This window comes from Haemaphysalis longicornis, unplaced genomic scaffold (genome assembly GCF_048455015.1).
Source record: "Haemaphysalis longicornis isolate Haplotype H1 unplaced genomic scaffold, Haemaphysalis longicornis Haplotype H1 scaffold_10, whole genome shotgun sequence".
NCBI lineage: Eukaryota > Metazoa > Arthropoda > Arachnida > Ixodida > Ixodidae > Haemaphysalis > Haemaphysalis longicornis.
In genome coordinates, this window is record NW_027526204.1 from 125550868 (window position 1) to 125606933 (window position 56066).

General features: G+C 49.7%; 1 long non-coding RNA gene across 1 annotated transcript; it reads left to right on the top strand.

Annotated features, from left to right (window-relative positions):
• Positions 1–16100: 16100 nt before the first annotated feature.
• Positions 16101–51950, top strand: LOC144157952 (uncharacterized). The gene is made up of 3 exons (XR_013319913.1): positions 16101–16366; positions 43382–43622; positions 51817–51950. It is a non-coding gene; the product is annotated as an uncharacterized LOC144157952 (long non-coding RNA).
• The last annotated feature ends 4116 nt before the right edge of the window (positions 51951–56066 follow it).

Here is a 56066-nt window from a genome sequence, read left to right on the forward strand (position 1 = left end):
TCGTACCTTCTTCCTCGGCAGAGGAGTTCCTCAAGGCTCGATCCTCAGTCCCACACTCTTTAATCTAGCCATGACTAGGATCGCCCGGAACCTTCAACGAGAAACTAGTGCGAGGTTTACTATTTATGCGGACGATATCACAATATGGACCGAGTCAAGGGACTACCCCAATGAACTAACTATGATTACGGCCCTGCAAAATGCAGTAGCAATTATTGAATCTACCCTACCGGATCTCGGGCTTTCCTCAGCCCATAATAAAACAGAGTTTCTGTCAGTTTTTTCTACAGTCCAGCTCCTGAATTTAGTCCGCCTTGCATCATGGTTGGCACCACACCGATCACAGCCCAACGCGAGCACATTCGCCTACTAGGTATCCCCGTCGGTTAAAAAAGTAGCCAGACTATACGGCTCAACCAACTAAAACAGAAATGGAATTAAACTCAACATGCCATTCGAAGAGTATCTAATAAGGATGAAGGAGCTAAGCAAAAAGCAGTGCAGACACTTGCTTGCACCGTCGCAGTCGGTATTCTTACATATGGAGCCCAATCATACACTTTGAATTGTACCCAACGGCGCGCTCTTCGTACCATCACTGGCTTACCACGCCATACACAAATCTCTAACCTCCAATCTGCGTCTGCACTTCGACCAATTGAAAAAAATTATTCAAGAGCAAACCGATCAATAGAACATCAAGCGGAAACTTACCCATCAAGGTGCCATACTAAAGGCCTAGGATAAGCAAGATCGCTTCCCCTTACCTGATTTCCCGATACCCATTCCTCCGTGGCAACGACCTCTCCTGACCGAACTCACAACAACCCACCCCATCACCCGCACAACGGCTGTTTCTAGACAAAAACGTTGTCAGAGCCTATTCGCCACAAAACAAACCAACGAAATCGACATTTATACCGTTGCAAGCCTGACACCACCAAATGTTGGAACTGCGTGGGTCTTCCCAGATGACCCAATAATCCTAGGAACCCGGCACTCCAAAATTACTGTCACAACCACGGAAGCGCAACTACTCGCCATTACCCGTGCTATTAACTACCTAATGTACGACCACCATCAACCCATACCAAGAAAGATCACAATATTAATCGATTGCTACGAAGTATATCCAGAACTTCGACGACCATTTTCAATGCACCAAACAATGGCCCTACAAAAAATGGCCCTACAACTGTATGGCATTCAAGTCCGCATAGACTGGATTCCTGGCCATGATTCGGCGGCATCAGTGAATCAGGCAGCCCACGAAGCTGCGCAGAAGGCTTTCCCTTTTCTCTCCTCCGCTGACCCCGCCGTCGCCCAGCCTTCAGACCTTCCTGAATGCTTGGACAGGACCCAACGTACTAGCGTACCCCGCGCCATCCGCATACACCAGTACAAACACGAAAATAAACTCCGACTCAAGCAACTTACGCCGAGGGATCACGTTTCCAACAGATCCCCCCAAGAAATATTTATTAGCAAATTCTATACAGATGCATCATTTCACCGGGAACAATTCGCAAATGATACTAACCCTTATCAGCCCGAAATGTCCATACTGTCAGCAGGCCATCAAGGCAGATTAGCACCAGCTGGTGTGCATATGCCCCAAATTCTCGCAATACCGGAATTTCACTTCCCCAAACCCAGATCCCTCAAATTATATCTATCCCCTCACATTAGCTGAACACACCATTAACCTTACCATACGGTTCGCCACTGAGAGCGGTCTAGCGCGAGTTACATAGCGACGGCCTACGCCAGTGAATGGAACATTCAATGCTGATGCCGCCTTCCGACGACCACGAACTCATAGGAGCCCCCGTCAACCAAGAATACTCTACTCCCAAATACCCCACAAGGCCTCCGACCTTCCCTTTTTGAATAAAAGATTTCACAACAGCAACGACTGACAGCGGGCTCTTAATCAGGGGTCTTAACGTCAAGCTTGGCGGTGGAAAGAGTTGTCTGATAAAATGACGGTCCTGAAACGTTAGGGAGGCCAGGAACCTAAAACGTGCCCCTCTCGAGCAAGGGCAGCGTCTTCGCGCCGTGTGCGGGGAAAGGGAACTTCATTTTTGGTGTTTTTCTCTGATGGTATACAACAAGTAGTCTGCAGAAACAAATGGAAGACGGCAATAATTGTTCCTGCAAGGCAAATAGCGCAGACGCACGCGCTCCCCGCGACCATGAACCATACATATGATCAGCTAATTGCGCACAAGATGTAAACCAGCCTTTTAGATGCGGCTGCATCTCATTCACTGGCCTTGTCCCTCCATACGGCGTTGTTGTCCGTCCACACTACTACCCCTACACTATAAAAAAAATAATAGTTAGCGCCTCCCGGTTTCGATCCCACGACCCTGTGGGCGGAACGCGAGGTACGTGGTGCTCTTCCCACTGCGCCCCAAAACCGAGACAGAATCAAATGCTACGAATGTGCCTTATATCCTTGACTCATTCGAACTACGTCAAGATGCTACTGATACAACGCATGATGGGGCAATGATTAACACTTGCAATAAAAGGGAAGAAGCTCCCACTTACAGCAACAATGATGGAGTAAAGGTCGTTGCAACAGCGAAGCCCCAAGCATACCACTTAGAGAGATTGACCAAGATTGGCCAATAAAACATAATAATAATCATAAAACATAATAATCATGCGCGTTCTCCACGTGTTTTACGCGATTTCAGAATCAGTCCAACGGAAACACCAAGTGAACCCCACGACGCATCGCATTTACACAGGGTTCCCCTCGCGGGGAGGTGGGCGCAATTTTTTATTCCGAACATTTACAGCAAGCCGCCATCTACGCTAGGAGAAATCGATCGCGTCTTTACAACCGTGAAGCGGAGCACAAAACGACAGGCCTTGAGTGTTGTTGTGAATTTGAATACCCATCATACCACCTTGGGGAATGAGCGCGATAACAAAAAGGGGCAGAATATCCATGGCGCCATCCGGAATAACACTCAGGATTTGCGGAATGCAATCGACACTCCTACGAGAATATGGAATAGTGTCCCCTGACTCTGCGCTAACAGACGGCAGTAAATATATCTCGAAATGCCTAGGAGAAAGACTCTGCAGTGATAATTATGTAATTCAACTGCAACATCTGCATCACAAAACCCAATTGCACGGAAAATAAATTCCCCACGTAACCGATAGCCAGAAATTTCTAGCAACTGCCCCAACGAACCCCATTCATGACATTGAATAATGGACAGAAGAAATATTCGAGCCCACAAAAAAGCAAACTAAAGTACTGCCGCTCACCCGGGATCATACCGCCGTAAATGGCCACCCACTGCACGTTTGCTAGGCAATCAATCAATAATTCAATCGGTTTATTTCCCAGAAATACACCTGGAGAGGTTCATGGGCTAAAAGCAGACTTAACCGCTTGACTTGGCCCACGAACCCTTACACAACAGTGTCAGTATGACGCAGGGAGCTTTTATACAAACTCTAACAAAATGAAACATATGGATACACAATGATTTTCACACAATTTAATACACAGCAGGTAACAGTTTCAGTACATAATTTTGAAAAAAATGCAATTTCACAAATTCAAACAAAATGCAAATATGCAACGTCATAACGCTCTGAAGTATAAAACATTAAAATGTATAAAAATGTATAAAATTTATAAAAACGCATCAAGAAAATTGGAATGGGAGGGGAATGTATAAACAAGAGAAATAACTGAAGAAATGGGGTATCAGCAAAACCATTTGCACTGCAAAGAGTGATGTTTATCAATCAATACATGGGTGTTTCCAGTTTACTCTATGGTGGCAAAAAACACTTTTAGCGGTCCTAAAGAAAAATTAGCTGCAAAATCGTATCTATTTAGAATTAATGGCAAGTTGTGCTATAGTGATCGCAACTTGTAGTTATCGCGCAATTTTCGCTGGTACCAGTTGTCTCTGTTACGGGTATTTTATAGGGTGAGTTTGGGCCCGGAGTGATGCCGAATGTATGAGAAAGTTTTTTATTGGTAGCGAAGAAAAATAGAAGGAGCGGAGAATTCGGAAGTCGTACATGTAATTTGCCTTGATTACGTTATAACGCAGAAAGAAAGTACGAGTGGAACATGAATAATCAAGGTTTGCAATATGGCGAACTGCTTTCCTTTGTCAGATAAGTAGTTTATTGATGTTTTACTTAGTTGTAGTAGTCCATACTAAGCTGCAGTAATTTATATACGAGGCAAATAAAGCATTGTAGATGTTCAGTTTAACGTTTTCTGGGAAGAATCGTCGCGTGCGGGCTCTCGCGCCGGCTACAGAAGAGAGTTTCGTACAGGTGGTATCTACATGTTTAGTCCATCAAAGCTGGGATTGGAACGTTACACCGAGGATCTAGTGATCATTTACTAATTCTACATCTTTGGCATATTTGAGTGTATATTTCAGTTCAACTCTTGATTTGATTGATTGTAGGGTTTAACGCGCCGACGCAACGCAGGCGATGAGGCGCGCCGTAGTGGAGGGCTCCGGATTAATTTCGACCACCTGGGGATCTTTAACGTGCGCCGAAATCTCGTACACACGGGCATTTTTGCTTTTCGCCTCCATCAGAAAAGCGGCCGCCGCGGCCGGGAATCGAACCCGCGACCTCGTGCTATGCAGCGCAACGCCTTAGCCACTGAGCCACCGCGGCGGGTACCAGTTCAACTCTTCTGTTTTTAGCTCGGAATAAAACTGATTTAGTTTTCGTCGGATTAACCTTAATTCTATTTGAACTTGACCAATGAAATAATTTATCCAAAACCGCGTTACATTTGAGCATTAGACTACTCCCATAAAAAATGTTGCGTTTAAGTCAATGTGCGTAATATCATTTATATATAAATAAAAAGCAGGGGACCTAGCACGCTGCCTTGAGGAACACCATTTAAAATTGGTAGAAAAATAGACTGTTCACCAGAAATATACACTGACTGCACTCTGTTTCCTAGATACGATTTCATAAGTGTTAGGGGCTTCCCACGAATTCCTGATTGCGATAACTTTTCAGCTAAAATATTATGGTTTAGACAGTCGAAGGCTTTACTAAGATCAATAAAGAGTGCTAAAGTGAACTTATTGTTTTCTATATTTGACAATATGTGCGCTTTAATAGTTTGCAAGGCTGTTTCAGTGGACCTTCCTTTGCGAAAACCGAATTGTGCATCCCTAATGAGACTTCTTGCTTCAAGATAATATAAACATACGCGAAAATATTACTTTTTCTAGAAATTTGGAGAAGACTGGTATGAAAGATATGGGCCTGTAATTTTTAGCATTATTTTTGTCTCCATGCCTAAAAATTACCGTTATTCTTGCTCGCTTTATTTTATCTGGAAACACCACATGAGTTAGAAATGGGGCGTACTTAACAGGTTTAACTTGAATGTTGTCTGTATCCAATGCTCAACTATTTTTTAAGTTCTGTATACTTCCAAATCATCAGTAGGCTCTAAAAAAAACGCTTCCAGTAGGACCACTAATAGGTATTTGAAGAGCAGTAGTTTCACCATCTGGTACGTCAATGTTTGTAAAGTACCTATTGAAGTAATCTGCAAGAATTTTCCCAGATAGTTTATGGCCATTCTGGACTATGCTTTCGATTGGTGTGTTTATTTTGCCGCGGCCTAGAGAGCCATTTATTAGTTTCCAAGCAACTTCTGGTTGTTTTCAACAAATGTCTTCAAACAACTGGTGGTGATATGCTGCCTTAGCTTGTCTTAGCTGATTGTTGAGTTTGTTTCGTGCTTTTTTGAAAGCTGTCAAGGTATCTACAGATTGTGTTTTAAGAAAGAGATCGTAAAGTTAATTTTTTTTATTATTTTGTTTTTATTTTTTATATGTTCCACCGTAATCTATGGTTTCCTTATTTTGTTTTTACGGGAAAGAGCCTTAAAAGGAAAGTGGGCTGCATACATTTTAAGGAATGATGCAAGAAAACGTGAATATGCAAGATTCGGATCTGTTATTTCGATGAGGCGAGACCAGTTATAAGCGACAACTTCTAATTTAAAGGATTTAAGGGTTCTGGCCGTTATATGTTGTGTAAGGAATGGTTTACGTTGAAAATTTCTGGTTTGATTTTTACTATGATAGAACATGCATATTGGACAATGGTAACTTATATCTGATGTAATCGTCCAGCGATCGGACACAAGCGTATCGGCATTGGTTATTAAGAGATCCAGGCCACTTGAAGTGGCCTGGGTGACGCGTGTTGGGGTATTAATCAAATTTACGAAACCAGCGGATTGTAACGTCATCAGTAAACTACCACCCAATACACTGTCATGTAATATATTTACGTTCATATCACCTCCACATTATATATAAAAAAACGTTTTTACTAACATAACCCAAGAACTTCTCAATAAACTGTAGGAAACATGGTATGTTCCCATTTGGTGGACGATATATTGCACATATAATTTCTGTATTAGATTTTAAGGTAAACAATTCATAGTCCTCACTGATTGTTGAGAACTAGGGAACTAAGTCGTAATATCTGGAAGAGTGTACGTAGATAGCAACACCACCTCCTCGTCTGCCAGTTGTATTAATGAAAAACATTTTATAGCCATCTAATTGGAGCATACTTTCGTCATTACTATACCAAGTTTGGGTGAGCATGATTACATTTAAATGAAAAGAAAACTGGTTAAGGAAATACTCTAAGTTATCATTTTTGTTGTTTGCAGAACGAGCGTTCACGTGCAGAATGGAGTTATGGGACTGCGGCGGGGACGGAAGGGATTCAGACAAGGCTAACTGGCGGATCATTCAGGGACAGCGTTTTGTTTCGCTGGCGTGGTAGCAGGCAAGCTAGGGGTCATTTTGGCAAGATCACGTTCATCGGATATCAGTAGAGGGTCGGAATTGTCAGTTTGTGTCACAAAGATTTTCCCATTGTAGCTCGAAACCGATTTCCAGAGGCATTCGTCTTCTTGTTTCACAGCCATTCCCAGAAGCCTTTTCAGAGCAGGACATAAATGTTCATTCACGTACACAGGGGCCACAATGTTGAGACGAATGTCCCTGCGGTTGATCCTCGTTTTCTTTTCCTTCTTTAGAACCGAGTCGCGTTTTGTCCGCAATTTCAATTGAACAATGATGTCGATTTTAAGGGATCGCGAGTGGCCACCCTGTGACAAACCTCAACGTCAGAGGCAGCTATACTCTCACAAATTGCCGTCTCTATCATGGACACGATGTCGAAAACGGATTCATTTTCACTCTTGGGAACACCATGTATCTCAAGATTTGTGCAACGCGAATACTGCTCTGACTGAGTGAGTCGTCTCTCGAGGTGGAACGCTTTCCTTTCAAGGCCGTCACATTTTGCCTTCAGTTCCTGCTTCTCTTGCGTTCGTTGCTTGGTTATTGATTGTTCAGTCTTAAGTCGCATTTTTAGGTCCGTAATTTCCTCGTGGGCATATTCAATGCTTTTTTTTTCAGAGCTTCTTGCTCCTGGCATAATACTCGTATGTCACGCTTCAAGTCACATTCGAGGGTTTCCTTAAATATTTGGTTCAGCTCGTCCTTAAATTTCCGAAATTCCGCTTTTATTTCGTCTCTGATCTTAGCTGACTCTTAGCTGATCTTAGCTGACTCTAATCTTAGCTTGAGGAGGGTTAGAAAAACGAGGAAGAGATTGCAAAGATCACAAAGTGCGGCTCAGAATCGCTCTACTAGCGCCAGAAGCATCAGGATACGCTTGTAAACTCAGATCACAAAAATTGGCCTGATTTCTGAACGAAGTATCAAGGCACACTCCGCACTCGATGCACGTAGCATTTCTCTCCTTCGATTCGTAAGGGGTACCATGGAAAGCAAATCAGCAACAGTCCATAAACTAAAACGTATTATCTACAAATACGACGGCGCGGAAGAAGGTGTCTGAGTAAATCGAGAAACCGTGGCACGATGGAGCTATCACGATCGCGTTCCCTCTTGAGCCATATATCAATGCTCTCAAACATAAAATGGACACTTCCTTCACTATAGTGAAAATTGAAGCAGCGATTCGCGAGAGGCAAAGAAAAGCTGAAGGAAAGGCAGGAATGTTAACCAGGCTACGGCCTAGTATGCTATCCTGTTCGGCGGAAGGGGGAACAATGAGGAAAAAGTGGGAAAGCGAAAAAGAAGAGGGAAAGGTACAGACATAGCGTAGAGTGGTGTGTCCAGCGGTAGGACACTATATACAAAGTTCAGTGAGCTCATAGAGGGTAGTCTTTTGCGCTACAGTCTTCTGTGCAATTCCGTCGTTTTGAGGACACACAGGAGCGCTTTTGCGCCTTGTTCGTAGATGACAGAAAAGGCCAGAGGCCTAGTGTTGCCTCCTCAGAGAACGGGCACCGAGAGTCTAGTTTCAGTAGAGTCGAAGAGACTAGGCTTCTTTCCGGTGAAAACCGTGGACACTCGCGTAGGACATGCCGTATGGTCTCTGGTGCGTCACAGACTTTGCTCGCATCACTGGCTGCCATTCCAATCAAATAGAAGTAAAAATTTGTGAATGCGACTCCAAGTCAGAGACGACAAAGAATGGTTGCATCAGATCGTGCGAGGCTTATTGGAAGGTGGCGCTGAAGATGCGGGTACAGGGCATGAATACAAGCGCTCATGAACTCTTGGGTAGTCCATTCGGATAGCGTGGTGTCCTGAGCAAGTTTGTGGAGATTCCTAGCTCCATCCGTCCTGGATAACGGAATGAACATGGTCTCCGTTTTTTGGTGTGCCGAGCGGGCGGCAGCGTCCGCACTTCCGTTTCCGACAATGCCGCAATGATTGGGAAGCCACTGAAAGGCAATTTCATGACCCGCTTGCGTGGCATGTTTGTAAAGAACTCTTATCTCGGTCAGCAGATGTTCATGAGATCCGCGGCACACGGCAGACTGGAGCGATTGAAGCGCAGGCTCTGAATTGCAGAAGATCGCCTATCTTCGGCATGAAGTTTGTTCAACGGTGTGAAGTGCACAGCGGATGGCGGTAGGTTCTGCAGCCGTGGAAGTGGTGAGATGGGCTTTTTGAATTCTGTGGACATGGACATTCGTGGCATAACAACGGCTCCAGCAGAACCAGATGTTGTTACAGAGCCATCGGTGTAAATATGGGTGCGGTCACTGTATCTCTCGTGCAAATAAATCAAGAATTAGCTGATGTAGTGCCAGCGTTGGAAAATTCTGCTTCTTTGTTAAGTCTGGGATAGGAAGGGATGTTAGAGGCTGCGTCGTATACCAAAGTGGGAGTGGTGGCCTCATCAGAGGCGTATAGTTGGACAGCATGCTGGTGATGCTGGAAGCTACAACCATTGCGAAAGACGCACGGGAGCCTTTCGATGGCATACTAGCAAGGTGATGATCAGGCCGCCTGGTTAGGTGCCTAATGTGCGCCCTGAGTGTTTCAATTGTCACGTAAGTGGGCAAGGGGTGATCACGAGCCACAGCAGTGGTTGCAGCTGTTGACGCGCACCGTGGTAGGCCAATGCATGTTCGGAGAACCTGCGCTTGTATGCCTTGCAGTTGCTGACTATTGGTCAGCACGTACCTGAACGTACAGGCAGGCTGTACCTAGGGAGCCCAAGAATAGTGCATCGTACAGCTGAAACATTGACTTCATAGCCGCTCCTCACGTCTTGCCGCCGATGAACTGGAGAATGTGGGCCACTGCAGACAGCCTCTTCTTCAAACAACGAACGTGTAGGCTCCAAGAAAGGTTTCTGTTGACAACCACGCCGAGAAACTTGTTATACTTCACATTAGAGATCCTTTCGCCATTAACTGTCAAAGGGTATGCATACATAGGCTTCCGTGAGAACGCAAGCACTGCGCATTTGTTGGAAGAAACTTCCAACCCTTGCTTGTACAGATAGGTGTTGGTCAAATGTGCAGCCTTTTCCAGGCACGCGAGCACGTCCCGTCGAGTTACTCCATCTGCCCAGATACAAATATCATCCGCGTAAATAGACAGATGAACTGTTTTTGGGAGGGAACTTGCGAGGCCGATGAGTGTGAGATTGAACAAGGTGGTGCTCAAAACGCCTCCCTGGAGACACCCCATTGGGTATAATGTACTGACGTTCGGTCATCTTGAGTCATTACAAAGAATGACCTCCCCGAGAGGTAACTTCGCACCCACTGGTAGACTCAGCCGCCAAGCCCCACTGCCTGCAGTGCTTTAAGAATGTCATCATGATCCACGTTGTCATACGATCCTTTTACGTTCAGAAAGGGTGCAGCGCATATGCGCTTGATGTGTCTCTGCTGCTGCACAAAGGTTACCAGATCAATAACGCAATCGATAGAAGAGCGGCCACGACGGAAACGAGCCATGTATTCAGGGTAGACGTTGTAGTGCTTCAGGAACCACACCAGGCGTGCAAGGATAGCTCGTTCCATAAGCTTTCCAACGCAACTGGCAAGTGCTATGGGTCGGTATGCAACCGGGTCCAGCAGAGATTTTCCAGGTTTCAGTAGGGGAGCAAGGCGGCTAGAGCTCCATTTTTCAGGGACTGTGCCATCACGCCATAGTTCGTTGAAATATTTCAAAAGGGCATGCCGGTCGCAGTTGCCAAGGTGACAGACAGCAGCATGGGTGACTCCACCCGGTAGAGGCGATGACGATTGGGCGCAGAGAGCCAATGCCGGCTCGAGCTCTTCCATTAAAATCGGGACGTCCATCCGAGAATCCCGCAAAGCGGGAATGTCAGTGGCAAGTAATGAACCAGCACGGCCTGTTTCACTGGCGATACGAACACAGAAGGCCTCTGCTACTTCGAGCTCTCCGCGTTTCTGGTGAAGAGCCAGAGCCTTGAATCGGGTGCGCTGTTTGCGGGGGTCGTTAACCCTAGCACAGTTCGCCATATTAAAAAAAAAAACCTTCTGAGGGTTGAGTGATCCACAAAAGGACTCCCAATGCTGTGAATGCGCTTCAATAATGTGGCGTCGTATCTTCTTTTGCGTCCTTCTCGCATCTCTTAAATCTTGAAGAAACATCGTACGTCTGTATCTTCGTTTGGAGCGCTGATGGACAGCTCTAAGGCGTTCCAGCTTTATGCCGTGCTCTGTGTTTTTAGGAGACAGCCGGACGGAACCTTTGCAAGTATCTAGCGTGCTTCCAATGGCAGACCCCTCATCTCCAGGCTCATCGTCCCCGCAAAAATCTTCCATCTCGGACTAAAATTGTGACTATTTGGTAACCCGAATAACATTGGGGTTGAAGCGACTTTGTAGTCCATGAATCTTTAAATAGGTCGGAATATGGTCGCTTCCATGGGATTCGAGGTTTAACAAGAAATACTACGCCTTCCGAGCACAAGATTCACAACATGCTACTTCAAAACCTGTACTCCGCAGCGTTAGAGACCCTTCTAGACTTCATTAATGAACATTGGACAACCGTCAATATTCGTCCTCCCGGGAGGCGTGCAGATATCCACTTGATGCTCAAACCTGAAAAGACCGCTAACCGCAGCTAATCTGCAACCTATTCCCCTCAGGTGTTGTGTTGGAAAGTTCAAGAAACATATGGTGCAAAATCGCCTCTCCTGCTACATTAAAGACAATGAAAAGAAATTTTAAATACGTTCTAGGCTGTATTTGCCGCTGATATTTTCCAGATGATGAATGTGTCCACACCAGTCTATCTCCGACGTTATCTCACCTTCAAAAGTTTGTGTCTGTACCCCTTTCAATTCCCGGCCGGGACACTGCTTTTCGGATGGAGGCGAAAAGCAAAACTTCCGGCGTGTTCAAGATTTCGGCGGACGTTAAAGGTTTTCAGGAGGTCAAAATTAATCCGGAGTCCTCTACTACGGCGCGCCTCACCGCGTTAAACCCTACAATCAATCAAACCAAATCGGATTTCGGAAATAAGCTGAGGGCTAACATGGAAGAGTGGCTGAAAAAGGCAAAAGCTTTCGGACTGCATGACAAAGTAGTTAGTGCTTCGGTTTCGAACCATCTTACCACCGATTACCGGAAAATCTTGTTCTGTGGGTGCGAGATGGACCAGGGATAAATACTGTTGATCGTGTAGTTCAGCTTGCGGACACGTTCGCCGCACGCCAAGTCCGCAGAGGCTGAAGGACAGCCAAAAAGAGTTAAGGAGGAGGCCTGCCAAGACAGAGCCGAAAGGCAGAGCTTCTCAGGAAGACGGTGGAATTGGCAAAGTCGTTTGTGTCGGATAGTAAGACGGGCCGGTAAAAAGAAAAGAACACAGACGCAGACGTGCAGCGCCGAAAGAAAGCTCTTGAAGCGCGCAAACAGTCCGCGTGTGACAATAGGGGCGAGGGAGGGCATTTCGCTGCGCATTGCCAAAGGGGCAAACTCGCATTTCACGTAATAGACGATAGCGAGGATAGCAGGCGGTTTCTGGAGCCGTACGTACTTGAGCTTGTGGTCAACGGTAAGCCGTGCCGAGTTCTTCACGACTCCGTGGTGAGGGCAGATATGGTCTACCCTTCGTAGGTTGAACCGGATCACCTGACGGGACAGAGTGTTCGGGTGAAACAGGCCGTAGCAGCACGAAACGTGCGCCTGTCGATTGTGAAAGTTAGCATCGGACGTCCGTTTGGTGAACTTGTCGCGCAGGCGGTGGTATCCCCCCAACTTCTTCCGGAATACAGATACCTATTTTTGAACAGGTCCGATCAGCTGTTTTGCGACAAGCTGTGCAATTTCGAAGAACTGCCGAGGAAATAATCAACTGAACTCAAGTAAGGACAGTGTCGCTATCTCTGGGAAGAACGAAGAGACCGAGAAAGATAGCGCAGATAGCGCATTTTCAGAGGCTCACGACAGAGGGCAGCCTACGTCCACTGAAAGTAAGGCCCCTAGACAGAGCGAAGAAGTGTCAGCGTCATGTTCAGAGGCTCAGGTTTACGGGAAGCCTCCGAAAGGGCTACCGCCCCGAGCACGCGCAGTTCGCGAGCTAATGATATTTTCCATGAAAGTGTGAATGGTGATGCTAGCGAAAGGAGGCAACACGCACCCGTAGAAACGAAAGGTGGTTCTAAATACGCGAATTCAGAACAAGCGCGACGCTGTGGCAGAGACAGCAGTCGAGACATTGACCGGTTTTCATGGTGCAGCTAAGCGTAACGACGACGCCATCACTGAGCGAGTCGTTAGCGTTCTGCGACAAACTCACACTCGATATCGAGCGACGACCAACGGAGTTCGTAGCGGTTGCGGCGTCTCTTGAGGCTGAGCCAACTTCTGAGACAGCGCCGACGGGACCTAGTGTAGCCTTGGCAGCCGGCATACAGAGCGGAAAACACCCTTCGGTGTTCGCTCACCGACGTTGTCGCCATAATGGCAAAGCACGACCACGGAGGCAAAACTTTAAGGCACACGTTCAGCAAGAATTCTAGTGTGCGCCTGCCGTGTGGCAGCGCCGAACGCACCCATTATGCAGGTCTCCGTGGACCTCGGAGCTAAAGAGAACAAAGCACACGCCTTGCTCGAGCGGTGGAAACTTGGGCAGTTTTCTCCGCGCACTCGAGATACTCTTTTGAAAATGACTGATGTCCTCTGAACCGGTCGCAGTCGCTTTCAGAGAACTGGGGCACATAAAGTGTGATTCGAAAGGGGAAAGCTCAGGGTAATGATGAGAGATCAAATCGTAATTCTTAGCGGAAGAAGTGGCCTGTAGACGCCTGACTTTATGAATTGCGTTGTTTTTCGTGAAGCAGGTTTTGGGCAATTAGATTACGTTTCTTTTAAAGACGATAGTCTTTCTTGGGCTACTTAAACGCAGAAATTTTGGTCTGTCTGTATGTCTGTATGTCTGTCCGTCTGTCTGTCTGTGACTCGATTCAGCAACCCGGCCGAAGCGAAACAATGCCTGCACAATAGTCTTATATAGTCACAGCTAAATGTGCCCGTCTAAGTCCAGTGTAATGTTCATACTTGTCAATATTGTTGAAGAACAACAAGGCATTACGCATATATAAGACAACAAATTAATACACAAGTGATTTTTGCAGCGTTCCTTTATAAAAAATCGTACAAGTTTGATTTTGGCGAGATTAAATACTTCATCAACTGAAGACAAAAATATCACTCCGCCGTCTCCTGCTGTCGCCCGCGCCATATAGCTTCTGGCGGCATTTCAAGAAATCAAGTGGCAAGAGTTACGAAAGGTTCCACTAGATAGGTTCCACGTTCTCCTTGGAACGCACGTGGACTAGGAAAACGCGGTTCTATAAACGTTCAAGTAGGGCGCCTCGATTCACAAGCGTCTCCGCCGTACGGCAGCGTAGGCATCGAGACACCCGGTTTGGAGCAGTGGAACGCGGGAAATTTAAAATGATTTAAGCAAACCTTTGGGGTCTTTACCTTGGGAGGAGCGCGACGCAACAGGAACAACATAAGAGGTGAGCGGGAAAGCGAAGGGAGGCATTTACTTGGCAAAAGTCGATAAACACTATCGTCTTTTGACGACATTTGCAACGAAAGGAGCAGATACGCGGCCATTTTTTTGTGTGGGACATTTCCAATCAAGCGAAATGTCATCTTTCAAGTTAGTGCGGTTGGCTAACGCACTGCTGTGCTAAAGTGTAACTATTGTAGTTAGTCATTTGCGTATTGTTTCGCAACGAAGAGCGTGGTAGACCTTCATTGTGGATTTGTCTTCGAACTTTCTGGCGATGCGCTTGTGTCCTTTTGTGTTGTTCTCTTGCTTGCCTCACGAGCCAGGGACGCTCCTGGGAGGCCACTATTCGTTCTCTGACCGGACCGGTAAAGCCCCAGCCCGGTGTCTTACAGTCCAGGCCTGGAGTCTAGCATCTGTTCGAGAGCATCTTTCAGGACAACGGTTGAAGACCATTATCCTTTGTGATCTCGGACCCCCGGCGGAGAAGCTGTCACGATTCAGCGCGTTGCTCTGCTGCAAGTTTGTGCAGCGCTCTCGTGCTTTGTGGCAGAGCCTACCACTACGTGTGCCTTCCACGTGCGCCTCTCTGTCGATGACTCAAGCTTGCAGCGACTGCCATCAAATGACAACATGCTGAATAACGGCCGCCGCAAGGGTGCCTCACTGTCACCGTGATTCAAACTTAGGCGGTGGCCCACGCGGCGAGTCGAGACATCCCCAAAGGACGCGGACGCCGCATCGAGATATCCTCTCTCCCATTTCTCAGACACAGCGTGCGCCGCTAATACCGACACCTCACGAACTCTGGAAACAGCGTTGTGAGGGTTTGTATTATGTTCGCGCCGTGCGTAAAAAGCGGGCGAGAACATATTTGACTATTAGCACTTTGTGCATAAATACGAGGCCCCAAGCGGAGTACTGCGTTCGTTTGGGAGCAGCGAATTAATGCTGTCACTCTGCTCGAGTCCTGTACCGTCGCATAACCCATAAGGGCATTGTTTGTGTCTTGTTTTGGATCATCTCTTCCCATGCAGTAAACCAGATAAGCTTGGCTTCGGCTTCTTCTTGTGGTACCGAGGCAGCAACGTCTCCTGGCCACTCTTCACCGCGCTACCTCGCATAAAGAAGGCGACGGAGCCCCGTTTGTGAAGGAACGCCTTTCCGTATGCAATAACGGGCTGCCATCGGTGGAAATAACACTGGACTCAGGCATTGAATTAAAGGCGTGGTTAGAGGTCTATGGGGGAAGCCATGGTCCCCCAGTGGACAGAAAAGGTAGCAGTAGTAGTAGCAGTTGCTGATGTTGATGATGTTGACAATGATGATGCTCGTCTTCGATTTGCTTACGGCTTTTCTGATGGACCCGAAAAGCAAAAACGCCCGTGTGTACGAGATTTCGGCGCACGGTAAAGATCCCCAGGTGGTCAAAATTAATCCGGAGCGCTCCACTACGGCGCGCCTCATCGCCTGCGTTGCGTCGGCGCGTTAAACCCTACAATCAATCAATCGATTTGCTTACGCTCGCTGTGACTGTTCATTCACAAGTGGGCAAGAAAAGGTTTTAGCAATGCTGAACCAGGTTGACATGTGGCATATGCCATAAAAAATTCAGTTTGGAATGACGAACAACTCGAAGAAACCCGACAGCTCAACGATGCAGAAAACACAAAATGACATTAAAACCAGTATGAGATCAGTAGGGCGCTTGTAGGTTCACCTTAAAGACCTGGAATTGTTCTCTCCTTTTCAGCGTTACCCACACACTAAGGCTGTATGCTTTGGCGAACTGCCTAATTTAAGTAGTGCGCTAGATAAGCTTAATAAATTTAGCACTGAAGCAACACAGAATGGCTCAATAAACGGTTCGCTTTCTTTCAGGAGCGAAAGGACTGGCTAATCAATCCCCCGTTCGGGATATCCTCCCATTGGATAATTGAGGCAAGCGTGGACGACGCAACCAAACCGTAAGTATTTTGTGTCCTGCCAATCGGTGTTATAAATAATGTGGCAAGAAAAGGGCTGATCGAAACCTATACATTTTTTCTTAAAAGAAAGCTCCATAAAGGGCATTTATTTTCTATATAAAACAGGTGCGCCATACAGGTTTTGATCTTTAACTCTTTACCCCTGCCCAACCAACTGGTGCTAATATTTTCTTTCGATTCGGGTAGGACACACCATTTGAGTTACACCTTGCAAGAGAACTCCCTCAGAAGTGGCCGTGGCATACGAACCTATAAGCAGGGTTCAACGGCTTAAATTATTGCGAGAAGGGCTGTAATAGGTGGCCGGAAAAAGCAGGTAACGGGGGTATACACTGGTAGCAAAACAGCAAATTCATCTTACCCGAACATTGACGATTAAACATTTTCGTTAGCCTCTTAACGCGTGTTTTTCGTTTTCTTCGCTTTCTTTTATAAAAAAATGTACACGGTTAACTTCACCAATCGTCGTAAAAAATACCTAACTTTTTCCCTGTGCCTTTTCTGGCGTTGTAGGCTTCCGGCCTTCCTTTCGGTATTTTATCAATCAGCCCCTCACTCTTAGTCATATTGTTACCTGTCGGTGTTGAGTGATGACGACGAAGACGAGGGAAGTTTTGGGGCTTTTAAAGGAAGATGAAGGTCCTGTCAGATGCCGACCTGCGTTGCTATCTACCGTAAATACTGAGAATAGGGTGAATATATTGGATTCCCTCTTCTTTTACCCTCGTAACATCTTTTGGTGGAATGTGCGGACTCGTTCCCCTCCGACGGCCAAGCTCTGCATCGTCTCTCCGTGGACCCAAGGGTTCAGTTGGGTTTCCAGGCTCTACCAAACATCACGGAGCTACGCAGTCGGCGCATATATTCTGTGACAACATTGCACCAAGGCACTCAAGCATATTCGACAATGGCTCTTCCTCCTATCTGTAGTATCCGGGGTTTTCGCATCTCAGCGTTTCGGTGGTTCTACCACTAGGGGGCTACGCCGCGGATATATATGTGACGTCACTCTGAATAAACGCTCTTTTTTGGCTTGACTCTTCGACTCGAGCGTTGGTCTCCTGCTTCGCCCTTCGGGGCCGTCACGGACGCGACACCGCAATAGCGCACCCGACGCAAGAACCGTCTGAAATGTAAGCGCTCGACATTCCTGCAGTAACATGTAAGCCGCCGAACAGCCCGCACATTTTATTGTCAAGTAGTGAGGGCTGGAACAGTCAGCCGAGAGCGATAGAGAGTTAGGCCTACGTGGACGACCGCACCAGCGAGGAAAGGGCGGCCAGCAGCATAGTGCCGAAATTGACGTGCATCGAGCGACACGCAGCAAATACGTCCAGCGACATGTAACCTTCAGGTAATACTGCAAGATATCGTCAACTGGCACCAAGTATTTCTTGCACCAGGATTATATAAACTTCATAAAGCAAAGTAAAGCGGCACCACTTCGTTCATTATCGTGTCAAGATGGCTGACATAGCCGCAAAGCCCCCTCCATTTTTGCCGGACACGGGAAGGCCGGCCATCCCATGGCGCGAGTGGCACCACTCGTTTGAAACATACCTTCTCGTAGCAGGCTGCGAAGAAGTCACGCCAAAACGCAAAGCAGCACTCTTAAAGACCTTTTTGGGGACGGAAGCAGATCGCATCGCCCATATCATCGAGTCAGCCAGGCCTGCGGGCGCAAGTGATTCCGACGAGTACAAGTATCTTGTTCACGGCCTCGCGGCTCACTTTCACGTTTCGACATCACAGCGGGAGAACCGCATACAGTTCCGAAGTTTATGTCAAGCAGAAACGGAATCAGCGATCGACTTCGCGCGCCGTGTGCAATACGTGGGTCGACAATGCAACTTCGGTTCCGACGAAGCCGCGTCACTTGTGGATCAACTCATCGTGGGACTTGCGTCCGATCGCACCAGGGAACGTCTGCTCACAGAAGGCCCGGCACTCACGTTTGACAAAGCCATGCAAATTAGTCAAAACGTAACTGAAGTCCAGGATCTGCTGCAACGATATCGAGCAGCCAGAGAAGAAATAGTTCAAGCGATCGACGGGACTCAACAAACTCGACCGCTTCGATTTCCACGTCGCGAGTTCCGCCCGACAATCTCAACAAACAGAAGAGCAGCACCGTCACGTCCGGGGCTTAGGTTATCCCGGACCAGTGCTCGGCGTTCTCCAACGTGCGGCCGCTGTGGTAGGATGTGGCACCCTTTTCAACAGTGTCCCGCTCTAGGGAAAACGTGTTTCCAGTGTGGTAAAGTCAGCCACTTCCGGAATGCCTGCCGTACGCAGCGTTCTGCAACCACGCATCCGTTGTCACCTCGTGGGAAACGACACACCAGGCCACCGTTGCGAAACATCGAGACTCCACCCGACGACGACAAGAGAATAGTCGTCAACCAGCTGGGCCAACACGCAAATTCACCACGGCAAGGATTCTACGCCGATGACAAGGTGAATGGCACTTTACACTCCCTTCTGGTAGACAGAGGATCAACTATCTCAATTCTATCCAAAGAAAATTTTCAACGTCGCCTTGAAATAGCACAAAGGAGAAGGAAAGAAGCGAAATTCGCTGAAGAAACGTGGCTGCTAAAGTCTCAACGAACAGATCTTCGAGAGAAATTTTGAGCGAACTCTTTTGAACTTGAGGAGGGCACAAGTAAGACTCAGGAGGTTCAAAAGAAAGAAGGTGACAAGCCTGAGAAAGAAGCCGAAAAGGCTGACGAAGCAGATAAGCCCGAGGGAGAGGCCGAGAAGGCCTAGGAAGAGGGGGAGCCCACGATTTTGAAAGACGCCGAGAAGGTCAAAGGAGGCACCGAGAAGGCCGACGAAGCCGACAAGCCTGTGGGAGGCGTCGAGAAGGACGACAAAAAGGATAAGCCCAAGATAAGCCCAGCGGAGCGACGGACGTCCGCTGACAAGAAAAAGAAGAAAAAGAAAATGGGGAGACGAAGGTGACAGGGGGTTCACCACAAACAGTGCTGCGTGCTAGCGGTGAAAGTGTAGTGCAGGGGTGCGTGGAGACTGCAAATGAAGTATGAAAAAAAGTGTTTCGTTGAGACAAACTCTGCAACGGATAGTCGTCCCCGAAGGAAGGGTAGACAGAACAGAGACATTTTGATTGAGTTTGTGTCGATATTTTGAGTTATTTTGTTTCCTGTATCCAGCCTTTCCTCCCATGGGGGAGTTTGTTTGAAGGGATGAAGTAGGTAGTATCCGCGGTTTTCGCATCTCAGCGTTTCGGTGGTTCCACCACCAGGGGGCTACGCCGCGGATATATAGGGGACGTCACTCTGAATATATGCTCTCTTTTGGCTTGACTCTTCGACTCGAGCGTTTCTCTCCTGCTTCGCCCTTCGGGGCCATCGCCGATGCGACACCACACTATCGTCATGTCCCAGCCGCCTGACCCCGGTAAATTCTCCGGTACCGATAACGTCGACGTTGACGACTGCCTGAAGATGTATGAACGCGTCAGTCTCCACAACAGGTGGGACCAGACGATCATGTTAGCCAATGTGAATTGTTACTTGGAAAAGCCCGCACTTGTCAGGTATCAGAAAAACGGGGAAACAATCACATGCTGGGACCAGTTCAATGAGTAGCTCAGGGAATTGTTCGGCTAGTCTACGGCTCGCCAGATTGCGAAAAGAACGAACTTGCTTCCCGAGGCCAGTCTGCGACGGAACCCTACGTTTCGTACGTACTGGACGTGCTGGCTCTATGCCAGAAGGTTGATTGCAACATGCCGGAGTCAGAAAAAGTGGGCCACGTTCTTAAGGGTATTGCCGACGATGCTTTCAATTTGCTGGTCTTTAGGAACTGCACAAGTCTTGATGCAATGATTACTGAATGCCGACGCTTCGAGGAGGCAAAAAGCCGCCGGATCGGTCAGCACTTCGCCCGGCTACCGCATACTGCCGCAACATCGAGGTGTGAGGAACAGCCCCTATGGCATCCCGAAGTGCCCCCGTCTCCGGCATTACCACGACTTATCCGCCGGGAGGTCGAATTCATGTCCCCTGCAACTTTGCCACCGCATCCGGCTGGACCTGTTACCGCTACTGTGGCACTCATTCAGACGGTCGTCCGTAAAGAAATCGACAACTTGGGCACCCGCTCTATATGCGCTTTTCATCATACCGGCAACTGCAATCCTTGCACCGCCCAACCTGCCAGGAGTCAGTATTCGTCTGCTCGTGCTCGCAATCCCGCAGATTGGCCACACCTGCCGACCGACCAATCTGCTTCCCCTGCCGTGGCGTCAGACATGTATCCCGATAATGCCGCAACCACTGGTCCTCACCTCTACGTACTGGTTTTCCGACTTATTGGCCTTTTGGAACTCCCTCTCATCGATTTCCGTCCCATCAGGCGCAAGACACCTTCCCTGCCGATGCGTTCACATCCCCAAGTAGCCGCTCCCCTTCCCCTCACTGCCGCCAGTCGCCTTCCCGGCAAGCTCATCTCTCGCCTTCTGCTACCTATAACAGCCGCCCATCGTCAGAAAACTAAATGGTGCAGCACCGAGATGTAGCGCTGCAATGACGATGACGCCCGCAAATCCTCTATCCACTGAACCTACCCGGCCCAATCTTATCAATGTAAAAGTCGATGACGTTCCAGTTAAAGCAATACTTCACACAGGCGAGCATATATCTGCCATGAGTGCAAGACTTCGCAATGTACTTAACAATGTTAGGACGCCAGCTCCACCTGGCCTGGTGCGTGTCGCTGATGAAAGAGTCCCTACTATACTCGGCCTGTGCACTGCACGCGTAACAATAGACGATCGTCCACTTTCAGTTTTGTTCCATGTGCTGCCGCAATGTCCCCATGATCTCATACTGGGCCTGGACGTTTTGGGAGAACACGCTGCCCTCACTGACTGTGCCTCATGTTTCGTGCGCCTTGAACTTTCGCAAGCAGCTACAACGGTTGACGACTCGCCCTGCCGCCTCCGCTCTACGAAATTCGTTAGCTTATTGCCACGAGCTGCCACATTCATCCCTTTGCCACCCTGTCCTCCAGTTGAAGACGGGGATTATATCACATCGCTATCACGGACATTTTGGTCGCACGTGACCTAACCCTTGCTCATACCGCCGTGACAGTTGAAAACGGCCACATTTGCATCCCTGTTCTCAATTTTGGCCGCATACCCCAAATCCTCCCAATTCGAACGTCTCTTGCTACACCTCCGCCCTTGAATCGCTCAGATATCTTAAGTTTGTCTGCGTCCGCGTCCCCGTCATCTTCCCATGGTACACACCCTCCTGGTTCTCCGGAAGAACCTTTGACCAGATGATCACCGCAGATCTCACGTCTTCACAAGCGGAAGACCTTCGCCGCGTGTTGACCCGTTATCGTAACATTTTCGATCCCGGCAACCGTCGCTTAGGCCAGACCACTTTAGTGAGACACCGCATTAACACCGGCGACGCAACTCCTATCTCTCGACGCCCATACCGTGTCTCTGTAAGCGAACGCCGAGTTATTCAACAGGAAGTTGACAAAATGCTCGTTAAGGACATTATCGAACATTCATTTACCCCATGCGCGTCACCCGTCGTCTAAGTGAAGAAAAAATTGGCCGCGTATCTGCTCCTTTCGTTGCAAATGTCGTCAAAAGACGATAGTGTTTATCGACTTTTGCCAAGTAAATGCCTCCCTTCGCTTTCCCGCTCACCTCTTATGTTGTTCCTGTTGCGTCGCGCTCCTCCCAAGGTAAAGACGCCAAAGGTTTGCTTAAATCATTTAAAATTTCTCGCGTTCCACTGCTCCAAACCGGGTGTCCCGATGCCAACGCTGCCGTACGGCGAAGACGCGTGTGAATCGAGGCGCCCTACTTAAACGTTTATAGAACCGCGTTTCCCTAGTCCACGTGCGTTCCAAGGAGAACGTGGAGCCTATCTAGTGGAACCTTTCGTAACTCTTGCCACTTGATTTCTTCAAATGACGGTATTTCTCCTACGACGGTATTTCGGACCCTACCAGATTCTACGACGTGTTGGCCAACTTACCTACGAAGTGATCCCCGATGGTGACTCCGGCACATCACGACAACGCACGCGGCCAGAAGTCGTCCACCTGGTGCGCTTAAAACCTTTCTACGGACGATGACGAACTTTTATTTTCATTTGTTCGGACTGTCGCTTATGTTAGCATCGGGTCGATGCACTCTTAGATGGGGGGTAATGCCGCGAACCATACATTGGGTTTGTTTATTTGTGTTTTGCTTTTACCGCCCGGCTGCGCCGGTCTGTGTTATCTCTGCGCCAAGGGAAGCGCGTATTCCATTCTTTCTTTCCGTGCCGCATGTGTTATCTGTTGTGATAGGGAGAGCATTCCGATCTAAAGTGAACAGCCCAGAATAATCTTCTTGCATCTACTATGTTCTCGATGCCAATCGACGTTTCGAGAACCACGCGCGCCAAAAGATAAAAAGCCTGCAGTGCGGACGTCGGGGCATTCGATTCGACGACACTCGCCTGTGCAAGTCACTTTGTTGACCGCTGCTTCGCCGCCTCTGTGTTCTTTTGAGTTGTTAGGGGAGCACAAGTTCGCTCCAATAAACGTGTTTCTCATTCAAGACAACTGCATCGTCCTTGTCTTCGTGACAATATATATATATGTATATATATATATATATATATATATATATATATATATATATAGATATAGATATATATATATATATACATATATATATGTGTGTGTGTGTGTGTGTGTTATGTAATAGATGGAGTTGACTTTCTGGTAGCAGACTGAATATGGCTTATTGTCAGGAACAGAAAAGAGGGGAGCGTAGGTACAAGCGTACAGACGATGGCCGAACTCACGCGCCGAGCACCCTCTCAGCAGAACTTCTTCCGCTACTACCAGCCTGCACGCATACCCTCGTGTATGAAGTTACCACGCTCGCATGGCACTCTTTCTTGATGTGGCGCATGCCGCAATGGGCTGACGAAGTTATGGGAGCTGCTCATTACCCTTGCTGCAGTCGCCCCCGGTGGAAAAGGAGCCAACCTGGTGAGTTAAAGTGAGGACGTCCCCAGGGTGTCGTAGTAGGGCTTCAGTTGTTGAACGTAGACAGTTTCACGCCCTCGGTTGCGAAGATCAGAGGAAGGGGTGACTGGTTCCACAATGTCGTTTACAGGCGTAGTGCGGGTGATAACCGTGTAAGGGCCGTGATATTTAGCTTTGAAGAGAGTTTTTAGGAGCGACCCGGTTTCGGGCAGGGCACCCGAAGCCACACATGCGAGCCGGGATCAAGTGTCAAAGGGCTTGGGAAATCGTCACGGCCATGCTTCTGGCGCTGTTGACGTGCAGTTGTCAACAGCGTGCCCCAATTGCAGTGATCCGACGACACGTACATTGAAAGCATATCTGTCAGGGTCGGTTGAACCGCTGTGCGCATGGTACGAGGAGCCCGTGCGATGAATAACATGGCATTCGGCGAGTAGCTTTCACAACGTTCGATAGGAAAGCGTATCCTCGATCGCTCAGAAGTTCTCGAGGCTCTCCGTGACGAAGGACAAGGTGACCTAAAAAAGGTGGCGACGTCACGAGCTGTGGACGCCGGCAAGGCAGGTTGTGGATGCCTGCAAGGCAGCTGTTTCGGCGTAGGTTGTGAGGTGTTCTACTACAATTATCCACCCGTTATCGGTGGCTGTTAAATGCCATATAGATTGATGCCAAAGCGATCAAAGGGTTTCGCGGGGGATGGTAGTGGTTGCAATGGGGCCATAGAGCAAGTAGGCGGTGATTTGCAGAGTTGGAATTCCGGGCATGAGCGAACGTACTTCAGCTTGCAGGTATACATGCTCCTCCAATAATAACGTAGGCGCAGTCGCTAGTACGTTTTTTGGACGCCAGCGTGAGCAGATGTCTGCGTGGAGACGTCTGCACGCAGGGGCGCAGATGTCTACACGCAGATGGCGTCAAATAACTAAGAGCCTCTTGCGACCATTGAGTAATGACCAGGACCGCTGGTGTTGTGACCACGTAGTGACCACGACCATTGTGACCACGTGGTCACGAGAGTCGTGGTCAGAGAGAGAGAGAGAGAGTCACATGGTCGTGGCCAAGACCATGTGACCACGAGAGTAGTGACCACGACCATTGAGTAGTGACCAGGATTGCAACCAGGACCACTAGTCCTGAAAATTCTTAATTTCCCCTCTTTAAAGACCTGGATAACTATTGCCGCAATTTACGACTTCGAGATTATTTCCATGATCGCCCCAGCCCAAATGAGATGCATGACCCTTTACCCCCTCATAAGCACTGGACTCCCCCGACACCGCGTGACAAGTATATAGACATGTATATATCTGCCGTTACGTGGGACGTACTTGACGCCTACAAAAAGCAGGCCCCAAATCGTAAGAATCTTTGAGGGGATGAATGCAACGCGCTGAAGCAGTTAGCGACACATCCTGAAATCATCCTTAAGCCAGCAGATAAACGAGGCGCAAAAGTTGTCATGAATAAAACTGACTATATTAACGAAGCCCTGAGACAATTATCAGGCAATTTTTTATAAGCATGTCGGTGCCCATCCCACCGAAGAATTTATTGCCACTATCAAAGAAACCCTGCAAACTTTGGCAGAGTCTCAAAGGTAGCACCAGACGACATAAAAACCCTGGTTCCACTCAGTCCGGTAGCAGGTAGATTCTATCTACTGCCAAAAATACACAAAAAAAATAATCCAGGTCATCCCATCGTAACCGAAAGTGGCACAGTGACAGAAAAACTCTCCCTTTATGGAGACTCTCTCATAAACAATGTCCCACCTAAGTTCACTTCGTTTGTTAAAGGCGAACCATTTTTAAACGATATCATGGAACTCTACATTCCGCCCAGATCGCTGCTCATGACTTTGGACGTAGCCTCATTGTACACTAATATACCTATCAACGATGGCGTTCGACCTGTCGTTGAAACCTATGAAACCTGCGAATCAAGTCCGGCGACACACTGGCAACGTTGTTAAAACTGATTCTCGAGCTAAATAACTTTGAATTTGATAATGCACACTATATTCACATGAACAGTACTTCAATCGGAACGAGGGTGGGACCAAGCTATGCTAATATTTTCATGTGTTCTCTCAAAACAGCATACCTGGATAAATGCGCTCTTAAGCCCTTCTATTACAAACGCTTTATAGACGACGTTTTTCTAATTTGGCAACATGGCGAACTTGAACGTCTCTCCTTCATCTGTGGTTTTAACAACTGCCACCCCCGTATCTCGTTTTCGCACCAGTACTCGGCTGAAGCAATCAACTTTCTTGAAGTCACAGTGTCCTTGAAGGATGAAAAACTAAATAGAAATCTTTATAGAAAGCCTACAGACCACCATCAGTACCTGCACTTCGAAAGCTGTCATGTAAAATATAATTGAACTAGTGTACCTTACAGCCAAGCGGTTCATTTCGAAAGGATATGCTCGCAAGAATCCGACTTTGACTAAAACTGCGCAGTACTCCGTGCCGCCCTGACTAGACAAAAATACCCCACGCAGATTATTGACGATGCACTGAGAGACGCAAACATGCTTCATGGCAACGCACTTTTACTTCCGACGACACAGCCTCGCACTCAGCAAACCACTAATCTGGTACTCAGCTATTCATCGTCAGCCCCTAAAGTAACATCAATTCTCAAGTAGCATCATAACATATTTATACAACGCCAGAGGTTCCAACGCATTTTTCAAGATTCCCCTCGCGTAGTCTATCGACGATCACCAAACCTACGCGATTGACTCACTTACTCTAAAACCACTCGCCCACCTTCAATTGGCTGCCAACCGAGCCAAAAACCGCGATGCCGAATTTGTCCCCAAATGACGACAACTGCCACAGTCACCAGTACAGCTTCCAATTTCACACTAAACATAAAAGGAAATTTTACTTGAGACACCGAAAACGTGATTTAGCTGTTCGAGAGTACCGAATGCCGGCTTCAGTATATTGGACAGACCCGCAAGTATTTTAGACTTCGTTTCAATAATCACAAGTCGTATATAAAGACCCTCCCGAACCTGCCGTTGTTCCAGCATATCAACGTAGTAGGTCATTAATTTAACAAAATAAAAGCAACAATCCTTGAATCCGGTTTCCGCTCACATCATGAAAGGGAAGTGATGGAATCGTATCCCATTCACAAATTCAAATCTATGAAATCGGGGTTAAATGAAAGAGTTGGCGCGCTGGCTTTCTTGTCGCAGTGATCGCCTCTATGTAACCTTTGTACTGCTTTTAACGTAGATATATTTGTGTTTGCATTGGTCCGTGTGTATGTGGCTGCGCGCGTGCCCCAAATAAGCATTTTTAGTAGTTTTTATCTATCTTAGCTTCGGCATTAGTCTCACGAGTGATGCTATCTCTACCGCATTCCTTACGACCGGTTGACTGTTCAGACGTTACTGTTTTCTTTTTCTTTTTTTTTTTGCTCTGCATTGCATATGTTATGCTGACTCCGCCGTTCAGTAGAAATTTTGTTTCCCATAGCCTTTTACCGTTACTCTTTATCTACCGTTTTTGTACAGCTCTCACTGTTTCTGCCAGTGAAAGTGACCTGTCACTTGGAAATCCTGCAAGCCTTAATATCGAATCAAATGTTCATCGACTGTTGTCGTCCTGCCCAACACAAAACCTGTCCCCATGTTTGCCGTGATTGGCTCTTGATGCTTTATACGCCAAGTTACTTGTCATTTGTTTTATTTTGACGAAGGCTTGCCCCAAGCGGACACGTTAATACACTTTCGTTCGTTATCTTCTCGTTTCAGTATATTATATATATATATATATAAAGAAAAACTTCGAACAAGGTGAAAGCACGATTGTTGCCAACGTGCTTGCTTTCCCCTGACGAAAGCAAGTCTCTTTGCTGAAACGTTGGCAACAATCGTGCTCTTACCTTGTTCAAAGTTTTCTTTTCTTGTGTTCTCTACCATCTTCAAAAGTTCAACTTCTCCCTATATATATATATGTATATATATATATATTAATATGTATATATATATATATATATAGAGAGAGAGAGAGAGAGAGACGACGGTTTGCGTGGCCGTTTATTTCAACGCTCGGGCCAAGGAAGCAGATCAAGCGGTGATGATGATTATTTACAAGTGATGATGATGCCGAGCCCATCGGGGCTAGCACTGATGATAGTGGGTGATTACGAAGAAGCGCCGGTAACATAACCCAAAGTACTGGGAGTGTAGTCACTGGGTCTCACATAATTTCCCCTCCGCGAGCGGAAGCGGCCTCCTGGCCGCGAGTCAGTCGGTGGTACGGTGGTTGAATGGCTTCAGGCGGGATACATGAACGATTTCAGTGCCACAGCGACGGCGGTCTGTAGGCGGAGTTACCGGCGTGATGCGATAATTGACAGGAGAAGTCTCTTCTAAGATTTGGTATGGGCCAAGAAAACGGTGGAGGAACTTCTCGCACAGTCCGGGGACGCGAACGGGTGTCCATAGCAACACTTCATCCCCGGGACGGAACCGCACAGAGCGATGCTTCACGTCGTAGCGGGTTTTCCGTTCGTGCTGCCGAATTTCTGTTCGACGTCGCGCGAGGTCTCGACAGTGGGCGAGCCGCGAAACGTACTGCTCATGCGATGGTGCATCAGAGGCGACAGGAGCGTAGAAAAAACTGGATTCAGAAGTAATCGATGGGGAGCGGCCAAAGACGAGAAAGAATGGTGAATAGCCGGTAGTCTTTTGCTTTGCGGAGTTGTAAGCGAAGGTTACAAAGGGTAGGATAACGTTCCAGTTGCGATGATCAGGACTAATATACATGGAGAGCATGTCCGACAGTGTTCGATGAAATCGCTCAGTCAGACCATTCGTCTGGGGATGGTAGCTGGACGTTGTTTTGTGGGCCGTGTTCGAAGCACGCAGAAGATCTTCAACAACGGTTGAGAGAAAAACCCTGCCGCGGTCGCTCAGAAGGACGCGTGGAGCTCCATGGCGCAAAATAATGTTGTGCAGGATGAAGTCTGCCACTTCTGCGGCAGTGCCAGAGCGAATAGGCGCAGTTTCGGCGTACCTAGTCAAATGATCTACAGCCGTAACTATCCACCGGTACCCAGATTGGGTCGCAGGTAGCGGTCCATACAAGTCGATGCCCACGGTCTCAAAGGGAGCCGAAGGACAAGGAAGAGGCTGCAGTAGTCTGGTCGGAGGAGTAGTCGAACGTTTGCATTGCTGGCAAGAGGGGCACGAGCGGACGTACTTGGCCACAGCTGCAGAGAGGCCAGGCCAAAAGTAGCGGCTACGTATTCCTCGTATGTTTTTGCGACGCGAAGGTGCGCAGCGGTTGCCGCATCGTGATATTCTTCGAGGATACGACGTCGAAGTGGACCAGGTACTACAGGGACCCATTTGTTGCCATTGGGCGGTAAAGTTGCCATTGGGACGGTGTTGCCATTTTGGCGGTAAAGGACACCATGGAGGAGTTGAAACTTGGCGAGTTGACGACGTGCACGGCTGGTCGGAGGCGGCACACGGCCGTCGAGGTAGTCCATGATGGGGCGGCAGTATGCGTCTGCTCGCTGTAGCGAGGGCAAGTCACCGTGTCCAGCAGAGCTAGGGAAAGTGATGGGTGCCAAAGGGACATCGTGGTCGAGGCTTTCCTGGAGAGCAGTCGACGGAGAAGACAATGGTCAACGAGACAGAGTGTCTGCGTCCGTATGCTTCTTTCCGGTCTTATACGTCACGCAAAAATCATATTGTTGGAGGGGGAGAACCCAGCGACCAAGGCGCCCAGACAAGTTTTTCATGGAAGATAACCCGCATAGTGCATGGTGATCTGTAACCACTGTAAAGTGACGGCCATGGAGGTAAGGCCGGAATTTTTGAACAGCCCAAACGATGGCAAGGCATTCCTGTTCTGTAATGGAGTAATTCTTCTCGGCGGGTGTCAACGAACGACTAGCATAGGAAACGACCCTCTCCCGGAGCTGAGCATCACTTTGAAAGAGAACAGCGCCGATTCCGTGGCCACTTGCGTCTGTGTGGAGGATAGCGGGCTTGCTTTCATCAAAGTGGCAGAGTACCGGGCTAGACGTTAAGGCGGCTTTCAATGCCTCAAAGGCTTGTTGGCACTCATTCGACCAAACGTAAGCTACGCCGGACTGTAGGAGCTGGTTGAGGGGGGCCGCAATGGTGGCAAAGTTCTGGAGAAAGCGACGGAAATACGAGGCCAACCCGAGAAAACTGCGCAGATCTTTTTGTTGGCATGGACGCGGAAATCCGACAACAGCAGCGATTTTGTCGGGGTCGGGTCGTATCCCGTCCTTGCTAACGACATGGCCGAGTGCCTTGATATTTTTGGTCGCAAAACGACATTTTTTTGAGTTGAGCTGTAGTCCAGCATTGGAGATGCACGTAAGCACTTCGTCCAAGCGTTGGAGATGCTCAGCAAATGTCGAGGAAAAGACAACCACGTCGTCAAGATAGCAGAAACAGGTCTTCCATTTTAGTCCTCTGAGCACTGAGTCCATCATCCGCTCAAATGTTGCCGGGGCATTGCACAAGCCGAACGGCATGACATTAAATTCATATAGGCCGTCGGGAGTAGCAAACGCCGTCTTTTCCTTGTTGGGCTCGTGCATCGGTATCTGCCAGTAACCAGAACGCAAGTCAAGGCTCGAAAAGTATTCGGCTCCTTGAAGGCAGTCCAGGGCGTCGTCGATCCGGGGCATAGGATACACATCCTTTTGGGAATATTTGTTGAGGGCCCGATAATCTACACAAAAACGCACAGAACCATCGTTTTTCTCCACCAGGACGACTGGGGAAGACCAAGGACTGGATGAGGGCCGAATAACGTTACGCTGCAGCATGTCGTTCACGTTCTCCTCAATTACTTGCCGTTCTGATGGGGAGACTCGGTACGGGCGGCGGTGAACAATAGTTGATCCATCAGTTTTGATGCGATGCGTAGCTGCAGGGCTGCGAGGAAGGAACTTTGAATGGGTGTCGAACGAGGCACGGTGCTTGTGTAAAAGTTCCAGTACTGAGGATTTCTGTGATGGGGTAAGGTCCGGACCGATGGTGTCCGCAAGAGACGACGTAGAGGAAACGGTCGTGGAAGGCCCTCTGCCTGTGGAAAGAGTACCAGACGGAAGGATGGACACGTCGTCGCCAGAAACAGAAGCAATCGCACAGCCTTGCGGGAGCAGAACCGCTTCGGAGGTCATATTACGCACAGGTATAAAGGCGCGCCCTCGGGAAAATCGTACCAGACAAGCGGCTACTGCAAGACCTCATGATAGGAGGCGGCCGCACGGAATGGCCAGCACATCGCCGTCAACGATTTTGTCAGCGGAAACTGAAAGAATGTGCTCTTGGCGGGCGGGCACAACGGGATCGGTACGTAGCGCCAGACGAGGCGTACTTGTTTCCGGGACAGCTGAGTGATGAACGTCTGTGATGCTGATAGCAGGAGTACGGCAACAAATAACAGCGGAAGTCGACAAAAGAAAGTCCCAACCAAGAATAAGCTTATAGGGGCACTCCGAGATCACCGCACACTGAATGTGATGACACAGCCCGTCGATAGAAACGCGTACCGTGCAGAAGGCAGAAGGTTGGATGGACGTGTCGTTCGCAGCACGTAATAAATGGCCACTGTATGGGGTTTTTACCTTTCGTAGTCTCTTACAAAAGACAGCTCGAATAATAGAAATACTTGCTCCAGTGTCCACCAAAGCTCCGATATCGTTACCTTCAACTGATACTAACAAGAAGTTCGATGGGTGTTCTGGAGGAGTTGCTAATATACCGATAGATGCAGTTTCCCCTCCAAAAACTGCATGACTTAGTTTTCCGAGAGGTGGGTGGGGTCATGCACGACAGGGCGAAGCGGAGACACAGATCGTCGAAATGGTGATGGGGAACGACGTCGTGACGCACGAGAATTGGTTGGGGACTCAGAAGTGGCAGGAGGAGAGGACCGCCGTGGCGGAGATGGGTAAACCCTCTGGCGGTAGTCGTAACGAAGGTTTGGTCGGTCACGTTCGTACGTGTCGTAGCCACGTAGCTCATCAATTAAACGCCTCCTACAGAACCGCGAAATGTGCCCGCGAATTCCGCAGTAGAAACACACCGGCCGGTTGAAAGAGGGCTGAGGGCACTGCGGTCGCCATGCTGGATAGTAAGGCTGCGGCCCAGGGACCGGGTTGACCGCTGCCACATAGCCAGGAACTGGTTCGGCGGGGACGCCTCCCACGGACAGAGGCGGCCTGCCAGCCACTTCGGAATAGGATGGCGTGACTGGAGGAGGGGTAAGATCAGCGGGAAGTTTTCCGTGAGTACACGCGGCAAGCTCCTCTCTAATGATCTCTCGCAGGTTAGGTGTAGACGAGTAGGGACTGGTAGAAGAGACGTGCACAGAGGTGCGGCCGTCAAGTTCTTCCCGGATCAGTTCGCGTATTAGAGCTCGGAGGTCCTCATCGCCGCTGTTCCGGGCCATGGTACCCTGCTGGAGACGGAGTGACTGAAGGTCGTCCAGGCGTTGGCACGTTGTCCTCACATCCGAAACGGTAGTCGGATTCTGAAGGGCCAGGGCATAAAGGCGAACTGGCCGATCCCTTTCAAGATGTGGCGCACGCGATCAGCCTCCGTCATGTCTTTGTTGACCTTTCGGCACAGGGCCACAACATCTTCAATGTACGACGTGTACGTCTCACAAGGATGTTGGAATCGACCCTCCAGCTTCTTTTTCGCGATGTCTGAGCAGGCCGAGGAAGAGCCAAAAATCTGGCGCAGCTGCGTGGTGAAATCGTTCCAGTCATCAATGTGGTGCACATTGTTCCGGAACCACGTTTTGGCCACTTCGTCCAGGGACCACGAGACGTTTTCAAGCTTCGCGCGGTCGTCCCACCTGTTAAAGGCACTGACGCGTTCGAAGGTATCAAGCCACTCGTCAACATCCTCATTACGAAGGCCAGCGAACATCGGTGGATCCCGCTGGCGGCTGGTGACGAAGTACGGTGGGACGGCGGCTGAGCCCGCCCCACCGGTTCCACTGCCGGTACCGCTGCCGGTTCCGGTGGCACGTTCCGCTGTCATAGGCATGGCGTCTCGCAGCAAGCGACGACCCGAACGGAGCTCCAGGGGTGCTCTCAGAGATGGAGGACGAGGGATCAAGACGCACGCTCCACCACTTGAGAGACGACGGTTTGCGTGGCCGTTTATTTCAACGCTCGGGCCAAGGAAGCAGATCAAGCGGTGATGATTATTTACAAGTGATTATGATGCCGAGCCCATCGGGGCTAGCACTGATGATAGTGGGTGATTACGAAAAAGCGCCGGTAACATAACCCAAAGTACTGGGAGTGTAGTCACTGGGTCTCACATAATATATATATATATATATATATATATATATATATATATATATATATATATATATATATATATATAGATAGATATATATATACGCGATAGAGAAGTCAAACTGAAAAACTTAACAACATTTATTCTAATGTTTCGACCGGGGAGCGGTCTTTTTCAAAGATACCAGCTTTCGTTCCTCACTGAGGATGTGCTCTAGTTGTGAGTTATCGTGGTCAATTACAATATTCAAAAGCTCCTTGGATGCTTCATGTATGCATAGCGCCCACCTAGCCTTAGGCTCTTGAGACATGCCGGAGGTGGTGGCTTTAACGTAAATGCGCAGCCCTATCGGAACAACATCACATCTGCGATACAGAATGAGGTATATTTGAAAAAGAGCGGTCCCTTGTGAAAACGTTAGAACAAATGTTGTAATGTTTTTCAGTTTGACTTCTATATCGTGCAGCTAACCTCATAGCCAAGAACCTTTTCATATATATATATATATATATATATATATATATATATATATATATATATATATATATATTATATATATATATATATATATATATATATATATATATATATATATATATATATATGTGTGTGTGTGTGTGTACATACACGACCACTTAAGGGCAAAGACCTCTCCCATGGATCTCCAATTATCCTGGCTTTGTGCTAACGGCGACTAATTTGTCCCCGCAAACTGCTTTATCTCATGTGCCCATCTAACCTTCTGTCTCCCCTTTCCACGCTTGCCTTGTCTAGAGATCCACTCTGTTACCCTTAATGACCAACGGTTATCATACCTTGGCATTACATTCCCTGCCGACGTTTCTTCTTAATTTCTACTAATATGGCCTTAACACGCGTTTGCTCCCCAACCCACTCCGCTCTCTTCTTCTCCCTTTCATCTTCATCACCTATCATCTTCAGTTCCATTGCTCGCTCAGTCGCCGTCAATTAAAGTTGAACTCTTTTAGTGAGCTTCCTAGTTGATGCCTCGTAGGTGAGTACCGCTAAGATGCAGCTGTCATACACTTTCTTTGTTAGGGACAATGGTAGGAGGCTGCCAGTCATCTTCTGAGAATGCCGGCCGAATTATTTCCACCCCATTCTTATCCTTCTAATTATCTCTGCCTCATGGTTGGGATCCGGGGTCACTGCTAGGCCTAAGTAGATATATTCGCTCAATATAAATATACATATATATGTATGTGTATACATATGTATACACATGTATGTACACGTATGAATGTATATGTATGGATATGTATGTATGCCTGTGTATGTTCATGTGTGTATGTATGTGCGTGTGTGTGTATATGCGTGTGATCGTGTGCGCGCGTGTGCGCGCGTGCGTGCGCGCCTGCGTGCGCACTCCCAAAGCGGGCGCAGAAATATCATGAGTAAATGGTCGGTGCCACGAGAAGAGCTTTAACAAAAATGTCTGCTCACGCATCGGCAAAGGACTTCCCTGCATCACAGTAACATTTACATGATATCGCTGCCACAGAGAAAATAACTTTTCTTAAATAGAATTGCGGCAAGCAGCGAAAAACAGAGGGAGACATTTCGAAAGACGGTGTATGTATACACAATGGGCTGTCTTTGGGGGTAAACAAGAGAGCGAAGAGTGACGTTTGCTTAAAACTGCTGTTGTGCTCATTGCGCTACAACACAGCATGTAAACAAAACGTAAGTGACCGATACATATGGGCTTCACGTGCAGGCAAAAGGGATGCGTGCGTCCAACGCCGTTGGCGCGTCCCGCTCCCAACAATGTAGATACAAAAACGGAGATAAACCGTGTACACAAAGGGGTAATGAACAGGAAACAGTTGTTAGCGGGTTGGCTCAGGAAGGTTGCTCTTGGTTTTGGCAACTCCGCAAGCGATGTTGGCTGGGCGAAGAAAAGGGTGCGAGCACAGACTTGTCCAAGAAGTATGCGAACGTTGCACAATCAGCCAACCTCAGTTCTGCTAATGTGGGTCGTTCACGCGAACTTTGCCTCGAAATTGTTCGAGCGGTCCAAGGTCAAACTGTTGGTTTCTGATGATGCTGCTTTGCGTTTAATGACGCAAGGCTGACAAGAGCAAAGAGCGCCAAAGACGAAGTTGTTTGATGAGGACAGATGTGCAAATAAATACTACATTGTCTCATTAAAAACAAAAGTGAAGCGAATGTATGAACATGGCTGGTGTATTGAGCCAGGACGATAATGCATTATATGAAAGAAGTTGTAAAAACTTGACGTCAGATCAAAATAGGAAAACGCTTGTTAGAAAACATCGGGTAGTCGGGCAAGAAGTGTCATGGGTGTAGCGGGATGTGTTGTCGGTACCGTTCAGGGAAGTGTTTGCGTAGCGTGGTGTCGAGTGCCTTGCATTGAATGACTACGTGAACTACAGATAGGGCCTCTCCGCACCTGCTGCACTCGGGTCTAGAAGATCCCGTGAGCAGGTACCAGTGAGTTGGATGCGTGAGCCCTATCCCTATCCTAGCCAAGACGACTTCCCTGTTTCTGTTGTGTTAGTCAGCTGTGTACCGTCCCAAGTTTGGCTTTATTGCATGTAGTTTGTTGTCTGTTCATTTCAGTGTGCTTGCCATGCTCAACGTAAGCGTTTTCTTATGTGTGGCTTGAGGTCTGTATAGGGTACCGTTGTAATGTCTACAGTGTTTCTGAGGGCAGTAGCAGCGGACCTCTCGTCTGCCAACTCGTTGCTAGCGATCCCAGCGTGTCCTGGGACCCTGAACAGGACCAGTTCATGCTTTTGTACATAGGCATAATAGTGTTGAAAACGAGATTAACTGTGTAGTTTTTCCCGGGCGTGTGGGATGGCAATGCCCGAACAACACTTAAAAGGAATCTGTACAGATGGTGCAATTGGGAATTTGAATTTCAAGAATGTGTTGTACAATGAGAAAAATTCTATATGATTCTGCTGAAAAAACGGCTGTGTGTACGTTCATGGTACTGTCGGCACAGAAATTCAGACCATGAGCAGCGCAAGACACCATAGGGGAGGCTTTAAAAGCGTCACTGTAAAATTCTGCACATGGGTATTTAAATTGCAAAGACAGAAAGGGCTGCACTACTGCGGCTCGTGGTACCCCATTTTTGTCAAGTTTCATAAAAAAAGGTCACAGGACACCGAGCGAACTTGCCAAGGCGGTAAAATGTCTGAAAAGGATGATCTGTATACATCTAAAACAAGGCGCTTAGATCCGAGGCTCGCTCTCTCATTCTAAGCGAAAAGGGTAGAGGAACAAATGGGCGAAAAGTGTTGGTTTCTGTGCTTCTTTTTGGCTTAACCTAGCTCTTTCCACAACACTCACCCAATATGGTTTGAAGGGTTTCACAAACTATTTGATCATGGCGGCGGGAATTGCTTGCCTGCTCGGCAACGTCCGGTCTAGAAGGTGGTTCCTCAAAGATCACGCAATAAAAACTACACCACAAGAAGGGATATCGGCGGTGAATTATCGGCGGGAAAGGGCCACCAGGGGACCAAGCATGGCGGCCGCGTTTCACATGTGCTCCCGGGAATTTTCCGCATAACACGGTGAAACCAGGCCAAATAGTGCTTCTTGCCCATCCCGAGCTGTGGTATCGAAAGAGATGGCCCGGGGCGACTCGCGCTCCAGCTCTCCCGAGCGCGTGGGCATCACGGAGATCGGCGACGGGGGCCCCGGCACACCGGCGAGCGTGGAGCCTGACGACGAGCGACGGCGGGCCGGTGCGGTGCCCACGCTGGCCGAGATCGAGGGCTTTCCTGACGACACCGAGGTGAGCCTGAGCCTAACGACGGACCCGGCCGTCACAGAGTTGTCCTCGCGGGATGTTGGGAACTCCCCGAGCCCCCCAACGGACGTGGAGCGCGCGGCGAGGGACGCCGAGCGGCAGCAAGCCTACGCCGCTGTGAGGGCGACGCTGGAAATGCTTCGCCGGCAGCTCGAGCACCTGCGGAATCTGGACGGGCGTCCGACAGCACAGGGCGAGCGCGGTCAGCGGGCTATCGCGCTTGCCGCTGTCGTCATGGGCGAATTGGACGCCGTCCACTTCGAGCAGGAGCGAGGCAGTCGGCGAGACGGCGGGGCGACCAGCGGCGCCATGTTGGATGGAACGGAGGAGGATGCCGCAGTAGCGGCGGCCATTCGGTCCCTCCTCGCGGCTGCAGCGGCGGAGGAGCCCAGCCCGGTGGTGACAATCGGCGCGCGGCCTGGGGACGTTCCGGGAAGCAAGCGAGCCGCCTGCAATTACGCCGACGCTCTGCGGGGAGAGCCACGGGGGCAGCCGCGGGGAAAGGGACGGCCACCACAAGGGAGAAGCGAGAAGGTGGCCAGCGCCCGTCGAGACCCTCCCGCTGCCGTCAGTGGTGAAATCAGGCAGACGGGAACCGGCGGAGCGAGTGAGGACTCCTCAGGTGGCGCTACGAGCCCTAAGAGCTGCCCACGCGAGGACCCAAGCGCAGCGCGGCCTCCTGCCGAGGCGGCCAGCGGCGGAAGCCGTAACCACACCGCCCAGGACGACTGGCAGGAGGTAGTGTCGCCTTCTAAACGTAAGAGAGCGGCACGAAGGCTTCGGAACGAGGGGCCGAAGCTTCCCCCACGCCCCACAGCCCTCGGGACTGTCCTTTTTCGGCCGAAGGCGTCCGGGGCTACGTTCGCAAAGCTGGCGCGCGACGCTATCGCTGGGCAGCTCACTGTGCAGCCTGGTGTGCTGGATGTTCGGGTGAACGGCCGGCGGAACGTCGTTGCAGCGGACGCGGCCACCCAGGAAGCCATGGGGACTCTCCTGGCCACTACTATCATCTGTGGCATCGAAGTGAGCCCCCGTGAGCCGTCGTCGAGCAGCACGGGCGTCATCGTGGTCGACGACGCGACGATCACGGCCGAGGCAGTCGTGTCCAGCCTTGAGACGCCCGTGCCGGTGCAGTCGGCCGTTCGCAGGGGGCCTGCAGTGTATCTGCGTTTCTCGGCACCCATCCCCCCTGCGGAAGTAGCGCTGCACAGGCTCCGGCGGCCGGTGAGGCCGTGTCGACCGCGACCGCTGCAATGTGACAGGTGCGGCGGGCTTGACCACGCAACAGCGAGCTGCAACCGCGACAGAAGGTGCTGGCGATGCGGGGGCTCCCACACCATGGCAATATGCAGGGCAGCGCAGCCTTTCTGCTCTAACTGCGGGGGCCCCCACACCGTGCTCGACCGCTCCTGTCCGCGCTGGCAGGAAGAGCGCCGAGTGTGTGCTGCCTTAGCACGAGCGCAGGCGCCAACCTCTCGCGTGGACGCTCGAGCGGCCGTGCGGGCGGCCCCGCAGCTCAAGCCGCCCCCTGTCGCGTCGGCGACATCGATGCACCAGCACCCGAGGAGCAGCAGCTGCAGCCAGAACGCCGGACGGCAGCCGCCGCCGCATGACAGCCAAGTCGCCCCAGCCCAGCAGCAGCAGAGCAGCCAGGCACCCCCAGCACGGCCGGGACGAGGGCGGTGGGGTTTACGGCAGCAGCGGGAACACTTGGACCTTGTCCTTCGAAGCGTGGGAGAGCTTCTGCCTGCTGACAATCCCCTCCGGCCCCTGTGCGTCCAGGCCGTGCAGGGACGACCACTACCCGAGCCCCATCATGGCTAGGAGCCGCCGCAAACTGCCTCCGGTGCCCACTGTGCTGCAGTGGAATGTAAACGCGCTCCGCCCGCGTCGTGCGGAACTGAGCGCGTACCTGCTGCAGCACGCGCCCGATGCGGTGGCTCTGCAGGAGAGCTATGTGCGTGTGGGTGATGGCTCGGGGTTCACGCTGCCGGGATACACGGGTTACCATAGTCCAACGGCGTGTGAAAGCAGGCAGTGCTCGGCTGTGGTGTGCGGCGACCCCTCCCACCCCCCAGGATCCTCGCGGGCTTCACTGTTTGTGCGCAGCGACGTGCAGCACACGGTGCTGGACACCAGGGCGGTGACAACGACTGTACAGGAGTGTGTGGCAGTGACGCTTCGGCTCGTGCCGGGTGGTGACGTGACTGTGTGCAGTGTGTACGTGCGTCCCAACCAACACTGGGACTCGAGCCTCCTGGATCGGCTGGTGTCCCTCTGCGCAGCCCGGCATCTCCTCTGTGGTGACTTCAACGCACATCACACTATGTGGGGAGATGGCCGGACTGACACACGCGGAGAACACCTGTGGGACACCATGCTGCGCCTCAACCTGACTGCGCTGAACACCGGTGAGTGCACCTTTAGGCGAGGCAATACCACTGCCACGGTCATTGACCTCAGCCTGGTGTCAGCCGGGGTCGAGGCCACCTGGAGGCGGGAGCCCAGCACCTGGGGCTCAGACCACTACCCGCTGCACATCGCACCAACCGGCAAGCCGGACAGGCGACCCACGCGGCACCACGTCACCCACTGGGACCACTTCCGGCGCTGCCTTGCTGAGAAGGACTTGGGGGATGGAGAGGAGCTGTTCGCGGGCCTGGTTCGCTGCGCCAAGCGAGCCACGCGGAGCTGCTCCATTGCCAAGGATGCCACCACGCCAGACCTAAAGCTGCTGCAGCTGCGAGCGGAGCGGAACCGGACTGAGAGAAGGGCGCAGCGCACCGGAGCCAGGTCTGACTGGACGGCATACCGCCGTGTGGACGCGGCCTGTCGACGGCACTCCAACCGCCTCTGCAGGCAGCGTTGGGCCGAGCTATGCGTTAGCTTGGAGGCCGACCCACGCTGCCGCCGCCTCTGGGGCATTTTCCAGTCGGTCCTCAAGCCCCGTGGTAACCGCAACCCCCTGGCAGCCCTGGCCATCAGGAGGAACGCCAGCTACGAGGAGCTGGCCGAGCTCTTCGCGGAGCACTTCCTGCCGCCACACCAGGTAGCGGCTGGGCAGGTGGTTGCAGCGCCGGAGGAGTCAGACGGACGACATCCCCTCAATGACGCCCCCATCACGGAGGCCGAACTCCGCAGGGCGCTGCGCTCCTGCAAGCGGAAGTCAGCACCAGGGGCTGACGGCCTCACCTACCAGATGCTGCGCAACCTGGACGAGGTGGGGTTCGCGAGGCTTCTGGCTGCCTACAACCGCATCTGGGCGACAGGGCGGCTGCCTCCCGATTGGCTGTTGGCCATCCTGCGGCCCCTCCCCAAGCCAGGCCGTGGTTTTGGGGCAGTTACGGCCTACCGCCCCGTTGCCCTCACCTCCTGTGGCTGCAAGCTGCTGGAGCGGGTGGCCCTGCGCAGGATGGAGGTCATCACGTCGGAGGAGGAGTTCATCCCGGAGCAGCTCACAGGCTTCCGGAGGCATAGGGCTGCGACGGACTCCATTGCCGACGTGGTGGCAGCACTGGAGCATGCCCGGACCACCAGGCAGGTGGCAGCCCTGGTGCTGCTAGACGTCAAGGGTGCCTTCGACAACCTGCAGCGCCCTGCCATCTCCCTGGCCCTGGAGGAGGCAGGTATCGCGGGCAAGCTGCGGGGTTTCGTCGAGGCGTTCTTGACGGGCCGCACGGCGCGGGTGCAGGTAGGCAGCGCCCTGTCGGCGCCCCGGCCAGTGAACGTGGGCACCCCGCAGGGCTCAGTCGTCAGCCCCTTCCTATTCAACCTGGTCATGGCGGCTCTACCAGACTGTCTGCCGAGAGGAGGGGCACACAGGGTGTACATGTCTGTGTATGCCGACGACGTTGCCCTGTGGGTGCTGGGCCCCAAGGGGAGCTGCCGAAGCATCGTGCTACAGCTGCAGGCAGCTCTGGATGCGGTGCGGGCCAAGCTGGCCAATGTTGGCCTGCAGCTGTCAGCAAGCAAGACAGAGGCGATGCTGGTCCACCCGGATGCCCAGTCCCGTCGCAGGGCCAGGTGCCTGCACATCGATGGCGAGGAGCTCAGCTTGAAGTCCAGTGTGCGCTACCTTGGGCTCACACTGGGCCACTGCGTCAACTTCCGGCAGGCCACCAGGGAGCTCCGAGCCAGGGCACAGATGGCCACCACGGCCGTGCGCAAGATGGCTGCCAAGCACCGCGGCTGCTCGCAGCGAACGGCCCTGCGACTCTACAATGCTGCGGCTGTGGGTCTGCTCATGTACGGGCTACCATTGGTCACTCTGCGCAAGCCCAGCTGGCAGCAGCTGGAGGGTGACCACCGCAGGGGCGTCCGCACCTGTCTTGGCCTGCCTCGAGACTCCCAGTGTGCGAAGACGCTGGCTGAGGCGGGGGCATGGACGCTCCAAATGACGGCGGACCAGCGCGCCCTGGGCCACATTGACCGGCTGCGGCGGGCTGAGGGAGGCAGCCCCCTGCTGCAGCGGCTGCGCACACACCGCCACTCGCGCATGGGGCGCATGTTGGCCCTGTACGAGGAGGTGGTGGCTCCCGTGGAAGCAGGCCCTCCCTCCAGCCGCCCCCCTGCACTGGAGGCCGAAGTGCACACGGACATCCCGGGCCTGCATAGCAAGCGGCGGACGACGCACTGCGGGCAGCTGCAGCTGGCTCGGGGCGTCGTGTGGGGCGACCTGGAGGACCACACCCTGGTGTACACGGATGGTTCCGTGCGGCAGCAGCAGGGTTCGGCCACGGCGGCGGCAGTGCTGGGGGAGGCCACCAGGCAGGCGCGGCTGCACTACGCCGCATCATCCGCCACGGCCGAAATGGTGGGTGTAAGCCTTGGCCTGGACCTCCTACTGGAGCTGGAGCCGCCCCCCGAGCGCTGCGCCGTGCTGTGTGACTCTCGAGTGGCCCTACTCCGGATCCAGGGGGGCGACCCGCGCTCCCTCCTGGTGCGGGCCGTGCGGTACAAGGTGGCACGGCTGGCCCAGCAGGGGACTCGCCTGCGGCTGCCATGGGTGCCAGGCCACATTGGGCTGGAGGGCAATGAGAGGGCAGACGAACTGGCCGCCGACGCCCACGAGCTGCCCCCTACGCCCACGGCAGCCCACGCAGCTGCGGATGACGCCCGCCTGCTGATACAGCGACATGTACGGGCCCAGCATCCGGACCCGAGGTTGGCATCTGGAGAGGCCCCACCACCCGTCCGGGCCACACGGATGCCGAGACATCAACGCTCGGCTGTCCTGCGCCTACGCGTGGGGTGCGTGTGGACAGCCGAGCGCAAACACCGCCTGGCACTCATCAATGACCCGTCGTGCCAGCACTGCCGGGCGGCTGTCCAGACCCTGCCACATCTGGTCCTGGAGTGCCCCCAGTTTGCGGCAGGGAGGGCCGAACTGTTGGCCGCCTTCGGGGGAGGGGCTCGGCCCCTCGAAGAATTTCTGTGGCCGCCAGGCAGTGCCAGAGAGCGGGACGGCGTCCATGAGGCCCTGGGGTCGTACCTGGATGCCTCAGGACTCCTCCCGGCTCTACGCTTTCTCCCCACATAAACTAAACGGTGTGTGTGTGGGTGCTTCGTTTTTTTTCTTGTGTTTTTTTTGTCTTCGTGTTTTAAAAAAGTGTTTACCTTGTATATATTGTACATATATGTCCTGTTAGACTTGTATATTTGTATATATGTAACCTCTTCTTCTCTCTATCCTCCCTTCCCTGTACAACTATTTTCCCCATTCCCCACACCCCCCCCACCAGCAGGCGCTACGGTGTCCACCCTTAGGTGAGACAAACTACGCCTGCTGGTGGTCTTTCCTTTCCTTGTTTACAATAAATTCATTCATTCATTCATTCATTCATTATATAACATTTCTTAGCGTCCTGCGAAGTATCAGTAGCTTTTCGAACGGCAATCCGGTACTAAATTTCAAATAAATGCCACGTTGCAGGAGTAGTTTAACTACGTTCCTTAGCACTCTGACTTCTAGGCGTCTGTCGTCAAGTTGAACCACTTTGCCTTTAAGCGCAGAGTATAACTGGCCAGGCCGTCCTACGGAAATGACGCCGTCCAGAATGTTGCATTTTATTTCGTTTATATTGTATTTCTTGGTAGAGCAGATGGCCATTTTTCCCTGATCCTGTGATGGGGTGATTCTGTAGCGCTGAATGCACAGTGGTTCGCGCCCTGTAGCGATTTTTCAAGAAAACCTGTAATAATCTTTCCATCGGTCTCGAAAAAAAAAAAGGTTGGTACGCGCGATTGGCTCTCAAATGCTCGGCAAAAAAAACGAGGCGAATTCTGGCATGACGCATTTATTAGCCACTTCTTCTGTCAGAAAAGTTTAAGAGTTGCGCAAAATGGCAAAATTTTAACCTTTAGTTCAAGCTACTTTATTCTGCTCTAGTTATGTGAACACAGCCCTCCGGGGAACACTGTGTTTTTATGGCATTTCTAATTTGGTGCACGCGTTTGTTTTGAAGAGCACCACTCCTGTCTTAAATTCACTCTTAGCTTGATGCTTCCTTCTGAAACATTTCAAAGTAGTGTGGCAGTCCTTGTTCTCTTCAGTGGAGAAATAATGAACAAGAGGTAGAACTACTGTGAAGGTGAGGCCACGGCCAGAAAATGCTGTGATGGCACTAGTCAACTTAATGCCGCACGGTGTATACAACAACACCTAAACGATTCACACTAACTTTTGTATGACCTGTAAATGAAAAAGTACTACAATATTCATGTCACCAGATGCAACTATCGTTCGTGCAACTTTGCATCGGTGCCTTGGAAACAGTATGAAGCCTAATTTTGTGTGGAAATGCTCTTTTCAGGCTCACAGTTTCCCTGAATCAGGACGCGAACGACCCTTCCAAGGACGTCACGGCCTTATTCCCTCTCGGCAATGTGTCAAAAGGAGACATGCTCACTATCTTCATTCGGAGTACAAGGGGTGGTTATTTGGTGGGGACAAGTTTTGACAAAACGACACATTTGGTCGCCGGTACGTCACCCCGAGACAACTATATACGCCCTTCAATTTCAGACAACTGCACGATTTACAGACAGTACGCAGTGAGTATAATATAAACATCCGTTACATACAGTCCGCCACATTAGCACTGAGTTTGATTTTTTTGTTCAATATTGCACCAATTCCGTCAAACGATTTCACATATGGGTTGGTTGAGGTAACCGCATGTAGTGCGCAATCAAAAGGAACTGCCAAATCTTCTCCCTTTATTTGGAACAGTAGCAGCTGACGGAGATTCATACGCCCAAGAAAGATGAGAGACTAGCTCAGTGTCTATGAACGTGCCGAAAGATGGCGTCCCCTGAAGGAAATCAACGCAAATATTTGTTTGCACCTTAGGCAGTGCACAGGTCGCTGCGTATGGTACCGTAATGCAAATAATTTGTCTTACGTCTTTGCACCAGCCACACCTCGTGTATTCTAATCGCCGTGCAGTCTGACACCACCTGTGAGGGCTGTCCTTGCAGCAGCGCAATTTAAAAATGGCCGCATTGCAGGGAGAGTCCTTTTTTACGGCATGTGCGTCAGCCATGATTATTCCAGCGTAGCTGTTAGCCTCTAGTTGTTGGAAAAATTTCGTATCGTGGACAAAAAACTCAGTAAGGACCCAGGATTCTCGAACAAGACGCCGAGCACATGCGTCAGGCTATGCAGGAATACTGCATAGAGCTCAGTATTTGTGTAAATAAAAAACACAAAACATGCATCGAAACCAACTGAGTGATGACAAGGCACCTGTGAACAATGGGAATCCGCGCCCCATGCGTTCCTGGAAAAGTTTAGGTTTGCAGCTGCCCTCGAAAAGGGGGGTACGTCATTTGAGGGCGAATGTTGGCTAGGCACGACCCGGAATTTTCTGCCATAGAAGCCGAGTGCAAACGACATGCCTACAGAGACGACCAAGAACGTTTCGTGATCTCCCACAACAGCATCTGCAGTGGTTTCCAAAAGCGAGATGGCGGCCATTTTTCCCATTAAGAATAATTTATTATCAGGTTTAATGCGGCGACGCTACACAGGGGATTTAGCATGCCGTATTGGCCGGCTCCGGATTACTTCGGCAGGCGGGAGATCTTTACACGTGCGCCAAAATCTCGAAAACACGGGCGCACTGGCTTTTTGCATTAATCAGAAAAGCGGCCGCTGCGGCCAGGAATAGAAGCCCCGTGTTTGTGCTCGGAGGCACAGCACCTTAACCACTGAGCCACAGCGACGACTCCCTTAACAAATACAATGTCCACCTCAGCCTGACTAAGGAAGCGAACGAATTTTTTTTAATAAATCATCCCTATGTAAAGAATTAGGTAGTTCGCTACTGATCAGGTGAAGTGTCTCAAAATGACCTCTGTCGCAGGCGACAGCCTGTGAAGCTTTGCGCCTAATCGTTGTTTACCCCAGCCTGCGAAAAGAAAACGGAAATGAACACTGTTCGGAAGGCAACGACAAAAGAAGCTTAGGCAGAACTTGATGTTGGGCTTGTTAGTTGTGGTCTAAGAACATCTCGTGTGTGTTTCTTGAGCGCTACTCATCATTTCCTTCGGATAAAAAAAGGTGACTAGACACACAAAGCGCCGACTAGCCACTTATCTTTACTGAGTAAAGAAACACATACTAACAAAGATGCCATCGACGCATGCGCGAAACACGTAGGGCAAAAATGAAGGAAAACATAGTGCCATACGGGGAGCAAGGCAAGTGACAGCAGGCATGTGCAATCGCTTTTGACATAACAAAACAAAGCAACGGCCGGTGCAGTAAACACACACACTAAAAATCACACCAAAAGTTTTGCCAAGAAATGCAATCTTGCATATCAGTACGGGAAGACGGTGGAAAGTAGGCTTCGACAATTTTCCTTCTGCGCACATTTTTGTAACTCGTGATAACGTCGCAGACGTGGAAGCATGGCCTTCAGTCTTTGCAGTGGGTGGCCAAGCTGCTGCCAATAAAATAGCTTACTAAAAATTTTAAAAAGTTTTCCCCTCATCACCTTGCGTTTTTCCTTCTTGTCTTGCCCTAGTATTTTCGCTCATGCGTAGGTCGTACTTTCACTCGCATGTGTTTCTTTACTGAAATAAAAACCAGTTGCAAGCCTGTACTTTGTGTGTTTAGTTGCCTTTAGTGTCCTCGTCTCCGGTGCAGCTTTGTTTGTCCTAATGTACAAACTAGGAAGAAAAGTTTTGGCGTGCGCACATTTCATGCCATTTTTGTTACGCTATTCGTAAACAGAACATAACTTGAACTGGGATAACCGAAGGAGAGGGTGGCAGAACTGCTATTCGTGGATAAGGATCTTCGGCCAATGCATTTTGGGGGTATTTATGCTCCTCAAATGAAAGATATACTAGTTAGTTAGCAACCAAGAAGTTTTCTCTCAGTCACGTTTTTTCACGTCAAGGAAATTATAGTGGAGGTAATGAGCTCAATCTATATGGGCGGCAGCGCCGTTTTTCGGGTTTACATTGCTTTCGGGCGTAGCCACCGCAGCCATGCATGGCACTTCCCACGCGAGGGTTTGCAATAAACTTTTGGCGGACACATAAACCAATGTTTTTCTATATTGCCCAGAACGCGACGTTGGTTGCCGTGCATTCATTTTTCAATCCATTTTACGAGTGGGTTTATTTTAGGACGCTTACATGTCCGGCCAGCCAGGCCGTGTCCTAGCTTCTGTCCACCTTGTCGCTGCCCTTCGGTGCACCTCGTGCGGTACACTTCCTCACCATGATGCAACTTCCCGCGCATTTTGCCGCATTGTTCATCCCGGGAGAGGTGCCGCCCGGAAGGCCCCCGAAGGTTCTGCTGGTCTGCTTTCCGGTAGAGATTTCCAACTCATCAAAGTATGTGGAGAAGACCAAGATCGGCCGGCAACCCGCTCACAGGTCGGCGGCAGAAGCCTTTCTTTTCACTAACAGTATTCGCGCTTGAGACAGATGTACAAAACAATTGCTGTTCCAATTTTCTATTTTCGTGTAGGTTCTTTTTTCTTGGGTTTTTTTTTAACTTTTAGGGGCCTCGCTTCTATTTAAATGTGAAAGAGTATCGTTGTCCGCTCGCAAGCCCATGCCGACTGTGCTCGTTCGCTTGTTCCAACGAACAGACCAGCAGACCAGTACCGTTGGCCATGGAAGTGTCGTCACCCCAAAACGTAAAGAGAAATGGATGAAGGAAACCAGGCGATAACGCATTTTTGAAAACAGCAGTTTTGTAGCTACCGATATCTCAATTGCAAACATGCTGGTAGATAGAGACGGTGCTGCCCTGGAAGGATGTACTGTCCAACCAATCGCTTTCATCCCAAAAGAACAGATCTGAAGGCATCCAACGGTAGAGAGGATACATATTTAGGGTCTACTCCAAACGGCCAAATATGTGGGGGCTATACGCAGTAGGAAAATTTGACAGGCACAAGCTCCAGGTCCCAAGGAAGTGCAATACAGCATCTGGCACGAGCACGGAATGGTACAACGTTGTCGCCGTTGTTTCGGTACTCCAACACGCTGCTGTAGCGGTGAAACAGTTCTTTCTTTTTTCATTTCCATTACTTCGTGAAACCTTGCTCTTTCCGTGACACTTTTCTCATATCTTCTTCAATCTGTCTCTTCTTCCTTGTTGTCCCAGGGTCCAAGGAAGTTATAGAACTGAAGGCTTGCTCCACGTCGAACACGAGACAGGCAGCTCGCCGCTGTTACTCGCGCAGCGGGAAATCGCGGGCATATACACAACAGGTTCTCGGTAGTCGCGCGCACAGCGCAGGTGGGACACAGTGGAGAATCCTCCCACCCTATTTTGAACTGGAAGCTTCGGGTATAAGCCACGTTGAGACGCAAACGATGCAGTACACCTTTAGGCGCTTTGGATAGTTCGGGTGGAAGACGGAGTTTACAGAAAGGATCAATTCCATTCCGGGGATAGATATCCGCTGTGAGGGTGCTGCCACTTCAACATTTGCTCACTCGAACCAGTTCAATAGATAAGGGCACAAGCATCCTCTCGAGAGAAAGGAAGCTGTGTCGTGTTACGCAGAGAGTGGCCCGCAACAACAACGACTCATCTTTAGCGACAAAAATTCTTCTGCGTTTTTTGCGAGATTCAACAACAACAATGGCTCAGCTTTAGGGACAAAAATTTTTCTGCATTTTTTGCGACATTCAGGACTAGGCAAAACATTGTAATTCATCTCTTGTGCGCATGGCTACGTCTGTACGCATTTGCGTCTTCATGTACGCTTTGACTCCTTTTTCTTGTTAGGCGCTCTGCGCTGCCTAGGCTCCATTCGCTCTATTTTTTTCTTTCACTTAACTTTATTTTGGGTTTTGTCCTTGCATTTCATTGCGTTCGATTTTTCATTTAACATTTGTTTTCTCTCTATTGCTGCTTTCGCGATCTTTCACATTCACTTCACTGCATTGTAATCACCTCCATCTCGCGCAGCAAGCACTGCCGCTAGCAGAGCCGCCCTCTCCAGCCCACATTAAACAGTTCTCTCTCTCTCTTCTTCCTTCGTTCCTGTCTATATCTTGCTTTCTCTTGTTTCTTCTAACTTCGTTTGTTTTAAGTTTTGTTTGCATTCTATTCTTCAGTTGTTCTTTCCTTTAAAGGGACACTGAAGTGATATGTAAACATTGCGGGATTACTTGCGCAAATTGTAGTCCGGAGTCCCCAGGCCATGTTACGACCACTCTGGGCACGTTTACGCGATTTTATTTAGTAGAAAAATTAATTCGAAAATGCTGTCCTCCTCTCTTTACGCTCGCCCATTTTCTGCGGCGTTTTCGTGTGACCTCGCGAGGAGCCGAGCTCGCAATTGGCTGCGCTACTGCACGGCTCCCCGGCCTTCAGACAGAGTCAGTCGGCCCAGCGTTTCGTCCGCCGGCCGCCGACGGGTCGTCGCAATTCGTTCGCTTCGTTGAAACGAAGCCAGGACACGTTTGTGAATGGAAGAATGGGCCTTTCTTTACTTGGTTAGTTTGTACACTGTATCTAGCTCCACGTCAAGGTCGCTTCACACAAGCGCTGCACAAGCGCACATGCGATGCTTCGCTGACTGGTACGCCAGTAGGAAAATATAAGGCCTCTTGAAGGCGGGAGAAGAGTCAGCGAAGTCAATATAGGTACTAAGGAAAAAAATCAACTGTTATTTTTACTGTACAATTTAAAACTAGGCTGCGGGAAGCACTTTTTTGCGCTGGGCGAACAAGCACAGCGGTCAAGAGCACGACTACGCATCTGCGAACGCTTCTCTGTCTACGAAATGCAATTGCTAGACGTGAGCTATTGTGGAATTTCGGGGGACGCTTACTGCACGAGCGCAATACAACAAATAGTCACCTAAGCTGCTTGAAATGCCAAAACTAAAGACAAGTGTAAACTGGTTGTACAATATATACTTTATGTTACCAAGGTCGGCATATCCCGTCCCGTGGCCGAGTGGTCTGGGGCGCTAGGTATGTTGGCGCAAGTGTTTTGCAAGTCACGAGTTCGAGTCCCCGTGGGTACGTGCTTTTTTTTTGTAAGTTAATTTTTTCGTTTTCTGCCGATGTTTTCTACATTGAGTTCGCCTTTTTTTTGGCCGCAACGTTCATGGCTCCACGAACTAGTTCACAGAACGCGCGCAGGCTGGCACTGGCGCGCTATCGAGTTCTCGTTGGCGTGCTGTTGCCATAAGCACCGACTGCTTGCGGGCAGTTGGCACAGGCCAGAATGAACAGACCCTTGGCCTGGTGCGAACACGCTTTTTACGGTACAGGCATGAGTGAGGCAAGCTCCAAATATGGGGGAAAAGCGCATGACATTTGGGCGTCTGCGGGTACGTGGAGGGCGTCCATGCACTGCGTAGGCCTCGGCTAGTGAATGCTACGATTCCAAGCCGTCCTGGGAGGCTTATCTTTATGCATTTTTACAGCTGACAACATGACAGAAGCGCGGTACGATGATTACTGAGTTCTTGAGAATGCCCATCCAACAACGCCACCGGTTGTGTTTTAGAGAACCGAAACCGAAACTTGTTTGGTTGCTCACCTTGGGCGTCGTCCAATCACGGTGCCCGCTCCTCCCAACGTCACAGCTTTACTTGGTGCGGCCGCCGCAAACCGCGCATGGTAGTTTTTCTGCTTTCCCGCTTTGTAAAATAATTACCGATTTGTCAACCGGATAAACGATGAAAAGTGTGCTAATTTGAGCCAGTCTACGCAGTGCAAGCAAAAACAGGAGCTTGACAAATTCACTTCAGTGTCCCTTTAAAATGTGTGTCCACTTCTGCCTGTTTTATCATTGTTTCCCAAAACTGACATTTTTCTTTCTCTTCCGCGGCCTTAATGCAACTGTCGAATCGGATACCTCGTGCCTTTTAGGCAGATGCCACCTTTCGTGGCTTCTTTCAACAGGGTCGCAACCATTCTAGTAATGTTTACCGGTGGCTAAGGGGCTCATCGATCGATAGATAGATCGATCGATCAATTGATTGATTGATTGATTGATTGATTGATTGATTGATTGATTGATTGATTGATTGATTGATTGATTGATTGATTGATTGATTGATTGATTGATTGATTGATTGATTGATTGATTGATCGATTGATTGATTAGACAATTAGTTGGAAACACCAGGCGCCCTCCCGAGTCTGATGTACAAGAATATTTGCCGGAGTACACGATATTCGATTACCACAGCTTAATGGGAGCCATGGAATCCCGCATTGGTGACGCCCATCTTCAGCAGCTTCATTTTGCCGATCGGGTGCGTGTAAGACAGCTCTAGAAAACCTCGTGCATAGCGTGGAGCGACTAACGCACAAGGCACTCGCTGGTTCTACTAGCGACGCAAAACACCTCATTGGCACTGGAGCACTGTCGATGCCCTGCAGAATCCCAACTTTCAGCGTTTTGTGCGTCTCGCTCTGCCGATGACTGTCGGTGCGGCTCTTGGATTAGCGCTCGACGCTTCAAGTGGAATCCCTGGCTGCACGGCAATTTGAGCCTGGCTCTCCGTCTTCCTATTTCTCAGTTTACCTTTCTGTCTACCTGGCTCACAGCCCTAATTGGATTGTCCCTCGCACCAGGTTTATTCTAATTGTCTTCTTGATCCGCAACACTAGGAGGTGTTGTGGACCAAGTAGACAATTAGAATAATTGTTTTCTCGGTCCAAAATTAGAATTTGTGCCAGGATACACACGGAAATGACGCCAGTACAAGGAAGCAGGGTGCCTGTAAAGGGTGCACACCTGAGAAAAGGGTCTCCTTGCGGGAAAGCAAACTTTAGCACTAAAGAGTACGTTATACTTACGGTTGCTCGTTTTTGGGTTTTATATTTTAACACGGAAGTGTTTTATGCCGTGATACAACAATATTTGATTGACGTCATATCCGGAACGGAAAGGACGGCAATACATCTTTGCCGAAGCGACCCGGCAGCAGGACATCACTCGCCAAGTACACCCACAAGACAGCAGATGACCTGCAAAAATCATGCTCATTTCGATACAGATTTCACTGCACATTTAACTTTCGTGTTTTCCGATTCATATGTCAGAGGAATCAACCACAGTTTCTCACTAAAGCTTGCTAAATACAGTTCAAAATTAATGCGAGTTGAAAATGTGAATTGTTACGTGTGTCTCAGGTTTGTTTTCTGTGTTTTTCTCTAAATTGAAAACAAATACCTAGTAACGCAGATAACAACACTGAGTAAATAAATTCTGCAAAACATGCTCACTAGAAATCACTACAGAATGGCATTTCAAATGGATAAATCAGCAGCAACCTCTTGAGAAGGCGAAAGTACTGTGTATATTGTTAACAAGGCCAGTAAACTTGAACGCAGCCTTTGTACCACTAGGACGCTGTTAGCAGCAAATGCGAACAGGAATTGTTCTGTTTTTGTTTTAGTTAAATCATTTTCAAAACCTATAGGGCATGCATACCAAAGAAGTGGTGAATACATACCGGAAGAACAATTCCTTTCAGAATTTTATCATTTCTACAGAAAAGGGGATAAATTAGAAATAATGAGCTCAACGAAGAGCGTTAGTAATGACTGTTTTAAAGTGATTGGGATTAGTGATGGCAGCGCTGTTGTGGCGAAGATGGTTCTATTCAACTCTGTTTTCGTTATAAAATATTATTATACACTTGAGTGTGGCAACATGGCATGCCAACTTTGCTGTAATGATTAATTAGAGATTTCATTAAAATGAACTTGCACTTTTTCTTTTTTTTCCACTGTCTTTCAGGAACAAGGAACGAAAAAGTACTTGTAAACACTTAATTGACAAACCTTGTAAACGTGGCTTTTAGACGTGGTTTTCTGAAAAAAAAACTTTGTAAACATGGTTTTTAGACGTGTTTTTTAAAAGAAATAAACGACTTTTTTCTTTCTGTTTTACGAAACATTCCTGTGCTCCCTGGAAATTACGTACGGGTAAATATGTATAGCACATACTACAGAGAAAAGATTAGGTGGGCAGGGAGAGTTGCAGATGCCTGTTGAGCAGGCAGTAAGATGCAAACAAAAAAACCGCGAGGCTACAACCGCAACTCCAGCTTTTCGGACCAAGTCTAGTGCCGCTATCGGCGACTAAGGGCTAAGGAAATAGCGTAACCACACGGGCAGCGCTCTTCCTGAATGCTTACAGAAAAAGCCCGAAATGTTCCGTAGAATATTATATTCCACGCCATATTCGGAAGGAGAACTACCCGCATGTGTAAAATACGGCATACATATATTAGTTCCACGAGGTTTATGGGACGTTTAAAGTTTTATCATTGCAGAGAAGCTTCAAGCATTGTGGGAAAACTCCTGTCGTCCGGGGAACAAACAGGCCATATGTTGCCAAAGAGGTGCGTGTTTTGTCTCGTCATTGTGTCAATGCGTGTTCCTAATCAGGCGCGTTTTTTAAAAGGCGATAGTCTATCTTCAGCTACGCCAACGCGAACATTTTCTGTCTGTCTGTCTGTCTGTCTGTCTGTCTGTCTGTCTGTCTGTCTGTCTGTCTGTCTGTCTGTCTGTCTGTCTGTCTGTCTGTCCCGTTGGGTCCGGGAAGGCCCACCCGAGCCGAGCTCCGTCGCCTCCGACATACGTGTGGTTGCGTGGATTGAAGCGAACGGCCAGCCAATGCTGCAGCCGTGAAGAAGTCTTGAAACCATAGGCAAAACGTAACTGTTTACTTCATAACGAGATATGAGCCGAAGCCAAACAACAATGCCCCGACGAAAGAGGTTACAGTACAAGACTGGAGCAGAGTGACAGCATTGATTCGCTGCTCAAACAGGAATGAACTACAGCGCTTGGAGGGGTCTTATTTATAGGGACCGGGCGGCCGTTGTATGGCACCACCGTCGTTTCAGCGAACAGCGCCGCCCGTGGCGAACCGCTCGTCAGTGGAATGCCGGTGGCGGTCAGCGCACCGTAGTTGTGCATGGTTTTCTGTCGTTTTTCTGCGGTGCGGCTTGCAAAGCGTACGCACCCCCACGTGCATTTTTCAGATCGGTAAATCTTGAGCGTGGATGTGACGTTTACGAGGCATGCCATGTGTGTTATTTACGCCCATACTCAGTATTTACAAATAGCAGACGACGCTCAATGCGCCAAGCTGGAAGTGGAAGTTCGTTGCTTCATGCAATTTTTTCATGACTGCATGCAGTTCCGCGAATAGAGGAGTATATTGCCGCTAAATGCTCCCACAAAGCCGGTGTGTGCAACCGATCTAGGAATGCTGCGGCGCTGGCCTTTGGCAGTTGATGACGAAACGGCGTCGACGTCGTGCACAAGCGAAAGACAAAGTTGGGGGGTGTCTTCGAAGATTTACCTCAAAACAGAAATTGTGACGGACGACGCTTCCGTAACTTGGTAAATGGTTTTTCAAAAACCAATTCCTGCGTGGCTTAAAAAAGCAAGTCAGGAGGTTGCCAGAAACCTGTACTCAGCTTCACAACTGAATGCTGCGGTCGGTTTACAAGCTGCCACCTACGCTTGAAAAATCATGCACACCTCCGTCTAACGACGATGATGGTTTATCGCAAAGCTCTATCGTATGGGTTTCCTTGGTTGCCTTCTGGATTTAAACTTTGACTAGTTAAGCATCGAATTTGACCGCAGCACGCAGTTTGGTCTTTTGATCGCAGCGTCTTTGAATTTGACCATTTCCCATTCGATTTCGCACGAAGAAAGCTTTGTGTTCAACCATCATAATCATTAGACGGAGGGCTAGATGATTTTGCTGTTTAATTTTTAAATTCCATGCCCCCTCTCCAAATCTAAACTTTTTCCAGCTTGCCGGAAATGTGTCTGTGGTGGAGGACTCGGGCTCATGCACCCATATTTGAGGCAACTAATCGCGCGTTTTTGGTGTCTTCACCAGGCATTACACGATTTTTTAGGTACTCTGTAAAGACTACTTAAGCATTAAAAAACACCGGCTGACGTTAACACTGTCACATTTTTTAACTATCGGTGCCAGCCTTTATTCTACGCAGGTGGTAGAACGGGAAGGGGAGGAGGGATGGTTTGTAGATTGGGCTGTTGAGTTGGTGAATAACTTCGGCTCTTGATAAAATGACAACCACAAACGTGGGATTTCCACTTCGGCTTTCAGGCTCCCATGCTGTCACAGTGTCGCTCACCAAAACCTAAGGCACAAAGCTCACGGTTACAGAAAGTATAAACTACCGCAACATTTCTATGGCTACACGGTAATCCATCTCGTATGCAGATGCCTTCCTATTTAAAGCACACGTATCGAGGTATCCCAGCGCTAAGGCTGGCGTGGAAACCGTAGTCATTGAAACCAGTGAAGATAATTTAAAGTGGTAGAAATGAATTCTAACATTGCTAATAGTTTTATTCCTACTCAGATCGCACGGAGCCAGGCGCAAAGCGCTGCAAAAAGCGCTCGTGTCAATGTAGCCCTTCTCCAATCTTATTTGCGTAGCCGTTAGTGCATTTAAGAAGAAAATGATACTAATAATAGTAGTTTTCTTCGTACTCAGAACGAGTGGAGCCAAGGGCAGATCGCTGCAAAAAGCGCTCATGTCATTGCAGCCGATACCCAACTTTAGACGCGTCCGACAAGTTTACGTAGTCATTACGGCATCTAAGAACCCAACACATCTGTCTAGACTTCGTTTCATCTCACATGTCTGCTCACAACGCCACCAAAACATACAAAGCACCGAAGCAAACACGACAAAAACAACGGGAGGCTGTGTAGTCCAATGCACCGGCTCATTCCACTGACGAGGGGAGCGCCGAGTGGTGGCGCCACCCGTACAGCTGCCCGGTCCCTATACCCAAAGCTCTAACGGTCAAACCAGCGTTCTCCCTGGGTTATGCACACGATACGAACGGCACAGAAACACCCAACACTATTTCCAGAGTTCGTGAGCAGTCAGTAGTAGCGGCGCACACTGAGTCCGAGAGAGGGGAGGTCTCCGCAGCGGACGCGGGGCTTCTGCGTCCTTGGGGCAAGTTGAAGCGTGCTTCGTCTGCCAACGTCGGTTTGAATCGCGCCGATAAATAGGCGCCACAGATCGAGGCACGTGCTTGCTGCAAGCGTGAGTCACCGACAAAGGGGGCCTGCTTGAAAGGCGCACGTAGTGGATGATTCGCCGCGCAGCCGAGGAGTATTGAAACAAAGCACAGCGGTGGGCTCATTCGTAACAGCTTCTCCGCCGGCGGTCCGAGATCCCGATAAATAAGGGTCTTCAACCGTTGTCCGGAGGGATGCTTTCGGAGAGAAGTGCTCGCCAGATGCCCGACTCCAGGCCTGGGCTGTACGACGCCGTGTTGGAGCTTCACCGGGCCGGTCACTGGACTCCCCAAGAACGTCTCTGGCTTTGTCAGGCAAGCAACCGAACAACAAAGGAAGACACAACCGCATCGCCGACAAGTGCGAAGACAAATCCACACTGAAGCTCTACCAGGCTTTTAGTCGCGATAAAATACGGTAAAATGTAACTACACCAGTTATGTTTTAGCCCAGCAGTACTTTAGCCAAGCACACTAACTTGAAAGGTGATATTTCGCGTGATTGGAAATGTCCCACACAAAAAGAAACGTAATCGTAAAAGGCAAAACCTGCTTCAGGAAAAACAATGAAATTGAGAAAGTCAGGCGTCTACAGGCTACTTCTTGCGCTGAGAACTGCGATTTGAGCTCTCGTCATTGCCCTTAGCTTTCCCCTTTTGCAATCGCACCTTAAGTACGCCCGCTCTCTCAAAGGGCCTGCGACCGGTCGAGGGGACATCGGCCTTCTTCCGAGGCGTATCTCGAGCGCGCGGAGAAAACTGCTCTAATTTCCACCGTCGAGCGAGGCATGCGGTTTCTTTATAGGCCGCCCCGAGGTCCGCTGTGACGCGGCGCACAGCCTGCGCGTGGCGCTGCCACTCCGCAGGCCCGCATAGGAGCTGTTCCCACACTTTTTTGTGACACCGTCGGTAAGTGAACACCGAAGGGTGTTTTCGTTCTCCTTTCGGGCTGCCAAGG